General features: G+C 37.5%; 7 protein-coding genes and 1 long non-coding RNA gene across 13 annotated transcripts; 1 reads left to right on the forward strand and 7 right to left on the reverse strand.

Moving 5' to 3' along the window:
- Positions 1-6,807: 6,807 nt before the first annotated feature.
- Positions 6,808-8,566, reverse strand: LOC112572987. Its single transcript, XM_025253017.1, has 3 exons — positions 8,236-8,566; positions 7,496-7,716; positions 6,808-6,969 (listed from the first exon to the last, which is right to left on the reverse strand). The coding sequence occupies exons 1-3, from the start codon at positions 8,564-8,566 to the stop codon at positions 6,808-6,810; spliced, it is 714 nt and encodes a 237-aa protein (XP_025108802.1).
- A 3,058-nt stretch (positions 8,567-11,624) lies between these two features.
- LOC112572433 lies at positions 11,625-13,560 on the reverse strand. Its single transcript, XR_003100992.1, has 3 exons — positions 13,380-13,560; positions 12,458-12,638; positions 11,625-11,905 (listed from the first exon to the last, which is right to left on the reverse strand). It is a non-coding gene; the product is annotated as an uncharacterized LOC112572433 (long non-coding RNA).
- A 725-nt stretch (positions 13,561-14,285) lies between these two features.
- Positions 14,286-16,194, reverse strand: LOC112572988. Its single transcript, XM_025253018.1, has 4 exons — positions 16,116-16,194; positions 15,593-15,831; positions 14,419-14,636; positions 14,286-14,312 (listed from the first exon to the last, which is right to left on the reverse strand). Exons 2-4 carry the CDS (start codon positions 15,798-15,800, stop codon positions 14,286-14,288), a joined length of 453 nt encoding a protein of 150 aa, XP_025108803.1. The 5' UTR covers positions 15,801-15,831; positions 16,116-16,194.
- A 2,414-nt stretch (positions 16,195-18,608) lies between these two features.
- Positions 18,609-25,584, reverse strand: LOC112571901. Of its 3 annotated transcripts, XM_025251293.1 has the most exons (10): positions 25,534-25,584; positions 24,042-24,769; positions 23,434-23,673; positions 23,019-23,159; positions 22,553-22,760; positions 22,087-22,226; positions 21,637-21,855; positions 21,146-21,362; positions 20,563-20,866; positions 18,609-20,142 (listed from the first exon to the last, which is right to left on the reverse strand). In XM_025251293.1, exons 2-10 carry the CDS (start codon positions 24,402-24,404, stop codon positions 19,803-19,805), a joined length of 2,172 nt encoding a protein of 723 aa, XP_025107078.1. In that variant the 5' UTR covers positions 24,405-24,769; positions 25,534-25,584; the 3' UTR covers positions 18,609-19,802. The 3 variants fall into 3 exon arrangements, with proteins under 3 accessions (XP_025107078.1, XP_025107077.1, XP_025107079.1); XM_025251292.1 differs by lacking the exon at positions 25,534-25,584 and having other exon boundaries at positions 24,042-25,112; XM_025251294.1 differs by lacking the exon at positions 25,534-25,584 and having other exon boundaries at positions 18,610-20,142; positions 22,099-22,226.
- Positions 25,585-25,612: 28 nt separating this feature from the next.
- LOC112571906 (transmembrane protein 43-like) lies at positions 25,613-33,112 on the forward strand. 3 transcript variants are annotated; one of them, XM_025251303.1, is made up of 13 exons: positions 25,613-25,741; positions 26,246-26,360; positions 26,551-26,715; positions 27,150-27,284; positions 27,690-27,784; positions 27,993-28,042; positions 28,573-28,642; positions 29,764-29,834; positions 30,081-30,202; positions 30,570-30,641; positions 30,864-30,965; positions 31,439-31,556; positions 32,223-33,112. In XM_025251303.1, exons 2-13 carry the CDS (start codon positions 26,346-26,348, stop codon positions 32,438-32,440), a joined length of 1,233 nt encoding a protein of 410 aa, XP_025107088.1. In that variant the 5' UTR covers positions 25,613-25,741; positions 26,246-26,345; the 3' UTR covers positions 32,441-33,112. The 3 variants fall into 3 exon arrangements, with proteins under 3 accessions (XP_025107088.1, XP_025107089.1, XP_025107087.1); XM_025251304.1 differs by having other exon boundaries at positions 25,613-25,728; XM_025251302.1 differs by having other exon boundaries at positions 25,625-25,774.
- An 859-nt stretch (positions 33,113-33,971) lies between these two features.
- On the reverse strand, positions 33,972-39,977 carry LOC112571912. 2 transcript variants are annotated; one of them, XM_025251311.1, is made up of 4 exons: positions 39,501-39,977; positions 38,458-38,813; positions 36,499-36,688; positions 33,972-35,942 (listed from the first exon to the last, which is right to left on the reverse strand). In XM_025251311.1, exons 2-4 carry the CDS (start codon positions 38,808-38,810, stop codon positions 35,832-35,834), a joined length of 654 nt encoding a protein of 217 aa, XP_025107096.1. In that variant the 5' UTR covers positions 38,811-38,813; positions 39,501-39,977; the 3' UTR covers positions 33,972-35,831. The 2 variants fall into 2 exon arrangements, with proteins under 2 accessions (XP_025107096.1, XP_025107095.1); XM_025251310.1 differs by having other exon boundaries at positions 39,492-39,973.
- A 1,225-nt stretch (positions 39,978-41,202) lies between these two features.
- Positions 41,203-45,689, reverse strand: LOC112571913. The gene is made up of 5 exons (XM_025251312.1): positions 45,423-45,689; positions 43,314-43,519; positions 42,597-42,702; positions 42,078-42,205; positions 41,203-41,805 (listed from the first exon to the last, which is right to left on the reverse strand). Exons 2-5 carry the CDS (start codon positions 43,330-43,332, stop codon positions 41,486-41,488), a joined length of 573 nt encoding a protein of 190 aa, XP_025107097.1. The 5' UTR covers positions 43,333-43,519; positions 45,423-45,689; the 3' UTR covers positions 41,203-41,485.
- Positions 45,690-46,143: 454 nt separating this feature from the next.
- LOC112571907 (receptor-type tyrosine-protein phosphatase kappa-like) lies at positions 46,144-55,015 on the reverse strand. Its single transcript, XM_025251305.1, has 16 exons — positions 54,732-55,015; positions 54,290-54,377; positions 53,539-53,615; positions 53,058-53,094; positions 52,762-52,859; positions 52,357-52,485; positions 51,906-52,047; positions 51,651-51,786; positions 51,310-51,453; positions 51,088-51,187; positions 50,156-50,229; positions 49,857-49,973; positions 49,524-49,646; positions 48,911-49,062; positions 48,505-48,640; positions 46,144-47,963 (listed from the first exon to the last, which is right to left on the reverse strand). The coding sequence occupies exons 8-16, from the start codon at positions 51,741-51,743 to the stop codon at positions 47,892-47,894; spliced, it is 1,011 nt and encodes a 336-aa protein (XP_025107090.1). The 5' UTR covers positions 51,744-51,786; positions 51,906-52,047; positions 52,357-52,485; positions 52,762-52,859; positions 53,058-53,094; positions 53,539-53,615; positions 54,290-54,377; positions 54,732-55,015; the 3' UTR covers positions 46,144-47,891.
- Between the last annotated feature and the right edge of the window lie 10,054 nt (positions 55,016-65,069).

The raw sequence follows: 65,069 nt of genomic DNA on the forward strand, positions 1-65,069 counted from the left end.
ATCCTCAAGTTTTATTTTTAGTGAGATTATTCACCAAAACCATTAAAGTCAAGATAAAACACAAACGTTTAGTTCTATGTAGCATCTGAGTGTCAATGACATTATCTTTATACCTGTATGCTCTCGCCCAAAAACCTTGTACCGGACCAGTCCGTGCCTCCATGCTTTTAGTTTATTTTAAAATAAGCTTGCAGTGCAGTTATTTATATATATATATCATTAATACTTAAAACACAGAGAATTAGAACTTTGCTCTTATCTGTGTACTATTGTCTTACTGTAAGGAGTTCCAAAGACTAATATTAAATCTTGTTTTAAAATTAAAAATGCTGTAATACATATAATAAATATATTTAAAATGCACATTCAAAATATTTGAAATACACATCATAAAATGCATTTTCAAATAGATGGTATCAAATGCCGAAAAATTATTAATTTAAAAAAAAAATGAAACACGCCTCTTGGGCAATGATACAATTATGAGAACAGTAAATGATAAAAATTATAAAATGATAAGCAACAGTATGCTGTGTACGAAATGTTATTTCTGGAGTTTAGTAAATAATATCGAAAACAAGAAAGATATCGCAAAAGTGTGAGTGCTACTCACCTGTGACAGGCTGGAAGTAGGTGCTGTCCTCGTTCTCCAGGTAAGTGGCGCCTTGTTCGTAGGCCAGAAGGGAGCTGAGACAACACCTGGCTGTTATGTTGCCTTGTTGTACGAGCCCGCTCGGCATGATGGGAAGGCCTTACATCTCATCGTACAGCCTGACGCTGTGCTCACCACCGACTGAGGGACGGTACAAGGCACCTGAAGCTCCATTCCTGCAAAGTTCTGGAACACCACTCCGTTACTGTGCTCGGAGTTTGTATAGGAAATTGCTATGAAGGCAACACACATGAACATAACTCCGTCCTGAGAAAATGCAGTCATGATGAAGTCAGCAAGATGACAAATGTCCCACCAAACTGTTTTACCTAAGCAAGCGCTCTGTTAATTAAAGGTAAACAATAAATTATAGCCACTTTGTGTAAATCTTTTTCCATCAGCGCTGGCAGTTCTTTGGCATAAACATATGCTTAAAAAATTTCTCCAGTCTTTATGTCTATGCTGTGAACGTTTGTTAATAGAAAAAATGATGATGCACACGGAGAATATTTCCAGGTCATGTTCTGCAGGTCCACACAAACCTAAAGACCTCATCAATGTCTTGCTTCTCGTTTTATTGTCATGTCCGCTGAATGAACGTTTTTTTGGCGAATGAGTCAGGTTTCTCTGTTAACAATTACATAATGTATCCTAAATACTTAAAGAGCGATCCCACAACTGATTCTCTATCTCACATTTTTTACCTTTTTTACCCTCTTTCAGTAATTCTGCTGTTCAGGAGGGTTCAGGGGGGATGGTGGTTGAAGCTGTGAAACATAGAACAAGGAGGAGGGTGGTTGCACCTGGAGTCTCGCAACAATTAATGTGTTAAGCAGCTGTGTATTTATTTTTACGGTAACCAGGAGATGATACAGACGGGGCCTTAGTGGACATAATGGCCGAAAGAAACGAGTTTCGATGTTTCAGTGCAGTCACATACACTCTGATCGCAGTTCAACAAAAGTATGTCCACGTGGCGCCTTAATCGAAAGGGGCTGGTTTGTTTGGCAAGAAAAGTGGAAAATTTTGATTTTAATATCTCTTACACACCAAAAAAAAAACCCACGTAACTGGTTAATTCTGTTTGTCTTTATTTTGAATCCCTATGTCATGTGATTTTGACTTAGAGGTGTCATTACTTTCTTGGCCAAAAGCTTTGCCGTGATGACGAGGATCATCACTCTCTACACACTTAGCTTGAGACCCAAACCTTCTAACAGACCAACATGAAGAGAAGAATTATGAGTCACATCATTAAGACAGAGGACGTGCATGTAGTGGCATGATATCGTGGCCTTGTTCGTGAACCTCTGTGTGTCTGTGCGCGCCCTCAATGTGTGTGTTTTCTGCTGACTCCATAAGGCAATTGATGAAACTTTAGGAAAGAACAAACAACTTTCCACAGTCAATGCACGCGTACAGCACTCCAGCACTGCTGTTCAAATGCATGGACATTGACCGTCCATATTATCTTTGTAAATGCACATCCAGCAACCCATTTTCCAAACAAAGTAGAATCCGATTTCCTTGATGTCTGTATCCGCAAGTCCAGAAGGACGTGTCAAGTGTCTGAAGTCGTGTCTCGTAAAATATTTATGGAAGCTTGTCCAGCCCTTACCACAATGTAACAGCTTTAATTTCCTTTCAGGACAGTCGTTGTCGCCAGTCTGTCATGGCTGCTGGTTTTTACGTGTCGCTTGCATTTTAAACAGACTTTTTAACGACACAATTTAAATACATGTTGATTAAAACACTTTTGATGGCAAAATGACGATGGTGAATTTTATCTTCCATGAGAAAACGAATATAAGGCTTGCACTTTCGCACGAAAAAACCGCTTTCATTCACTTACATAAGACATCCACACAATTGTTTGCAAGCACTACACACACACATGTCTTACTGGGACCTTTTCTTTCTTACTGAGCTATATTATACTTGTATAAACAAACCTATATCCTATGGTACTAATCGTTGTATAAAACCAAAACACCGGCTGACGTGCTACACTCATTAAATGTCAAATAGAGACAGACAAATCTGTCAGCTTGTATTAATGTTATAAATCTTTTCCCATTCTTGTGCAATGTTTCAGTCACCAGAAATGATAGATTACCTCTCGTCTATTCTAGATTCTTGTAAGGGTGAACCACTTACACTCACTGCACCTAAGAACACCAGGCTGTGGAAATGTTTAGCTTGGTATGAATGGCAAATTGCAGTTATAGAATATAGAGTGTTGAAAATGTTTAGTGATCCAGAATTGTGGTGTGTGAACGGCTTAGATGATGTCTTCAAAACCAGCAAGTTGATGTGTGGAAACATAGACACACAGAATGTATGGATGGTCAAGTAGGAATGATGATGATGATGATGATGATGATGATAATTGAAGACGACGTCTACCCTCAAGATACAGGCTGACAGAGGGTGCACATCAACAGACAGCAACAACACTGACGTCACAGTTGTACACCGAGACGTTTAGGTGGTCAAGATGTTTGCCAATGGTTTCATTGATTTAAAACACGTACCTGTTTCTGTCCCAAGGGCACCTACCTGTGTAGCTACGTGCTTTTACCACCACAGAAATTATCTCCCATTTCTTAGTCCTCACACGGTAGGCTGTTCCTTGACAGGTTTTGCGAACAACGAACTTCTCTTTCTCTACCATTCTTCTTCTTCTCAAACTTCCCCCATCCTACCAGACCTTCCCTTCTTCCTGTTCTTTAATTTCATCTTGTCAGATACATCGATGGATAATCAGTTTGATGTCCACTTCTTACAGTACTTACATCCTAGAAACATGACATGGTGATCCTTGACTGTGAAAAGGAATTTTACCAACCCACCCTCACCCACAAAATTTTGTTTTAAACGTTTGAGGGCGATGCCTCTGATGTGCAGAAAATGATGATTTTCTTATAATTGTGGACATCTTTTCAAGGTGTGGTAAAGCATAGATTGAGAAACAGGCGCCCAGTCCATGTGTATGCATAGAATGTAATTATTGTAGTAGCATCCGCAACGAGGCAGAAAAGGTTGAGAAGAGATGACATACAACAAGCTTTATTAATCTTAAAGAGAAATTATAATTTAGGAGGATGTACTCAGTTACGAAGCAAAACTATACACAATAAGTGTTTTTCCACAAGATGGCCATATATGTATATATATCTACTGTGCACGCAAAACATAAGCCAGATAAAAAATCGCAACATTACATGTAAAACCATTCTTAAGACATGTATGACGATGATGCCTCATTATTTTGTTAATGATAATACTTTAAATCACAGCTAATATAATTTTGATAACATATATAATATATATGTATAAAGTAATAAAATAGTACATGATCAATAGCACTTTGTAACTTATATACCGCAGTACAACAGTTATTTATTACAAAAATAAAGAGCGAAGAATGCAAATGTTTATATCTCCCTTAACAATTAACATTAATTTGAGAACAAAGAGCATTATGGGTAAAGCTTTATATTTAGTGAGATGAAACAGGTTTGGATGTAGCTGAGTCTATCACAGTTGAAAACTTATCCACGTGTCTCTTGCAGCGCATTTATTTTGATGTCAGACGATGGATCACTCGCTTGTCTGTTTCCATGGATACGCAGCAATGTCACGTGACATCAGTATTGTATGAAAACCGCGAAAATGTCCGCTAGTACACCGCCTGCAACAGAAACAGCTGTCAGAGCAACGAACAATGGATGATACACACATGCAAACACACTAACACACAGACATACAAACATCCTACCACACACATACACACTAACACACACGTACAAACATACTAACACACACATACAAACACATTAACACACACATACAAACATACTAACACACACATACAAACACATTAACACACACATACAAACATACTAACACACACATACATACATACTAACACACACATACAAACACATTAACACACACACATTGCGGTTTGATGTCGGCTGTTGTGATGTGTCGCGTTCTTCGACCATGTTGACTTATTTAAAAAAAAAATTTGTCAACGTTGTGTGTACTTTTTAATTATAAACATATCTTTAATTGACTTCAAATAGTTTCACCATGCTTTTCATAGGAGAAGATTATATTTTTCATGCACTTAATAACGAAAAGACTTCTTGCGGTGACTCAGAGGACAGTAGTGTAGGCAGGCGGGGACTGTACACTCTCTAAAGTGTTAACACGCTGGTGAAGCTACATCTTGATTAACAATAGGATGTCAAGTGGATAACTTACTATAATTTATTTTAAGTGGATAATTTACTATGGCACACCAATAATATTATAAAATCAAAATGCCCCTCGGAGGAAAAATGGTTCCCCACCCCTGGCATAACAAAATGGTGAAACAACTTTGCTAGTTCATATTGAAAACTTCTCTTTGAATGTGTTACTCTCAATGTCAGTGTTTGAATATATGTTAAGACCAGTTCACCTACAAAAGGTTCTTGAGTTCGTTTAGAGGAGGATCCTTGTGAACCTTTTGTCAGGCTGCGATAATGAACACTTTGACATCAAAAGTGGAAACACTTGTCCTGTGTCAGTTAATACACACATCTTAATAATTAGGTTCTTTCGTACTCGTGTGTATTCTAGTCCTGTGAAAAGTTACAAGTGCAAAGCTTAAAAGAATAGTCTGTATAGGTCACTAGAGACATTGTGTGAGCGTTGTCCATTCCATGCGAGTGTCAGTGCGTTGTGCTGCCGTTAAGCGCCCGATGGCCCAGCACATCCGTCTTCGGCGTCAGTTTTCTTTTCCGAGTGTCTTTCTCGTAGAGAGACTTGCCGTCCAAGGCTAACGACCATCCTCTGGCCGGGTGCAACACTTTAGTCTGGCCTCTACCCTGACAGACCTGTTCGGCTTGGTTGGACCTGCCAGGAGCACAAGGCTCCCGCCGACATAGCTCTGTGGGTCGACGAGGCACACAAGCCACCACACCACTACAAGGTAAGTTGCACCAATTGGTGGTGGACTTGAGACATTGAACCACTCATAATTTTATTAGAGTAATTTCTTTTTCCGCCTCCAACGCCTTAGTACCATACATAAAAAATGTACATTTCAGTGAATTACATCGAAACAATGAACATAGAATATTACTGTTACTCAAGTTTCATACGACTTCGAATGTATTTTTTTACTTATATTATTGATATTTAAAAGAAATTCGTTCACACGGGCTTACTGCTGTTTGAGGACTGCCAGACTGTTGCTCCTTGAGATCCGCTGTAGAGGATGGCTGGAGCGGGAAGTCTTTCCCAACTGCAAGAATACATTGTTCCATCCACGACTACCAGCCACCCACGATCGTTTTGGCATCCTCCATAGTTTGCCTGGATGAAGAATCGTCGCAAAATTGGTGAATGTCTGAAACAAACCTCTAGATACTTACACCATGAATATTCCTCCATTTTGTTTTCATCCCATTGCACGAAAGTAAACTACTTAAATTTGCACAGTGATAAATAAAACTTTTTTTTTCTCAACATCTTAAGATATTACAGCAGCAAAGATAAATGTCAGCTTGTAAACAAAAATGTAAAGAATGGTGTGAGATGACAGTTTGAGTGGAATTAAGTTGTTACTAAGTTTTTATTATAAGTTTTTATTATAAGCCAGTTGTTTTACCACGTCTTGTAATTTCTCCTAGTGAGATAATAAAGTTAAATTGAATTGAATTGAATTGAATTCACGCTAAAACTTCTAGCTAATCCCAGTATTAACATATCTGTGTGTGAAATAATAATTATTATTGTTATAAGAAGAACAGAAACAAAAATAACAACAAAAAACAACAACAACAACAATAATAAGAGGAAGAACAAGAAATGTGTAAATTATATAATGAGCAATCACTCTTACAAAGAATCATGCGCTCAGCTTAAGAATTGGAAGAAAGGCAGAAGGAGAAACTACTATGCAGACATGTAATACAAGACAAACACAGAAGACAGAAAGAATAGGGCAGCAAACACTAAGGATGGGAAATGTCGAAAATCTGACTACAAAGATGAGTAGGTCTAATAATTGACTATAGTATCATGCAAACATCTTTTCTTATTACTGGTTACTTTCTCTTTCTCGCTCCCTCCTCGCTGACACTAGAGGAAGTGTCCACCTACCCTGCTACTGAGAAAAATAGGTAGGAGTTGTTTGGAAAGAGATCCTGCCACGGGGACTCGAGGACTCGGTACTGACTGAACCAGTCCAGGTATCCGGAGCCACTTCCATTGAAAACGATGTTTACCTGTTGGCTGTTCTTGATGAGGCTCACGCGAACCTAAGTCAGAACAAACATTTTAGTGACATTTAGCAGCGAAAACAGAAACAAATGTTTCACCAGCTTTGGCTAAGCTTTACTATTGCTTTTGTACAAAGATTCGTTGCCGATCTTTATCAAATGTTCTGTGATATGTAAGAAGGAAGTTCGTAAAATGTTCTGCTAAAACTCAGATTCATAAGAAGCTGTAGACAGAATTTTAGATATTGCTTCTGGTGTGCATGTAGCTCTGAGATAGCAGTCCATCCGTTCTAAGTCTTTGTCCCCAGAAAACATACGAGTTCTGCTAGTAATGGCGTGAAATGACAGTAAGAATAGCGGGCACAGTGATGAAAACAACCTTCCCCCAGGAAAAGAGTTTAAAAATACAAAACGCGCTCAAGGATTACAAAGATCGATTTCACCAATGTCTGAAAATCTGCTGTAAGAGAGCGATATGCAAACATTTCATGACACATCAATAAATATGTTGTCTTTGTCTGTTGTTGTAGACATTGTTGCCAAAGGCAACATTGAATGTTCTCACCTTCTTCACCTTGAGCTTGTCCCAGTCGTCCAGCAGTCGACTTCTGAACAAAGTGTTGCAGGGCTTTGAGGAGTTCATGCTCACACATCCCACCTTCATATCCTTTGACCCGAGCCAGTGGTCATGATGAAGGCCAGTCCTCGTCCACGTGGCGTAAGTCTCTTGGCCGCTGCCCGCCAGCACCCGGAACACCAGCGTCCAGTTGTCATACCGCACCGTGTCTGTTTGAAGACAAGTGTCAAGATATAAAACTGATACAAATATCAGTCCTAAAAGTTTAATGGAAGTTATTGGTGTGAGAGTTATGTGGGCTGCATAATTAGAACAAACGGCGACAATTCGTTTCATAATGAAGATGTTTTTTTTAATGTTTGCAATGCAGAAGTTTGTATATATATATATAATTTTTATTTTATAAATTACTAGAACTTTGCTCTAGTATGCATGTTTGGGGAGGGGTACACATGACTATGGTTATCACAGGTTATTACCTTACTGTAAATACAGTAGAACCTCAGTTATCCGGTTTAATGAAAGGCGCCTGTCATCCAGATAAATAAATCATGGAAAATTAAATATTATTCTGAAAATTTTCAAATGCTGATATCCCTTTGGCAATCCCGCACGTGACTTCGATTGATGGTTGTTTTGTTTTGTTTTGTTTTTTAGGCGGTGTCGGTTAATGGAATGTATGGTTAATTAAAGACCATTAAAGAACAACAGAGTTTAACACTAATTACCTGTGACAGGCTGGAAGTAGGTGCTGTCCTCGTTCTCCAGGTAAGTGGCGCCTTGTTCGTAGGCCAGAAGGGAGCTGAGACAACACCTGGCTGTTGCCTTGTTGTACGAGCCCGCTCGGCATGATGGGAAGGCCTTACATCTCATCGTACAGCCTGACGCTGTGCTCACCACCGACTGAGGGACGGTACAAGGCACCTGAAGCTCCATTCCTGCAAAGTTCTGGAACACCACTCCGTTACTGTGCTCGGTGTTCACTTCTTGCAAGACAGAGGACATTACTGTGAAGGCAACACACACCAGTACAACTCCGCCATGAGAAAAGGACATCATGATGAGGAAGATGAGAGACGTCTCACCACGTGATGATCACGTTGACTGCAATGACGTTGTTGCTAAAATAAACCTGTGGATAGAATTACTGTGCTGCTGACTGGTCATCAAGTTATTTTTGCCGATTTAACTTTACCTAAGCAAAGTTTAGGAGTAAAAATATTACTTAAAGTAAGCAGTTAAAAGTTTGAAAATCACTCACGGATTTTTGCATTGAAACTTTATTAGTAATTGATTTGTATCCCTTAATTAGACCGCAGTAATCAAGCTGCTGTCAGTACAGTACAGTACAGTACAGTACAGTACAGTACAGTACAGTGCACTACAGTACAGTAGAGTTCAGGACAGGACAGTACAGTACAGGATAGTGGCTTCTGACTACAATCGGAAGTAACGCGAGTGGTCTAATGACAGACTCAAGATGATGTAGACAAAGGATGTATTCTTCCGCATCCACAACACAGGAATCATTAGAGTAGCCGCTGCATAGTTACAAAGTACACAAATTGTGTTGGTGGGTATCGAGCACCTTTCTGTCTGTACCTGGATTCACAGGTCAATCAAAGGGTCATGGTCGAGACGGTGTGTTGATGGCAGACCTTGTGTTGAGAATGGTGAGGATCGCCATTTATTACAAGCTGGGAAGATTTTATGCTAATCATTATCGTGATGACGAGGGGTCTTTCTGTCTACCCACCCTGCCATCCATTCTTAAGACTCACCTACGACATTTCATCTACTGTTGTATTCATCTCTTTACTCTCCCGTTTTCTTATTTAACCCCGAATGCAGTTTTACCTGTTTGTCGGTATTTTCTTCTGTTTATATACCATTTGTTCTTTCTCATTGTGCTAATGATAATGAAGAGCATTTAGGAAAGCAATAAGAATAGGAACAAAAATAATGGAAGAACAGCAGCTGTTCAGTTCAGCTGTGGAGCAAACTAATGTTAAGAAAACCTCCTACTTATAACGAGCGATGAAAGTAAAAATGAAAACCCTTCAGCGCAAATATCAATGTTTGCTTAAGAGAACGAAGAGTATTTCAAAACATCTAGAAATAACAAAAAAAAGATTTGCTTGCTTCAAACTGTGAAGAAATATCTTCATCCTGTGACATTTATCATTCTTGCTATGCAAGTAAGGATGAGTGGAAGGAAGAATAAGGGGATCAATGGACTTCCAGAGAGAGATCCCTGAGACTTGCACTACTTGTTACCACAGTTATGTGAACGGCAACAGGAGAAATAGTTTTAACAATGTACAACCCCCGGTGTCTTATACTGCTGAGTGTGTTACTGTTGTTGCGTCCTTTCTCGTCTCCCTCTCTCATTCTCACTCTCACTCTCCCTCTCATTCTTCTTCATGTTTTGTGCTAACTGTTCGTTGTCGTCCACTCGAACAATGCCCAAGACAACTAATGAAAAGAACAGTCAATGCACGTGAAGAACACTCTAGAAGAGCTATTCAAATGCACAGACAATAGCCGCCTCTACTCTCCTTGTAAATGCAATCCCACTTTCACTTCAATAAAAAGTATTAATGTCTGCAAGGTTAACTGGAGTGTTCACTTCCCGGAAGTCGAGACTCAGAGAACAACGATGGAAGCTTGCACGTTGTTCGTAAAAACATCGAAGATGGCAGACGACTGTAGGTTATCTGATTCCTCCATCAGAAGTCACCTGCCTTCCTTTAAATACTGATGTTCTTCCGCTTCAGTCATACAATAAAACATCTGTGTTTGCGAGAGATAAGCTGTTTCTTATCTGACAAAATATTGGAGGCAATACTTGTTCAGCACAACAAGATGTTGCGCTTTATAAATTCCAATAATAATAATAATAATAATAATAATAATAATAATAATAATAATAATAATTCTTGTTGATAAATATTCACATATTATTGATTAGAAGGTGGCTGTAGATGGTTTTCTATCGTTCTTTGACAGTCGTTGTCGCTGTTGTGTCATCGTTTCTAGTTTTTACGGTTGCCATGCATGTTGAACAGACGTTTCAACACATAATGTAAACAGAATAAATAAGACTTGTGTCCTAAAATGAGGGGGAATTTTATATCCCTCCAAATATCCACATGACTGGCACCAGATACACAAAAATCACATTCTCGCTCTGAAAGACCCAACATTTGCGCTGGTTTACATTTTTATTTTAGAGTGGACATTTAGAATGTCTTGTACATACAACCTACATATCTACCAAAAGTTTCTGAAGAGAAAACCCTGTTTTCGATGTATCAAGCTTTTGATGTTTTCGTTTTCGTGTTTGTTTTAGACAAACATTCAATACGAGACTGGCCGTGTAGCCCCATTGGAGGCTCGTTCAACAAGTTCTCGGCGTAGTATTTATTCTTCCGCCACTGACTGGTTGGTATACGCAGAAGGTAGTCCGTTGGAGAAACTTCTTTTCTCAAACGATAATTGAAGATCTCGTCGAAACGACCCGGATGGTTGAACTTGCTGACCTCTCCGGCTCCCAGTGCTAGTTGGGGCAGGAAACATTCTTTGTCTTCTCTACGCTCGTCCCAGAGCTCATACACACCGAGTTCTTCAATTTAATAATGTGTATAGAGAGAAATCAAGAGGTTTACCTAAATAATAATAATAGTAACAAAAATAATACACAATTACACCACACCGCAGTAGCAAAATTATTTTTCAAACAAAAAATATTCTAGTCACAACATTTATAATAACAATGTATGTAGATATATTGAAAAGGTTTAGGTTAATGATAATAATAGTAACAAAATAATATATATAAACAATTACAACACACCGCAGTAGCCCTCTGTGTAAATTGCAGAAGTTAAGGAGTAGGAAATACAATTATTTATATCTTCTAAGTATAATCTTATTTCAGAACAGTAAGGGTAAAGGTGAAACAGGCTCGAGAAGTAGTTGACCACTTGTAACATTTAGAAACTTATACACGTAAGTGTAGCATTTATTTTAATGTCAGAAGGTAACTACTATTAATAATAAATAAAGATTTACATAGCGCATATTCACACTCATATGGAGCATGCTCTTAGCGTTTAAAACAAGAATGAGACATGGAGAACATGGAGAGAAGAATAAACAACAAAACTGATGACAAATAGAAGACAAACATAAAAGCGGAGAGAGAGAGAGAGACACCAAGTATCAAGAACTGAGAATATCGAGATTCTATAGAGGAAGACAATAGAAAAGTATCAAAAAAAGGGGAAGGTGAACAGGACGAATATTGTGTGGAGCTTGTGTCTCCAAGGATACGAGGTAATGTCACGTGACATCAGTATTGGATGAAAACCGCGAAAACGTCCGCTAGTACAACACCTGCAACAGAAATGACTGTCTGTGCTAAAGGACACATCCTGTCCTCTTGATACAAAAATCTTAATATGAAGCTTTTTCTGAACTCATTTGTGTATTCTGTGTGTTTTCTTTCGATTACTATCAGAGATTACAAGTGTAAGCTTAGAAAAACCATGAGCTTAATTTCAAGCTTTGAACCTTTCTTTAACATTTATCCCCTAGTGTAATTTGTTTGCTTATTTTTTTAACCTACGATAATAGGCTAGATCCACCAGTCCCATTACATAAAAATTTATTGAATTCACTTTATAAAGTCAACAGCACTAAAGTCAGTTAGGATGTGCTGCATGATTAAACACAAACCTTGACAATTCCTTCAGTTCTATATTTGCGTCAATGACAATGACAATGACAATGGCAATGACAATCTCCCATGCCTATATAGTTTACTCAAAAATATAAAGTCCATAATATTTAATCGAAACAATTATCATGAAATATTATTGATGATCACGTGTCATAAACTTTGATGATATTTATTGATATTATTACTATTCGTTAGTATCGGCTTACTGCTGTTTGAGGACTGCCAGACTGTTGCTTCTTGGGAACCGCTGTAGAGGATGGCTGGGGCGGGATGTTTGTCCCAACTACAAGGATACTTGTTCCATCCACGACTACCAGCCACCCACGATCGTCTGGGCATCCTGCATAGTTTGCCTGGATGAAGAATCGTCGCATAATTGGTGAATCTCTGAAACAAACCTCTCGATATTTACACCGTGAATAATTTTCTATTTTGTTTTCAACATTTCCAAGTGAAGTTAACACGATAGTCGACTACTAAAATTTTCCCAGTGGTGAAAGAAAAATCTTTTTTTTTTCTAAGCATCTTAAAATTCGAATATTTTTCAGCAACGGAAAGAAATGCGTGTGTTTTATATATGAAGAATGGTTTTTTACTCATAAGAATGTTTTTTTTTATTGATCTTATACATGACAACTTATAGCTTATCACAATTTTACAATACAGTCTGAACTGATACAGTGAAAGCACCATGGATGTTTCAAACAAAACAAAAACAACAAGAACAACAATATGATTTATATGTCGCCTAACTATGTTCACGAATGAGCAACGTTCAGCGCTAAAGACATGAACAAAACGACGAAAGGAAAAGCAACTATGCAGACAAGTAATAAAAGACAAACACAGAAGAGACAAAAAGAAATCGGGAATCAACTGATAAAAATGGGGAGGGTCAAACATCTGCAGAGAAAGACGAGCATTGGGGACTAATGAATTGACTATAATCACAACAATGTTGTTTACTGTAGATAACTTGTTGTGGAGCCATAGAGTGCTGTGTATTTTTCTTCTTCACGCTTACACAAATCTTTTCGTATTATTGATATTTAATCTCTCTCTCTTCACCTTTCTCGCTAATAGTGCCAGCTTACTGCCACTGACAATCTACTGTCACTGTCAACTTACCCATCAGCTGAAAAAAACTGATAGGAGTTGTTCGGAAAGAGATCCTGCCACGGGGACTCGAGGACTCGGTACCGACTGAACCAGTCCAGGTATCCAGAGCCACTTCCATTGAAAACGAGGTTTACCTGTTGGCTGTCGTTGATGAGGCTCACGCGAACCTAAGTCATAAGAAACATGTTAACCCCTCACTTGATGACATTTAGCAGGAAACATAGAGACAAATGTTTGACCAACTTTAGCTAAGTGTTTATATAGCTATCAGGTAAGAAATAAATCTTTGTCAAACTTGATAAAATATTCGGCATATGTAAGAAGTGAGGAAGTAAGATTTCCAGAAGATAACAGATACAAATGTATGAAGGACTGTCAGCCATCAAAGAAGACGTGATCTTTTTTTGCGCCTTTGAAATAGTAAGATGCAATTTTTAATTAAAGTTTAATATGTCAGGCTTGGCACTGATACTTTGAGTAACTATTTAATTCTGAGGATGCAAAATACAAGCAGAGTTGGCTGTAGAAAGTAGTGCATGGCTTCCCTGTAAGTCTAGACAGTCAGGTGGCTCAACGATCAGGTGTTTATGACCAGGACATGGAGGTCCTTAACTAATTTGATCTCTCCCTGACACATGTATCTACATGTTAAAACTCGTAACTGACCAGAAACCTCCCGCTGATGTAACTCAGATTCATAAGAAGTTGTAGACAGAATTTTAGCGATTGCATTCTGGTTTGCATGTAGCTCTGAGGCAATCCATCCGTTCTAAAGCTTTGTCCCTAAAAACATTCGGGTTCTGCTATTAATGGCGTTTAATGACAGTAAGAATAGTGGGCACATTGATAAAAACAACCTTCCCCCATCAAAAGTGTTTAAAAATACAAAAAGCACATTCAAAGGGTTTGCAGAGATCAATTTCCCCAATGTCTGAAAATCTTCTGTAAAATGGAGAACACGCAAAGATTTCATGACACATCTATAAATATATTGTCTTTGTCCATTGTTGCTGGCGTAGTTGTCAAAGACAACATCAAATGTTCTCACCTTCACGTTGAGTTTTTGCCAGTCGTCCAGCAGTTGACTTCGGAACAAAGTGTTGCAGGGCTTTGAGGCGTTCATGCTCACACATCCCAGCTCCATGTCCTTTGACCCCAGCCAGTGGTCATGATGGAGGCCAGTGCTCGTCCAGGTGGCGTAAGTCTCTTGGCCGCTGCCCGCCAGCACCCGGAACACCAGCGTCCAGTTGTCATACCGCACCGTGTCTGTTTGAAGACAAATGTCAAGACATAAGAACGATGCGACAATAAATCCTGAAGTTTTATTTTTAGTGAGATTATTTAGTAAAACCATTAAAGTCAGCGAGGCTGTGCTGCAGAATTAAACACAAACCTTGACAAGTTCTATTTAGCGTCTCAGTGTCAATGACAATGAATCTTTATATCTGTATGCTCTCGCTCATCCTCAGGGGAGGGAAAATCATTTATAAAACTAAATGGTGCAGGAAAAAATGCCATAATCCACTTAAAATAACCACGGGAATAGAAAGTGTCAAAGTATCACACCATCACCACACTTCCTTGCCAGCAACAGGACCGCCATTCCTAACAAAGCCACAGTAGATTATTAGATGGACTACAGTATTCATGCCCTTGAGTCAGAAGTGGGCCATGGACACCTTGTTATGAGACATAATTAATTGTTTGTCTCTTGTAACAGAGTCAAATGCTTTGATAAAATGTATAAATGCTGTTTTTTGTCATGTTGGTCACTTTTATATATAATAGCGAAAGTGTAAAGATATGATCTATTATACTACGATCTCTTCTAAAACCATAATAATAAATATGTAGCTTTTAAAATAAGCTTGCAGTGCAGTTATAGACATAATTAATACTTAAAAGACAATGCATTAGAACTTTGCTTTTGTCTTTGTGGTTGCCATGCTGTAAAAAGTTCCAAAACTAGATCACTTCTTGTTTTTAATTTTTTTTGAATGCTTTAATGTTATAAATGTATTTGGAATACACATTATAAAATGCATTTTCAAATAGATGACAAAAATTATCAAGTTTACTGAAAAGGGTAACAATTCTGAGAACAGTGAAATGATGATCAACAGTATGCTGTGTACGAAATGCTTTCTTTTTTTTTTTTCGACACTTAGTCAAATTATATTGAAAACAAGAAAGAGATCGCTCAAAGTGTAAGTGCTACTCACCTGTGACAGGCTGGAAGTAGGTGCTGTCCTCGTTCTCCAGGTAAGTGGCGCCTTGTTCGTAGGCCAGAAGGGAGCTGAGACAACACCTGGCTGTTGCCTTGTTGTACGAGCCCGCTCGGCATGATGGGAAGGCCTTACATCTCATCGTACAGCCTGACGCTGTGCTCACCACCGACTGAGGGACGGTACAAGGCACCTGAAGCTCCATTCCTGCAAAGTTCTGGAACACCACTCCGTTACTGTGCTCACAGATTGTATAGGAAATTGCTATGAAGGCAACACACACGAATAGAACTCCGCCCACAGAAAATGCAGTCATGATGAATCAGCAAGATGACAAATGTCCCACCAAACTGTTTTACCTAAGCACGCTGTTAATTAAAGATAAAAATAAATTAAGCCAGTTTCTGTAAATCTTTTTCCATCAGCGCTGACAGTTATTTTATACAAACATATGAAGAAAAAAGGTCTACAGTCTTTCTGTCTATACTGTGAACGTTCATTATCAGAAAATATATTTTACTGATGTTGCACCACGTAGAATATTTCCAGGTAACATTCTGCAGGTCCACACAAACCTAAAGACCTCGTGACTGGGTCACTTCTCGTTCCACTGTCGTCGGCTGAACGCTTTTTGGCGAATGAGTCAGGTTGTTCTAAAAACAATTACATAAATTATCCTAAATACGTAAAGAGCAGCCCCAGAATTGATTGTCTATTCGCACTTTTCCCCCTCTGTTAGTAATTCTGTTGTTCAGGAGGGTTCAGGGATGATGGTAGTTGAAGCTATAACACATAGAACAAGAAGGAGGAGGGTGGTTGCACCTGGAGTGTCGCAACAATGAATGTGTTAAGCAGCTGTGTATTTATTTTTACGGTAACCAGGAAATGATACGGAAGGTGCCTTAGTGGACATAATGGCCTAAAGAAACGAGTTTCGATGTTTTAGTGCAGTCACATACACTCAGATCGCAGTTTAACAAAAGTATGGCCATGTGGCGCCTTCTATCGGAAGGCGCTACTGCATCCTCTGGCGATAAAAGAGGATAATGTCGATTTTAATATCTCTTACAAATTGCAGCAAATAACTGCTTTTAATTTTGTTGTGAGCGGTGTCTTTACTTTTAATCACTATGTCACGTGATTTGAGCTGATAGCGCTCAGAAGTGTCATCACTTTCTCAGACAAAACTTTTTCCGATCAGCAATCGAAATCATCTTAACAACAAACCGACTACCGATCTCCTACACTGGTGCAAGTGTTACAGTTGTTGCCTCCATCTCTCGCTCTCCGAGCAGCACGTGCTCGCTAGTCTCAGTGTCTCATTCCTCTATTCATCCTTCCTCGGTTAAACGCTTTCTAGTGCAAGTAAATTTATTCCCAGTTCTTTTTATTAATCATAAGGTTAAACATCAGATACACTACAGCAGAGACTGTTAATATTTTTTTCTAAATCCAGAATGATGCCTTGACATATTCTTCATCAGCTGTAAAGTGATGATGTGTTTGTTTGACATACAGTTACGAGTTAAGATTTGTTTACGTTTTATATAAAAAAATCGAACAACAACAAATAAGATGATGTTGGTGGGTCTGTTTGTGAGCCTCTGTGTATGTGTGTGTGTGTTAATGTGTGTTTTCTGCTGATTGATCTCGGCGGTAAATCGAAAATGACACCAGGCAACTAATGAAACACCAGGAGAGAACAAAAAGTCTTGTACAGTCAATACACTCGTAGAACACTCCATGATGGCCATTCAGATGCCGTCCATACTCTCCTGATAAATGCACAACCCTTCTTCCTGCCCAGTAAAAAAAAGTATTCAAACACTTTATCCAGAAGGCCAAATGGACGTTTCAACTCTCGGAAGTCGTGCCTCATAGAACATTAATGGAAGCTTGCACGGCCTTTGAGAATGTGTGCTTTGTACCTTAAACGTGGTAGGCGATGTGAGGTCATTTGATCAGGTCAATCCCTCCAACCCTCTACTCCCCCACCCACCCATTAAAATGGATTCATGTTCTACCGCCTCCTTCATACAAAAAGTCTATACTTCCACAGACAAAGCTGTTACTTATCAGACAACTGAAGGAGAGAATATTTCTGACACGAGATTCTTACTGATAAAAATGCACATTTAAATTTGATGATGGCTGTAACTGGTTTTATATTTAAATTCCTTCTCGGACAGTCGTTGTGCCGGTTCCGTTGGCACTTCTATTGTATACGTGTGGTTTGCACATCGAACATACCTTTCTACGTAAAATGTAAACATGCATTGACTTGATAGATCAATAATATTTCTGTTTCCAAAATGACAATGGTGAATTTTACATTCCACCAGAAACATCAAAACATTTGCGCACTAAAAGACCCAACAACGCTTGCAAATTTTCTTTGTAGAAAGAACATCTAGAATGTTTTTCTGGTACAAACGACCTCCATATCTACCGACAGTTTCTGAAAAGAAAACACAATGTTTTTTCAACATATTGAACTCTTGATGAACTGCATGGCGTTTGTTTTAGACAGTCAATATATGAGCTTGCATTTGCAGACCCGTAGTGAGTTTTTTGCTGTTATTTCGATTGATAACAGAATGTTCAGCATGAAAAAACGCACTGTCTTCAAAAGAACCTTTTGAAGTTTAAAGGTTTGTTAAAATTTATTTATAAGTGGATATATTTGTATTTAGCAAGTCTGCTTCTGAAGTCCATGTCGTCAGGTCCGGAGCTCCACCAAAGAAACCCGATACACACGTACTTTTAACAGTTGCTGCCCCTCTTCTTAATTCAGTTACATTAGGCCAGTATAGACAGCAGTTTCCATTGTCATTCAAACAAAATATAAAAACAATAGCAGGTTTTTCAAATCACCTTTGTGAAAACCCCAAAACTTGCTTTCTACAGTTACACATAACAAATTCACACAACTGTACAGCAAGCATACCAACACACACACACACACACACAAACATACAAAAAATAACAGACCCCAACATTTGTGCTAAACGTTTTTGACAAAATTGTTTTCTCACCTTTAGAGGATATATATAGGTACAATATTTACATTGCTTAATACATTGTAATTAATCAATCACTTATTGTGGATTTATATATTCAGTTTCAAATCCTATGCTTCAAATAAAACAAAATCAAAGTTATTATGCAAAAGGCATACATTAATATTTCATCACATAAACCTTGATTTTATGCCATTACATTACCTGTTTATTTTGATTACAGGACAAGGCTCCAGACAAGCCAAGTGAACATTACTTGTTCTAATATTTACACCTAAACAGCTATTGCACTTTACAGAAATGTTTTTTTTAATTCTACTTCAGTTATTCATTATAACTTCAAAAAGAGAGTAATTAAGGACAATGCATGCTGGAAAGACACTTCAGTAGGCCAAGAACTCTCTCATTTCTATTTGTGTAGGCAAGGTCTCAGATCTCAGACCTAATGATGGGTTAGCATTTTCTTTTATAAAAGGGTTCAAAGCAGCTTGCAAACAAGAAAATAACGCTTTTTTAATTATCATTTCCAAACACGTAACTTAGTAAATTAATTTTGAAATTACATAGGGTAAAAGTACATTTCCATCAATGATGTTAACATATATTTAAATTTGCTTTTACTAAAAAAAAAACAACTGCATGAAATAGCTGTACAAAGCAAGTCATACTGCAGATTTAAAAAAAGCAACAAGTTTCTTCTCTTAAATTTGATAAAAGGTAGATATCAGTATATAAGGTAGATATAAAAGGTAGACATTTCTTACTCAGAGAGTTACTGAGACAGTGCAAAAACTATATCATACTTAAGTACAGGACCTACATCCCTCTGGTATTGATCATTGTATAAGGCTGATAGACTGGTTTAAATGTTACAATAATCAAACGTAAGACATAGACAGAAAAAGTCTGTCAGCTTTTAGTATTTTTCTAAATCTTTGTCTAATATTGTACAATCTTTTAGACAGCAGAAGAAAAGAAATGGGCTCTCACCCGTTCCACATTCTATGCACTTGTAATGATGAGCCACTTACACAAACTGGGCTGTGGAAATTTTTAACAGTACGGATAAATAATTATAGCTATAAAAACAGTTGAAAATATGTACTGATCCAAAATTATGGAACAGGAATGGTTTAGATGATGTCTTCCAAATAAGCATGTTGGTATGTAAAAACATATGCTATTAATTACACATAGTACTTGGCGGAGTATGCATGCCTTGGCTGGCCAGTATAGTGGAAATGAGTTGAGCTCCCTTGAGTCCATGGGAAGTGGCCATTATCTAAAAGAGGAATACACATAACAAGCTTATCCAACATGTATCCAGGCCAGAAAGCAGACAGGTTTTGTGAAGACTTTGAGCGTTTCTTACGACGGTGACCTTTAGTCATGGCCTTGAACTCTCCATCATCACTGCTCTTTTTCCCCTTTTTTCCTCCTTCAGAACCAGCTTTTGTTCTTTTTGTATCATCCCCTTTGTTCTCATGTTTCCCTCCTGTCAATTCTTTATATCGAGCTGGAAGATGCCTGTAAAAAATTAATCTTTTAAAACGACAACTCTGTTTAGTTTTAAAAGTAGATCCTACCCTGCTACAGACTACCAACTGTCCTTCAAAGCCAAGCTTCTTAGACACATTCATATTCCCTTTCTCAAAGTGCTTATTCTGCTTTACATTGAATGAATAAGGGTGAAGGCCATTGGAGTAAATTTTAGAACTTTGCCATGGTCTTTGTTGCATTCTTTTATATTTCTATTTATATTCATTCTGAAAACATAACATCTATAACATTTACTAATATTCAAAATGTAAAAAAAATTAAAAGAATCAAACAAGAAATTTATGCACTATTTTACTCCAATGGTTACTAGAGCAGACTACACATGTAGACAGTGTAAGTAAAATCTCACCAGTCTTTGCCATAATACTCATGGTTTGTAACACTTACTTGTTGTATGTTTCATATTCTTCAAAGGTCATGCAGGAATTGGACACTGCACGTCCTGTGGTCAAGTTCTCTGCTGAAGCAGATTGTACAGCCTTAACTCCCCAGGAATGACCCTGACTGCTGTCTTTCAACAGAGTCTCACTCCTAGAATGCACCAACTCATCTTTTGCTTGGCCCTCTTGTAGTATCTTCAGCAGTTGTGGAGATTTGGTGACATCAGTACTCAGATCAGCTAAGCATCCTCTAGGAACCCTGAGATGCTTTTTAAGCTCTGTATGTGGTAGCTCTGGTGGATACAGCAGTACTAAAGAAAAGCAACAACACAAGGTTAAGCAGATAAGTTTAAAAAAATTGCTAAATACTTTATATCCCTTGAACTTTTGTGACAGCTTAACAAAAAAATTTATCCCCCATGCATAGATAAGCATTTGTATCCCTCTAAAGAATAGATTTTCATTCTTTTAGGAAAAAAATTGTGCTAATACTATCCTAGAGGATGAAAAGATCAAATGCCTCCGGCCCTTTACCCTCATTCCTTACCCAAAAAGAAAAGAAAAAGGGGTGCAGACAGCAGGAACCTGACCTCTGTCAAGAAGACCTGGAGTGAGAACAAGCCCATTTTTGCTGCATAGCTCAACAGCCTGGAAGTACTCTTTAAGTGAATTCTGCCGGAAAGCATTCAATAAAGCTCCAGTTTCACCATCCAGTGTTGACTCCATGCAGTGTTCATCAACTGCCTTTTGCCCAATACGGATGATGCCCGGTGCTTCGTCATGCTTTCCCTTCTTATCTGGACAGGGCTACACAAACACCAGGAACATCTGAATGCATTATTAATAATAAAGGTGCAGTAAATCTCATACTATTAATAATATGTTTAATGTAAACATGACTCAACTGTGTAAACATTTTGTACCTTCTAAATTAATGTCTTACTTATACTGTTATATTAAATTTGACTTTGGATGGAAGCTAATGAATTCTGCCAGTCCCATTGTTCAGGGACTGGATTAATGAAGTTTGCTATATCTCGATAACAATAGATTTCTGAATGTTGTACATTTGCATGCATACCCATTTTCTTGTGTTGGCTTTCTCCAGCACAACCCTGTCTCTCTTCCTCAAGTACATCATTTCCTCTTCAGATGCTGCCACCCAGCACTCCTCACGCAAGTCTCTGGGTGGAAGTTCAAGCGAGTTTAAAGTGGAAGTTCTACTGCGTGTTTGAGGGCGTGACTCTGCATTGCCTGCAGCCTCTTTTTCACTGGCAGTTCTGACTTGGTTTTCTGGTTTCTGAGCAATAGGAAAAAGTTTGACAAAAATGCTAGGTGTACGGTAACTCAAATAGGTTTTGATCAGCACATGTTTCCTCTTTTATCTTACTTTGAATGCATGATTGGTCTGAGTTAAGGTCAATCATCATCAATCAATCAAATAAAAACAACAACAACAAAATAATTTCTACCAAAAATAAAGTTGGTTACATTTTATTTTGAGAAGTCAAGTTAATATTGTAGAGCTTATCTGGGTGTGTACCTCTGTTGTGTACTCTGCTACAATGACACTTCCTCTTGTTTCTGGACAGGCTGGTTTTGGGCTTTCTGAATCTTTCATCACTCTGTCTGAGTAACTGCTAGGAGTTGAATCCCTTGCATAGCTTAGAGCTACAGAAAGGACAATATTTGTTTCCAGTTGTTTATTGACAATGCTTAAATATGACCAAGCTCAGATGATGATGATGGGATAATAACAGCAACATCAGAAGCAGTAGCATCAATGAAACAACTCAGTATGTCTAGCAATGAAATGAAACCCAAAGACAAAGATAAAGACATATCGAAGACTGCCTAAATATGCTGTTAAGAAGTCCCGTAAAACAAAAAGAATCACTACATCACTAATTTCAAGCCCTTTAGAAATTAGAACTCTCATAGGACCTTATTACAGTGCAAAGAGAAACCAGAAGAATGATTAAAAAGAAAATGCTCACGAGATATTTTTGGTAAAATGCTTGATGGAGAAGATCTACTAAGAGTTGTTGCTGAAACAACTTGGCCACGGCGCTTTAATGCTCGTCGTTCCATCCGCAATGCTGCCAGCCCACGAGACACTTCTGCATAACCCAAACATTCATCAAAGTCCTGGTCCAGCATAACCATGAGATCCTCAATATCACCTTGTTTTAAAGGGATACGGTACTGCACACAACAACCAAGAAAAACAAAATCAATGTTTTAATTATTTAATTGCTGTGATGATGAAACAAAGGATACCATAGTTGTTTGTTCTATATTTTCATGAGAATGCAACCATATCCAGAGATGTGATTCATTTTTCAATAAATTAATTTAAACATAAGCAAAAGTAAGTAAATTTTCATTGAGAAACAACACTACTATTAGCAAACACTCAAAGATAGATGACAACTGCCTTAACAAAGATTAAATGTCACTCACATTCTCAATAGCCTTCTTCAGTTCGTGTTTTGTCAGGCGCCAGTCTTTGTTGCGGTCAGCATGTGCAAAAAGATCAATCAATCGAAGTTTATTGTCCACCAAAAATCGGTCCAGAATTTGTAGAGAGAGAGGCATTGGTGCCTTCATTGAAAGGAAAAATATAAACAATTTGTAAGCAGGAATAATTTAACATCAAACAAAGCATACCAAAAAAAATGTCATCAGACATCATTAGAGGACACTGTTTTTAAAGTGCATGTTTTGATAAAAACATCTAAAAGTTTTTCTTTAGTGAGGTTTTTGGTGATGCAACTTACTAAACACACAAGAAAATACTATACATTATTTATAATACACTTAAATAAAAGCAAACATTATCTAATTATTATTTAGTGATGTTAACCAATCTGCTCACCCTGACATTTGGTATCACAGGTGGCCCTCTTGGTTTTGGTTCAGGCTCCTTGGGTGGTGGTATCTCTGGCTTGCGGGTTCGAGCTGCCTTCATACGAGCTTCTACACGAAGTTCTAACTCTGTTTTGTCAGTTTTTCGCCTCAAAAGTTGCTCACTAAGCCCAAGGCTATTAAGATTTTCTTGGAGGGCTTTTCGCTCCTTAAACCATTTCTTATACATGGCCTCTTCTTCTGTATTTACCTTAATTTCCACAAAGCAATAGATGTAATTTTATTTCAATCAAATAGATATATAGACATTGCTACTTATAATAATAACTTTATTGCCAGTAAAGCCATACATTTTTAGAGAACAAGATACGTGCTTTAGTAAAAATATCTATAAAATATCTTGATCAAGCACTTTCAATGCAATACCATGTTAATTCCACCTGCCAAGCAGATTTCTTTAAACCCTGCAAGATAGCAAGCATTCAGCCGTATCTGTTGGAAAGTTTTCTAAACTTTGAATCAGAAACTACATCTAAATGTGAAGTTTAAAAAATATTCCCTCACTGGAACTCAAAATACTCAGTATTAAAAAACAATAAAAAACAAAGATACACATACCTCGAGTTGAGCCTTCTGTTCAAATTGCACTATACATGAAGTATTGGGATGCTGCATGACAGAGTTCAGTACAGGAGCAGGGGGAAATTCCATTTTGTTCACATATACTCCCAGCTTGTGTTTAAGTGGTGTTTCCATTGGTGGTGCTATGATGATTCGTTTACGACTGAGTGGTCCTCCAAAAATTTTGACAGCTGCTTTGTAATGCTTGACAAAAGGTAGATTACGTTTTTTAAATGTGTCAAGACGATGTTCAACTGGAATGTGGTCCATGTTGTGTTCATCAAACAGTCTATCAAGGTCAAAAGCCAGGTCCTCATTAAGGAGGACATTGGCTCCATCACGGCCTCCTTGTGGTGGCATGATTGCTGAATGAGTGTTCTTAGCAACAGACTGACAAGCAGCAAACTAGGAACTCATCAAAAGGCTAATTATAGTTCTGGCGGGTTCTATTCCTTTAAGTGTACTTCACACACATAGATATAAACACATACACGCAATGCAAATTTTGTAAAATGTTACAAACACAGTCCAAATGAGTTATTGATTTGCATCTTCAGAAATGTATCTTCTTTTTTGATCATCTTAATGCAGCCCATGATTTGCTAGTCTTCATTTGAGAACAATACATTTAAATAATCATGAGATTATAGCTAATTCAAGAAGTTAGGTGGCTTCAAGATGTTGCTACTGTTAAAACTAATTCCACTAGAAAGGAGGATGGTCATCTGAAACATAGAATTTAAGAGAGCGTTATAAACATTTTGGTAAGGTAACAATTAAGCTATAGCAATACAGTTAAACGTTTACATGATATAGGCATGCAAACCCAACCAAATAAGCTTTTAAAAAAGGCAGAAAGCAAGAAGAAAAATATCTATTTATTAGTTGGCATAAAAATTCTTAGTTGGGACTGACAGCATGGATCGCAACTTTGTAGTTTAAAATTTTATCCAATTTATGAATTTAAATGAAGGTTTGCGGATATGTGACTTTCAAGTTTGATTCCCATGATTATACATTTATAAAACAACATGAAACTTTATTTCCTGATTAAACTTATACTTATATGTATTTTTTTATTTACCCTGTAAACATGCACATTCCTAAAGGCAAACTTTACTTTCTTAATTGTAAGGCTAATATATATATACCAATCACAATATTTGCAAATTAATCCCATTAAAATCCTGGAAAACAGGATATTACAAAACTGCTTAGCACCTCAAATGTGAGTAACAAACTTGGTGGTATTATGGTCTTAATTACTATTATATAATGCACAGTTGGCATGCTCTGCTAGAAAAAAATGCATATAAGCAGCACAAGTACTAATCCCGGGATATATTGTAGCACTCTCTAACATTCATGTCTTTTGATGCAAAACTAACAATATATTTTTAGTTGAAGCTAGAAATGAAAATTCCTCATGAAGAAGAACAGAATGACCCTTAATTATGATAATCATTAAGATTCACAATCGGGATTTCACATGCATTCATCGGAGACGCAAATAGCCCTCGCCGGAAGTGTTGCTACAGTCAACAAAGAACCTTGCCCAAGGGACACAACTCTAATAGTCGATGACGAGACCTCAACACGGATGTCAGAAAAAATATTGTCCGTACTTACAATGCTGGCTTCAGCGGAGCTGTTAAACATTAAATCCAGTACACTGTGGGAGTTGGTCCGTGACTGCTGTAAAATCAATCGAGTTTAAATTCCTTGTACATGTGTGTTGTTATCGATCTTACGAAGATGTATCGCTCGCGGGCCGGTCATTTCGCCCCACAACAAAAGTCGTCCTACCTATTTTATCCGAAGACCCAAAAGTCAAATCGTCCCAAGCCCAAAGGCGAATCGATCACTGCATGATGACACAAGTAGCTATTAATGTCAAATATTACTCAAAGAGCCAAACGCTGTCCGAACAATACAGATACGCAAGATCAGCTGCCTATTTTAACAAAACCATGCTAATAAGTAACGCCACCATTTACTATTAAAAAAAATAATTAAAAAATTAAGTGGCCGCTTGACAATACGCATCCAGAGAACGTATGTTACAATGGCAAAGAAACGCAATGTGGACCGACTATTGTTGTGGGTGAAATGACCTATCGCCATCACTAGCCACATAAACTGGAGTGAAAAGTAGTGTGTCGCGAAACTTTCCCACTGAAGGCAACTGTTTTTGCTTGCAGTTACTCTTCGTTCCGAGAACAGCTGTTGACTATTTCAGTTACGGGCTGAACCATCCAGCTGCCGCGATAGTACTTCGAAGAAATACAGACAACTTAAGTCATGTATCGCCAACGGGTAAGACTGAAACTTCGGTTAGGATGATATGCGCAATATAATTTGGCATTCACATGATTCAGTATCACGCTGTTCTCCATTTGATTAGGACTGAAGAGAGTAGCATGATTTTATATTGCTATTTTTATTTATAAAAAGACTAAGATCTGGAAGCAGTTGAAATGTCTGCTAACACTGACATTACATTTAGTTTCCAGACGACCCAGGCATGCACGTACCTCACCAGGAAACCTACACAAATGTCAAATATCGACAAAATGCGACCTTCTTTGAACGTGTCAAGAGCAGTCTTGTAGCCATATTGATAGGGTTGATGCTAATTCTTGTGGCATCAGTCCTTTTGTTCTGGAATGAAGTGAGTATCATGTAAATTTTATATACCTAGAATGAAAATTCAAAGTATAAGCTGTCGTGAGACATTTATTTGCACATGAACATTTGTGGGTGGAGAAGGAGAGAATGTATTTACCATACATACCAATAATTAGATTATGTATATGCACACACAGACTGTCATACTTTAACTTTTTTTCCAAAAGATTCTATGACTTAGATGATTGAGCTATTGCTGCATAAATGACAGCCATTGGTTTTTGTCTTACAGTGAACATGAATGAGCGACACTGTGAGAGACATTACTTCAACATGTTCATTTATATTATCTCTTTTATATATATCATGTATGTATATATTATTGCTGGTACGAGAACTATTTTGAATTGTCCCTGGGGATATTGTCATCCTTCTTCATTGTAGGATAAATGTGTTTGTGTGTGTGTGATTTTATAGGGTCGAGCTGTGCAAACAGCGCAGTCCTTAGATGAAGGAATGAGAATTCTTGTTCATCTTGACACAACAGATGTAGCATTTGAAAATAACAATTTACGTCTTGTCTACCTACAAGGACAACTCAGTTCTGAAGAGGTATGTGTATTTATATTTCTATTTGTTAAAAATAAAATTTGTGCTAAGTAATTTCTGGAAAAAAAATGTTTTTTACTTGCCTAAAGGTAAAGATCTGTTAATTGAGACAAATGATAACGATGTCTTTTGCTTCATTTTCCAGTGTGGTTTGTAAAATTAATTTATTGATAATGTGTAAACTATGATATTTAATCAAATATTTGTATCCTGATAAAGTACACAAAAGCTTATCAAGAAAGCAGTGTGTACAAAAATGTCATGGAGCCTGTCCAATTATCACCAAATAGAAGAGGATGATCTAATAATAGATATTATTTGGTATTATTGTAAAATATGAGAAAATCTTCTTCTGAAAAGTTTGTTTCATGAACAACATTGTGAAATCAGCAGTTTCATATCTTGCAGAGTCTGTTTGATCCAGTGTATCAAATTTCCATCCGTGCTGCTAGATTTCGCAGGATTATAGAAATGTACCAATGGGTGGAACATGAACAGAAACGGTTAGTGTGTACTGTTCTTTTAATTTATTTATGTGGACTAGGAAGTGTACCCTGACATTGCTATTACAAATGCTAGCTGTAGCCTAGCTTAGTTGTACTTTCAAGTTGTGCAGTTTCAGAGGATGAATAACTTAAAAAAATGTATCAGTGTTTGATTTTAGTATGTGTCATATACATTTTGTTGTATTTTTATTTATGTGCCTAACAGAGAAATCAAGGAAGGAGACCGTACAAGAGAAGAAACTGAGTATTCCTACTGTGAGTGGCTTATCTGGTCTACTGTTTGATGTTAATACATCATATACTTGGAACCTGTGTGATTCATGCACATTTTAAGAGCAAGACAGTATAGTTACTTTATCATGTTTAGTATGTGTGAAACTAAGTATTGCATCTACATCTGTGATACACATCTTTTCACTGCAAACAGACCTAAATCTTTTGTACAGCATACGCTGTAATATATATGACCAAAATCTTTTCAAGATGTAACTTCATATTTTATGATATAAAAAAGTCCTATAGTAGAAATAAAGATTAAAGAAGAAAAAAAAACATTGACAAAAGTTACCACTTAAGTCACATATACTGATTGCATGCATTACATATTGTTCTTAGAAAATATTAAAATATTCTTGTAACTTTAAGACTGGTTATTTTGTTGCTTTTTTTTTCTTAAACAAATAGTTATTGTAATATTATATTCCTTTAATCACCTGGTTTTGATCACCGGATACACACATCAAGGATGAATTTATAGCATTTTAATTTTTTTATTATGTTTTTAGCTCTGGAGTGGAACCAGGAAGTTATAAAGAGTGATTCATTCTACAGCACAGTTGGGCATGAGAATCCAAAGTAAACCTATAGTTGTTTTATTATTTGCATATAAACATTAGCATATTTTGAAAAAGCATTTAAATAATATGAGTATGGAAACAAGGTTGAGTTGCTTTGTTCTCCAGCAATTTTTCTCCTTTCTTGTTCAACTTCTTGGTTTATTCATGTGACAGGTTTCTTTTAATTGCATGTTGCATTCTTGTTTCTCTTAAGTTTATTTTGTACTTGTAATTGCCTTATTATCTGTTTGTTGCCAATTTTACTTTAACAGCTGCCATTCTTCACTGTCACATAGATGTTAGATTTAATTTTGGTGCTCATTTTGTTTTCTTTTCTCTGAAACTCTTACTTTAAATCCTCAACAACCAGTTGTAGAAGTGAGTGGTTTCTGTTACATGAGAATATTACTGTATGGTTGTTGGCGATTTAATTTACTTCTGTATATAATTTCTCTACAGCACTTTGAGCAAATCGTTGGAAAAGTGCTCGATAAATGTTAATTCTTCTTCTTATTATCATTATGCTAAAACTGGTGTTTGAAGTATGCTACAACACTATATCAACCAGAATGAAGACTGTAAGAATTGTATTTGCAAAGATGACTTTCTTAAATACCTTTTTGATATTTTTTTCTTCTAAATGAGAATTAAAAAAGTTAAAAGAAAGGGAAAAGATAGTCTCCTGACCTTTTGGTCACTGGGGAGTCAGGTTTAGAGACCATACTTTTCTAACAAATCTCACTGTGCCAAATGGTTATCAGACTGGTGTGTCTTTGGGTTTTGATGCAAGTACTCTAACCACTCTTCTGTCTGCATCCTGCCAGGGAGAATAATATGATATTTTTCAGAAAGATAAAAATCATGAGGTCTCTCTCTCTTTCTCTTTATCCTACACACATGCATATATTCACTTTCTTTTTCTTCTTCTTGTGAAGTTCATGTTTTTTTAGTAGAGTGTCATTTGTTAAATGTACTTTTAAACAATATGAAAAAAAAATTGAATGCTGCAGCTGTAACATCTGTAACTTTGTCTGTTAAAGAAACTGGCACTCATTTTGGATGATGTAAATTGTTCGTTTGATAGTTACTTTTCACTAGCTTATTGTTGTCAGTTTTCAACCTTTAAATGTTTATGCACAGCTCCATGCCATATCGATCTGAGACACAGGTTGCATCAGTAGTGAAAGTGGGAGCATTTCATTTGTCATCAGGTAATGAATAATTTCTTTATACTTAACTAGGTGCCTCATAGGTAACTGAAGGTATCTTTGTTATAAATTTCAAAAGTTTATATTTTACAATGGCTACTTTCATGAAAACTCCATTGTTGCATGCTATATTGTAAACCTATTGCATCATGTAATAATCTACATACATACTAGGTCTTCAGAAATTACTTTTTTCTGCCATTTTTTCAAGTTTTGATGACTGCTTTATTTTGTTTTATTTTTTTTTAGCTTTGGTGGATCAGATAAGCGATTTCAGGCTGATACCACCAGGGACCTCTGCATCACCAAAGGATCCATCCCTGATGTTTTTCAATGGCTACTATTATCATGGCTCGCCACAGAATCCAAAGGTAAGAGATTCACCTGTGTGATCCATCCGACTGTGCTTTTCTTTGAGAAGATTAATCTGAAGCTTTAAAATAAGAAGAAACATTCTTTAAAAACAATGAAAAAGAACAAAATTTATTGACAAAAATGAAGAAAAAAATACAAGATCCAAGAAAAAAAGATCTCATCAATTACTTTTGGAAGTAGACATTAGCCACAATCTGCAGACTGAGTCAAAATACACAGTTCTGATTCATCTTTCCTTAGAGAATTTGTTTTATATACACATGAATATATACACAGAAAATCCTTAGAAACTGTTTTTAGAAATTCAAATGAAAAACATATTATCTGTGTCATAAAGAAGATGTTTTATTTCATAACAAGTAGGTGGGGGATCTAAGAGTCAAGATTGAAGCTGCTGGAATCCTGCCTGATTCAAATTTAGGACCACCCACAGATGTAAGTGATCAAATATGCTTTTGGAAGATTGAGGGTGCACACACATCTGTATGCATATGTATATGTAATCCATTGTTATTAAGGATAGTTTGTCCTGGACACTTTTATCATGAAGTAGATTCAACTTTTACCCTATAATTCTGAAACATATGCGATTCATGACATGAAACTCTTCTATACTTAATTGAATTTTATTCCTAAGTACATTATTCATTCTTACAGGTAACCATTATTGCTAAACAAAAGGGTTCTAGACTTGAAGGCTACCAAACAGAAGCAGGAGACATACTTGAGATACTATATACCGAACTGCTCAGCCCCAAGGTTAGTAGAAAGAAAAATGTAAGCATGCAATTTCATCTCAGAATTTACATGAATATGCTGCCCTTTGCCAACTGTTGCCTCCTGCTTTCCTTGCAAACACTGGAGGTAGTTAACAAAACAGTTTATCATGGAGTGCCACATACTTTGTCAAATATTGATGCTGTTGTGAAATGATGTAATTTTAATTGTGACAATGCTTCAGTTTTAATCCCCCCTCCTCTCAAACATATACATGCTAGAAATTAAAAACTGTATGACTGATTTTTTTTTGCTGTTTTTTTTTAAAATTCTTGTGAATAATGACTTTCCAGCTGTAAGACTCAAATTAAAAAGAAGATGATTGCTGCAAACTGAATATTGTTGTCATGCTTCAGAAACTCTTTTTTTGTATATGTGAAGCAAATGGGGGAATGTTGAGAAAAAAGTTACTTAAGAATTTTTCTGAACATTTCTAAAATGAATCTTGCTTGCAGGATATTTTCTCCAAGAAGCATGCAGATAATACACTAATGACATGGGCCATTCGCTTTGGAGGCTGGTTGCTGATGTTTGTAGGATTTGGTTGTCTAACCAGCATCATTACAACATTAGGTGAGACAGTGCAGGGGTCGAGTTGGTGGCAATGGCTTTGATAAAAATGTTAACAATCATGTTGATGGTGGGCATGGTAACAATGACAACAGTCGCAATATATTTATGCTGTACAAATCAAATGTTTCAAAAACATTAGCCGCGTATCTTCATTAGGCTTCTGTATTATTTTACATGAATTTTCAACCATTTAACCTTTTACCTGTTCAGTGGATTCTATACCATGCCAAGCTCAAGTGTGTATTACAATGTTCAGTAATAAGTGTTCCAACAGATACCCTGTCACAAAACATCATCATTGCTGCCTCCCTGGAGCAAGGGACTGATTCTGAGATATTTTAGAACCTGAATTTAGAGTAAACACCCAAGCATTTTAAAGACTGCATTGTCTGCTAATTATAATCTTCATCATTGTCCATTATCATTATCCATCATCAATGATAATATATTGGTAATATTAATAACATGATGACATTTGATCAGATTTTGTTGCAGAATCTTTTTTCTTTTGAGAAAGGTATAATCGGGTGTAGTGATTTAGTGATTTACTATTTTGCTTTTAGCATTTGAATGACATTTTAGATGTTTTACACATTTTATTTTTTTTTAATTTTTTGTTGTTGATGCAAAGCAGCTTGTTCAAGTCCTGCAACTCTTGTGTTTCAGTGGACTGGATACCCTTGGTGCGTGATCTTGTTTCTGTTGGAGTGGGTACCTTGAATATGGCTCTTTCTGTGTCTCTCTCTCTTACTGTCATTGCACTTGGCTGGATTCGGTATCGACCATGGCTAGGTTGTACTATTTTATTTATGGCATTTGTGCCATACATACTGGCCAGGTTCCGGAAGCCAAGTCCATTGGACACCCGATACCGAAATGCATAACTCCAGAAACCTGGAAACAGAGTTTTATTTGGTTTTTGTTTTTCAACTGTCATTCAGGTTTGTATGACAGGGTGTGGAGTGATAAAAGTATTCTTTACTTGTTTGTTGATTGATATTCTTAATCTGTTATGTGATGTCAATTTCTCTATGGTGAAAGAAAAATATAAAGAGAAATATTATTTCTAATAGTTTTAAACGACTAATTAATTACAGATTAATGTGATACAGGAGAATATCTCATGAATAATAACAGGGACACTGTGGCAGTTTACAAAAGCTGTTTATCTCTATGTTGTATAAGCATGTTTCATGCTGGTTAGTATAAGATTTTACTGTACATTTGGCTCCGAAGTGAAGTTCTACCCCATTTGTTTTCTACATCGCCAAAGAAAGGAAACCTGTTTGCATATATATACACACACTGTAGTACCTCAGCACCTAAACTCCTTTGTTCTCAAACAGCTAGGTCCTTGACCAATATATTTTAGAGCTGTTTTGATGTTTGACGCTTAGAAAACATACTAAAACCTGTATGAAATTACATGTTTATCCATAGATTGGGGTGAAACAGAGGGGAAAGAGTCACTTTGCCCTCGATTTTAATCAGTAAAATTCTGTCTTGGTGCAGTGTTCATGATCTCCACCTAAAAATATGCATGAACTGTGTGTGAATCATTGTAAACACTTCTTTGGTAACCTCAAGTTTAAGGACATTAACATGCAACTGAAGTATTAAGAATCAGGTTCATTTTATTAACAGGCAGCTAGATGCTGCAGTATTGAAAAGATACACATATGTCAGATCATGTGTATTTTTATGTCTCATTTTATTTGAAATAAAAAGAAGTTATAAATAAAATCAGCTCTGCATGGTTTGCTATAAAGCACATGAAGCTGTCCAGGACTTGGTGCATTAAAATAGAAGCTGGCATCTTTTATTTTTTTAAACTGCATTCTTCACTCATTCCTTTAGCACTTACATGTGACATTGTTGTAACTTCTTGTTGTGTGACAACATTATAAGTGTTGGTAATTATTCACTACTTTTTACTGCATGGTTGAAAATCTTGTGTTTTTTTATCCATTCTGTAAATTTCATTTCTTGGGGAGGGGAGAGATTTAAAAATATTTGTTGAAAAGCCTTATCTACTTGTTGCTCACACTGGATTATTTTCTGTTTATTTGTAGTACAGTCCTAAGTTTGGTATTTAAGCATTATCATTTTTTTGCACTTTAATTGGCAGTAGATCTTTTATTACATATGTGTTTAATAATCATATGATTTATCTATATATTCCTTTTAAGCTTTTGTCATTATTTACCTTTTAAATATTAAAGTATTTAAAAAATCATTTCATTGATTTGTTTTTGCAGGATATGTATAAATGTCTGCAATTGTAAAAATTATTCATACTGATTCATGCATATTTGTACAGTGATACTGATGCGGATATCTGTGCACATTTGTACACACACACTCTCTCATTCTCTCTTTCTTGCTCACTCATCAATTCAAAATAAATCACATACCTTGAATTAATAGATCGCGTTTATTGAGCTGAGCAAATGCACATAATATAAAAGGCATGAACACTGCATTAAGTTAAAAGAAAAGGTCTTCACATTTCAAAGCCAATGTATCTGTCAGAATTTTATCCTCTATGGAAAAAGGTGTTTCTAATTTTTTTTTTCCCCTTAGTTCAATACAACAGAAATATTCATTGATTTTATGCTACAGTACCCTGTAATGCAGATTTTATATCTTGACACTTGTCAGTTCTATAATGGTGGCCTCATTATCAACTACGTGCTGTGTAAGATTAACTGTTTGGTTGGTTTATTTAGTAGCAAAGTGCTTCCACCTTGAGGTGGTTTTGCACTATTGGTGAGGGAAGAAAACCCCCGATGAACAACCCTGCAAACAGGTGTCACATGCAGAGAGTGCCCCGAGACATGATCTGAACTCTTTTAACCACTACACTACCAGCCCCCTGTGTAAGATTAAATTTTATGTAGGAGGACTATCAACACCTTATTTAAAAACTAATGTTCTATTACTAAATCAGTTTATGTTAGAAAAAATATGAACAAAGGATGTAAATAGGGTAGTCTTCTGCCTCGTACTTAAATTTTAATTGACATTCTATACAACTACTCTGTGTTAAGTGGATTGATACATGGACTTTTATCACCAATATTCAGTCATCGAACCAATCTGCATCTTTCATAAGCTAACAGTTAATTCCATAATAAGGTAGGTTTCCTTATACGAAATTAGAATATGAATTCTTATACAGAGCAATGAAATGCAGCATTTAAATGTACCTGCAGCTGTTTATAAAAAGTATGTGAAAGGCAGAGAACTCTGCAGGTAACCTGTTTAGTCTTTCGATAATCATGACCTTTGAAGACTCTGCATGTACAATGTAACACAATATATTTTAACATAAATCCATAGAGATAAAAATCCAAGTAAAAATTTAGTTCACAACAATATAGTAACCAGTGTCACATCTTAGACAAAACAAGACAAAATAATTGCTCTAAGGTCATCTAAACGATGACCAAATACTGATTTTACATACTAAGGCATTATACTAAAAAATAGCTTTGTTTATAAGCTGTGCAGAAAATGTAGTTGGCACTTATGTGTAACATTCAAAAAATAACAATTGCTGATAAAAAAGAATATAAAAACTGAAACTGAAATTAATATTTAGAGAATTGGACAACTGCTTGAACATTATGGCAAAAAGTTGTCTTTTTGTTAGCTATAAAATCTGAAACATAATTATTAAGTAATATCTAAAACTGAGCTCCTTTTGCAATCTCATACTTTTATTCTTCGCTCTCATCACATAAAAAAACATACATATATAAATATATCTATGAAATATGTGTGATTTGAATATGAAGTAAAAACAATTATGTTGTCTTATGTCTAACAATTATGCTGATGGATGATGCTCGTAGCAGTGCCTAAAATATGTACATAAAGAGGAAACAGTTTGGCATCACAAACATGCTGTATAAGCATACTAATAAGATGTTTCCTACTTGAGTAAATGCATGTATTTGTGGAAGAAAACCTGGTAATTCTAGTACTGTACATGCAGAAGTAGTTCAAAGCCTGGTGTTTACAGTGATACAATTTATTTGTAATATGCTTTTAGCATATGACACGAAATGAAGATCAACTGTAAAACCTTAACTAAAAATTTTTAAAAATGCAGAAGACAAAACTTAAACAGAGTCTTTGAAACTACCAGAAATGTTCATGAAAATGAACAGATTATAGAAACCTTTTTATGTAAAAGTTTGTCACATTATTTTGCCATCTTCATCAAAGGAAAATTGATGAAACTAAATAATGGCATATTTAAAAATTTGTCTACTTGAGAGTTCCACTCCAGTTGATAGGGTTGTAGCGCAGGACCTCCCGGTCATAGTGGTTCTCCAGCATTCGTTCTATTCTTCTTTGCTGCCACTGACTTTCCATAAACTGTGAACAAGGTAAATAAATCAAATACTGATTGAATTCATTAAGCAACCAAGAACTAATGGGAGAGTGGCAATTCCAAAACATAAAAAAGTAATGTGAAAAACCTAAACATCCCCTAAATAAAAAACCCTCCCCCCCAAAAAAAAAAGAAGACAGATACAGGATAAAACACTGACAGGTTACTCTCCAACATCAGACTAATGCCAGCATGAAAGCAGTTTAACTGGTCTATTCCATCTCTATATATAATCTCATTGTCAAATTGGATGCACATCACTGCATGCAAGAAAACAATGATAGTAACAAAAAGAAGTTTTTACACCATCAGGATTTTGGAACTTTATCTGAGCTTTTTCAATAAAGCTGGAATGCAGAAAATCTTGAAATGGTTGTTAACATGGAATTTCCATTGAATTGTTTATACAGTCGAGTTACAACATGCTGATGCCTACATTTTTTTTAAAATACTGAAGTATTTTATTATTCTTTGTAGTTATAATTTATTACATAATTGGGTAAAATTCATATACTACTGGAAAAGTTGAGTGCAACATACCCTCTTGTTTTCATCACGATACTGTTTGAGATAGTCGTTTTTCTTGGAAAACGCTTCATAGTCTTGTACAAGGCACTGACGGTCATATTCTACTGCTGCCTCACTCTCTCTTACTTTGTCCTTCAGTTGTTGTCTTTTTAGTGCATCTTGATCTGACATTTGCTGCTTAAGCACCTCACGAAAATGTTTCCTGTGGGGAGACAGAACAGAAATATTTCTGGATCTTTATTGTTTTACTGCAGGAACTGTGATTGTTTGATGAATGGTGTGTGCGTGTGTGCATGCTGTTTCCCCTAGAAATGTCTACAGAACTTGTACAATGACTGGGAATTGTGGTTTTTTTTTTGACACACATCAATACTATAGTTTGTTTGGTGCATCCATACCCCACCCGATCCTCTCAATAAACACACACACACATATGAACACGCATGTTTATATGTAAAAAAAAAAAAAATCCAAAACACTTTTTAAACACATTTGCAGAACTGGAAATCCTTGCAGGTCAACTATACCAGCTATGAAAGAAATGAAATCTGTTTACTCGTTCAGTTGTATGAAGGACTGTTTGGTAAGCCAAGGTGCCTTTGTTAAAAAAAAAAAAAACACTTGCAATACCTGTTTTCTTTTGATTAGTGAGATTAAAGCTTGACTTAGGGCTGGTTATAGCTGCACTTTCTTTCCAAAATGGCAGTGCATGTATAATTTTGTGTGAACTGTACTGGACGATTTCTTGATGACTAAAATCAAAGAGGCATAACTTTTACTTAAGCAGTGTATTAAAAGACTTAGTTAAAAAACTAATTTTAATTTGGCAATCCACCGGAACCTGCACTTGACATTTAAAGTGTTTTTAATAAAAGAATTCTTTAGCTAGTCCTAATCTTCTTGGTTTCTTTCTTGTTTCTCTTGTTTACAACATCTTGTAAATAATTCTGTCAAATGGATTTGTCACATTAGGATTTAATACCATCCCACCATGAGTCTCCAAATTCTTTTTCTGTAGAGTATGTATAAATGCATGGACTTTTTTGTGCATGCATCCACATCTGTAATTATCTTTTTTTTATTTTATTTATTTAGCAAGGAAGCATTGTTGTGGCAGTTAAATGTCATTGAATCGTTACTAAGCAGCTCTTGAGAGTACATTATTTATATGGAACTATATCACTTGATTCTCTCCTTCATTTTATGCACTGGTTACCCATCTGTTCTCACATCTAGCACAAATTGTCCGTGCAGTGTTTTAATGTCTTTGCAGGCCTCTGCCCTGACCATTTTCTCTGAACTGCAGCAAAACAATGGAACTCTCTCCCCTTCCATATCCGCCACCTATCCACCATTGAATTTTTTATAATGTGCAATGAAGACAGACCTTTTCCTTGAGCATTACTCCTAAGAACAGTCCACACAACGCTATTCCTTTTTCAATCCCTCCCAGACAATTCCATTAATTGCTATTTCTACTCGTCTTCCTCTGCGGAATCACAACACTCTCAGTTCTTGTTATCTGATTCCTCTTTGCTATATTTTCTATACTTGTCTTTTAATTAGTCATCAGCTCTGTTGGTTATCCTTCTGTTCCTTCATATGTTGTCAATGTCATGTTTTTGTCTTAAGTGTTAAGAGTATGCTACTTATGGGCATGAGTATGCATTATACAAATCATGATATGTTATTATTTAACTGACTGGTAGGCTGCTTCTTTGTTTTGTGTGAACAATGTCATGTTATGAATAATGATCAGGAAAATATTAATTATCAGCACCATGGTTATCATTACTGCATGATCCAATGCAAATGCATGCACATATACCCACACAGACAAACTTGGTAAACACAATTAATTCTAGTTGGGGTTCTTGCACAGTTACACAGACAGTATTTTGACAGTTCTTGACTGAACACTAGAAGACAGCTAAGCAATAAACGCTTAACAAAGATGCTAGATTTACCCACCTGTATGCTTCTTGATCTGCTGGTGACCCATAGAAAGGCTTTGACCAAGCAGAGTGAAACCTGCTGTGTTCCCGCTGCTGCATAATTATCCGCCTTTTGTCATTATGCCAGTGTTGATCAACTGTTTCCCAGCTGGCATTAATACGGCGTTTTGGTATTGGTGGTGCTAATGGATTTATTCTTTGTGGAATCTTCATATGATCCCAGATAGACGTAAGTTCAGGTGGAGGGTAAGGTCCATACATTTCCCTATCAGCAGAAAATGACCGAGGGGTGGGAGTTGCCATTGGGGTGATTCGTGGCAATGTTGTTGCTTTGGCAGACATTGTGTCTCTCATTGGTGAGATCTTCATTTTCTACAGAAAAAACAAAATGTACTTGCTGTTAAAAAAAATTTCATAAAATCCTCTTAATATATGAGGATGATGATGATGTTGATTTATAATGCGCAGGTATCCATTCAGAAGAATATGGTATAGCTCATTGCACAGAAAAAACCAAAGAAGAAAAAATAAAGTGAACAAATATATAAAACCCCAGTAAAGTAAAAAATATAGACAGAAGTGTTTCTTGGTTGTTTAAGACTGTTTTGAAAGAAACAGATATACATGAGTTAAAGTAATTAATTAGTTAATTAACAAATTAAGTCTCTAATATTGTGTTTTTTTAATTTTATGTGACTGTATTAAACAATATTTCCTTAGCAATTTTTGAGAATATATAGATGTTACTAAGGATAGAAACTGCGAAAGAAAACATACGAGGTGGACAAATTAAGAAAAATGTAGGAGCAGGATATGGAGAATTAATTAAAAGAACGTAGATAAAAGAGAAATATATACTACCTATCAAGTTAATTATTTGTGGAACTTAAATCATTCAAACTCATGAGTGTTGTTCTCCTGGATGGATGTTTTGACGACCGGGTGCCGAGCTACCCTGGATTATTTGTGAACAGCTCGAGCTTTATCAAACAACAGGAGGGGATCGATGTACTTGGCTGTTGCTAACCTTCTCGCGCTTCTTTCACCTACCTGACACACCTGCTGGCCTTAGTCCACTTGACAGTTGATGGAGGAAGTGAGAATTAACAGCTTTTCATACGTGCCATGGCTGTGAACTATATCTTTGTCAGCCTTTTCTCTTGCGTTGGATTACAACACAGACCCAGTGCACAGGCGGACTCCTGGTCATGTGACATCAACGTCGCTACGGCTACCCCGCGAGAGCCTCGTGTTGACACCGCGGGGTCACGGTCGGGGCGCTACCGATAGAGGGCGCACCGCTGTAGTGTCGTCTGCTCGGTGACATGATGGTCAATCGTCTAAGCTTTGAATAGTCAACTTTATACAAAGGAGGAGCGATGAAGAGTGTAGCAGGGAAACAACAACAACAACAACAACAACAACAACAACAACAACAACAACAACAACAACAACAAAACAAGAGAAATTCTGCTGCTGGATTAGCTGCATTGAATCGACTACAGGTAACAGCTTGCAGCGAGCGAGGATCTGCTTTAAGAGAGACTGTACAGGTATTCAGGATAATATCTAATTTATTTATAAATTCCACAGTTTAATCGGTCATTGGGTTAAATGTATGTCGCATTAGCTGACTTTAACACGAATAGTCAGCCTCTCTGTTAGCTTGCACATATGTTTATTAATTCAAATGAAGTTTGCTTGAATGAATGTGTGTGTGCACGCGCGAAAAAGAGAGAAACTTGGGACAGAGCAGAAAAAGAAAGAAGCGCAGAAGTCACTCATATGATGATGGTCTGGTTCTTCTCAGTACAACAACAATAATAATTATAATAATCGTGTGGTTTACATAAAAAGCATCCCCTCAGCACTTGAGACAAGAAAGAGACATGGACAGCAAAGGACGGAAGGAGAAACAATCATGCAAGCAAGTAATAAAAGATAAACATACAATATGCAAAGAACAAAATGAAACAAAAACGCAGAAACGATTGAGAGCTGCAAATATCTGCAAAGGAAGACGAGCACGCGGACTAGTCAATAGCGGGAAAAAAAGTGAAAGAAAGGGAGAGTGGATTAATCAGTTGGTGTTAGAGTAATGCTCATGGAGAAGATGTGCTTTCAATGCATATTTAAAGGATTTGATCACGAATGTGTATGGTGTTCACTTTCTCTCACTCTAGGACTTACAACTAATCTTTGGGTACTGTAGAAATGGTATGGTTACCTCTGTGTGTGTGTGTGTGTGTATGTTCGTAGTAACCAAACTTTATAGCCCAATCTTCTCCACACTCATGTCAAAATTAATCCACTTGTATATCCTGCTGAACTGAATTAATTATTCTTACTTGAGTGGAAACCAGCCAGTGACTAACCTGTTTACAAAGCGTGCCCCTCAAACTAGCTTCTCAGCCAAAGCAAGGAAACACGTGCCTTCATTGTTGATGATACAGTCAAGTCATCGGAGTGTGTAACAGCGATAACAGAGATAATCTCCATGATTTGAATTATCGATCTACATTTTGTAGGTTTGCGTTCCATCAGAATTGTAAAACTTTGTTCACTTATCTTAGCACGCGATGCTCTAGATGCTCAGTCACGCGCGACTGCACGCTCACAGTGCCGTCGCTGTCTTGTGTAGGCTATATAGTATATTGATGTGGTTGTAGTCGTCCTAATGAATGGCAGCTGGATCTGGCCTTGCATGCACCTTCCACGCATGTCTGTCAAGCACTCGCATGCAAGTTAAAATTGGAAAATCTTTAAATTTACATCATTAAACTTTTAACTTGAGCAAAACATAAAAAGTTTCGAGCATAAAAGTTTCCTAGGATCCATTTAAAGTTTCCTCATTTGAGAAATGAACAATTCCTATGTTATGTAAGTAAAATAATTTGTGAAGATTATCTTGGTTTTTTTGTTTGTTTGTTTTTTTCACTCGCTCAGGTCATATTTTCTTCTCTTCATAACTTCAGACTCCCGTCCTTCATTGCACGTCTAAATCAATCGCATTTTGTTTTTGTTTGCATTCTGCGTTCATATTTCTAAACGTTTTGACCGTTATTCTCGTTTTCTTTCACAACATCGGAGTATGCCGGCGGCAGGACCATAGGCGGAACACGCGAGCAGAGGCCCGCGGCAAAGAACCTGTCAGATGATGGACATGCAAGAGGGTCGTTCTCAGTGTAAGGTGGCGGTTGTATTTCACTGCTGGAGAATGATGTGAAGCAAGTTCTGAGGGTTTGTGCTTGAAAAATCTTCCAATCGTGTCCCGAAGTTATCAGCGACGGGACTTGAACCGTAGACACAGATATCGGCCTGCTTCTGCCACTAATGTAATGCGCATGTCCTGGTGTGGATTCATCTTAAAAAAAAAAATTAATAATCGATGATGATCATAGCAGTGATTCTAATGGTGACGACGATGGTAAATAAGTGTAAGTTTTGTTTATAACTGATCTTTGTTACACTAAGTGTTGCTCTTTTTCATATGAATAAACTATTTAAATTATATGTGCACCTTGGCAATAATTTCAACACATTTCTGTAATGGTAGTTACAGATGTAGACATTGAACAGTACACTTAGACGACATTGCATGACAACTGTACACTATAAACTATGTAAGTAATGCACCTTGTTGTCGCCTGGCCATCATGTTCTGCAGATGCCTGTGATAACACCGGTAACGCACATAGCAAAAAAGAACGACAGACACCAGAATTACGAAGGAGCCCAGCATGGAAACTACCTGAATTGTGATGCTGAAAATGCAAACAAAAATTTAAAAGATGAAGTCATTACAGCTTCACTCTACTATTCAATATTAAATCATTACACAGTATCATGTGCACATATTGCATCCATGCGTGCCTCTTTGTGAGCGCGATTATGCACTATATAAATTATTATTATTATTATTATTATTATTATTATTATTATTATTATTATTATTATTATTATTATTATTATTATTATTATTATTATTATTATTATTATTATTAAATAGCCAGAGATGCTTCCTGTGAATTCTTACATTACTTCCCTTTAGTGCTTCTTTACTTCTGACGGCTTTATGTACAAACCATTTCCTACAAGTTTCACCTTACAGATGTATCACTATCAACGCATCAGTCTATGAATATACCTGCTCACCTGGACTGGATGTCACAGCACTTGCCGCTAGTGCAGCAGCCATGTATACAAACAATACCACAGTCGGTGCGATTCTCACTGTTTCCCACACTGTCAGAATCAGGGGCTGCGAGATGAAGTGTACAGCAAACATTTTATTTTATTATTATTATTGAACAGTGCATTTTCTGAGATTAAGGCGCTTTACAAAAATGTACAATAATTTTATGGATGTTCAGTTTTGTCCATTCAGTCTTGTGCTTTTTCTTTTCTTTCATAGTCCAAGACTTACTTAAAAGTTGATATGTGTATGTCATAAGAGGCAACTATGCCATTGGCTGACGAGTGTACATGTTCAGCTGAGGGTATACTACAAATCCAGAAAATAAGGGCGTTTATAAATAAATTACAATTTAAATCCAAACATTGAAAAACAAACAAATAGCCACTACACTTGAAGCAGTCTCAAAACAATACATTTCGCAGCAAAATTTACATAGCATGGTAACAGAGCCCTTTCACGAAAATTTAAAAAATGCGGAAGCTTCATCAGAAGTTGCTCAAGCTAAACACATTATCTTCTGTTTGAATAATAAAATCTTGAAGGGGACTGTAAAAGTAAATTAATTATTCGTAATAATAAAAGACCTGATTAACAAATTTTATGGCAATAAACCAGTACTGGTATCGTACAGCGATGAAAAGAGATAGGTATGTTTATAATGTATATATACGCACCAGCCCTGTATAATCCCATTAGGAAGTGAAATCTTTAATTTCAGCAAATAGTCGAAGGTCATTTGTATCACAGAAGTCTGGCAGAGCCGAGGTTTGGATCCTCAGTGTAATGCCAGCACTAGACAGCTTTCCTGCGATTCTCTCTTTACGATGCAAGCGGCCTAATCCCTTCAACCAGTCCGTGAGAATTTAGATACACCATGTTGCTGTGACAACAGTAAATATGCATGCGCAGAATAAGAAAACAGAAGAAATAAGACAAACTGAAAGTAGGAAAGAAATGTCTAGATAAATTATAATTCCGAACAGTTCATAGCTTATTTGGTTATGTTTTGTCTGTTGTCCAACATACAGACTATTATGATCTTTTCTTTAAGTATACTGCTGTGTGCACTAGAAGTCCCGAGGAGGAAGAGGTTAGTGCTGGGTGTTTATGGCATCCTGAATACCTTCAGTTCCCACCCGGATATTGTTACAGGTCAGGTGAAGAGCTGTAAACAGGTTGCAGGGGTATAGTGCAGTGAGGGTGAAGATTATATTGTAGGGGACAAGAAATGTCTGTAACTTTAGGACCATAAAGTGTTACAGTGTCTTCTCCTGACATGAGACAAGTAGATGTTATTGTATCGGGTAGTGCAGCTGAACTGTTCAACAAGACTAACAACCTGTACACCTGGGGTCAAAGGAGCAAGGATGCATGTTGTCATTTTTCCTCCCCTTCACGAGAAATAAGATCCTGTCGTGTGTAGTGTCTGTAGTCTTTACAACATCGTTCACCGTGTCTATTAAAAACATTGTACAATGCGAAGCCGCTATTCACTGTTTCCGCCGCCTTGAACATTTCCTGAAAGATCGCTGCGGGGGACTGTACTAAGCCTTGAACCCTGCAACCTCTTGCTAATGGTAGGAGCTTTCAAACACAAAGCTACAAAGCCTATTAAAATCTTTAGTTTAAAGACAGCACATAGCCGATTGATATCCTTTGATATTTAATTGTCGCCGGCTCTTGATCCATCAATATTTTGGATTAAACTTTACAATATTCTGAGATGTTTTGCTTTTTCTCTACCCTTTTCCTGGTCAGAAAATGATTAAACCTAAGGGTCGTGTTCTAGAAAATGTAGCAGATGTAGGAGTTTCAGTGCTCTCCCTAGCCTGATAGTACAAGTGCTTGAACTGTAGTCTTAGTTTCAGACTGACTAATTAGTGTAATGAAAGGTGTACATCAACAGACATTTATCTATAACTGTCATTACACTGTACGTGACAGTGACATGTAAGAATTTGGTTTTCTATTGAGGGCGAAGGTTTATTTTTTTTTCTCTGTATATGTCATAGGGTTCACTAGGAAGTGTTTCGAGTCCACGTGAAGTAAAGGTCGTCTCATCTGCTGGGCTTTCACGAAATACAAGTATGCAACACTGGATGAAAACGTGTCACATATGAAGGAATGTTATACATTTTACAACCCACATTTTATTTTGTTCAAAACTAATCATTTTGAAGAAAATGTTAGCTGTTTATTTAACATTTTGTAAGATATATTTAAACCAATTGGCAGTTGCTCAGACTAAGCGCGGACCGATAAAATGTGAAATATATCAACAATGGCAGTTACCGTACATGTTAGTACACTAAAATGTCTGCATACTTGTCTAGCCTTTTGTGTTCACAAAATGTTGTAATATTTTATGAATCATTCTTGGCAAACATTTGACAAACAGTCGATCATATCGATCCTAAAGAAATCAAAGTACTTCACAATAATTTGTCTGAAATGGTCGACAGGGAACAGCTACATTTGTGTCACAGAATGGGTGTGGTCTACATGACCACAACACAAATAAACTGGATATGTAAACATCTGATCGCGAGGCTTGTGCAGCTTTCAACCCGTCTGTAGTTAATGCTAGGGATAAATAACATACAGTCAGTGTCAGTCACTACTCCCAGTCTTTTTGCAGCCGCGTCTAGAGCTGAGAACACAGGATCGAATCTCTATTGGCACTCACACAAACAATCTTTCCATTCTACTGACTCTAGCATGTCGATTACAATAGCACTAATCAACCCACTTTAAATGATTCCTCTGCTTCTTCCATTACTCACGTGTAGCTAGTCGTAGTTGAAGTTAACCACACGAGCACAGGTTACAGGTGAGTTCACGCTATTTGAACACGGGCTCGAGCTGGGGAACACAGTGCGTACAGCAGCTCAACACTAAGCCCTCGGCGACATCACGTGACGCTTCCTCAAGCGAGACGCTTTCTCTACTTCAACGTCGCGTGCTGTCATCTCTCGTCCTTGACTGCTGCCACTGACAGGGTTGGCCTCTGACCTCGAACAGTCTATACTTACACCTCGGACAGGTCACGAGCGTTGGAGACAGCCACCGGTACTCACCTTGTCCACCCCATTTACCGAGATAGACTATAATAGGAACGCGGAGGTAAAGATCAGTTTAAAGTCGTGTTCGCGCAAAGAACGAGGCTGTTTAATGTAAGTTTTCACAACGTTCTTATTCAGTTAATGTGTGAATACATTCATTAGAGCAGCATCACAAAAATAGGTTGCACTTACACACACAAGGAATGACAAGATCTCACATTGATACTCCGATACACTTAACGCTCTCAGCCACCAACAAAAGTCTGTAGTAATAACAAATAACAAAGTAAAGTAAAATATTAAGTATAGTCGAAGTACATTTGACAATGGAAAATAAACTGCTTTACAAATAATACTAGCAAAAAGACTTTAAAACATCAAGTATACTGTTTATAAGCAAATATGATTTCAGACGAGTGTTTGAATACTGCCTTTGATTGAGAATAACGAATGTGGTACGGAAGAGAGTTCCATTGTTTAGAAACACAGAAGGAAACATATATACTTTGTCCGTACATGTCTTGGTAGGTCATCTCTACTATCACATATTATAATCAGTCCGCTCGCCTATATATGGATTTACACATTGGTCTTAATGTCTGTATGTACCTGGATACAATTAACCTCAAAAGAGCTAGGGTCCTTTATTCAGTTCACAAATCCGCCTTCGAGAACAATGTTTTGAAAACACACCCGCTTGCTGATAACCTATTTACAGGTGTCAAGAGTGTCGATGTTCTGTGATCTACTTTGACACAATGGCGCTAACCGAATAATGAGAATACCCAAGTTTTATCACACCATTAATCTTTGATATGTACTTTTAAAAGGTGAACATGCCTTTCATAGTATACAAAGTATTCTTCAGAATAAAAGTAAAGAAAGTCAATCCATTATCCACGCATACTGACAGCGTCTATGTATTCGGTTTGTTTTTGTGGCGAGTTTATTGTTTAGTCTCTCTCTCTCACACACACACACACAGAAATTCCCGTTATACTATTTTACAAACTAACATCTGGTTAATGTCTGATGACTACTGTAAGCTACTGATGTTAGTGGATTAATGTTTGGTTTGCTTACTGCTGACATCATAATCCCCAAACCTGAAAGACCATAGACCGTACCTTAATTTCGAAACGAATTAATGTAAGTTAATTGCCTAATTAACATGAGAGTAAGAGACTCTGTCAGTAAATAACAAAGCAACACAACATGTGTGAGAAGAAGGGGGTGTCCTTTTCCTTCTTACACTCGGGTCCTACACCACTGGCATATACGATTTAACTGGCACAAACAATTAAAAAATACTTAAAACTTCAACAGATAGCTGAAGCACCGCGTGCCTTCAATCATTCGAGTTAGCTAAGGTCATATCCCCAGTACTGTTTACTAGAAGAGGATTCTGCATGGCATGGTCCACTAAAAGAAAGCAACTGTATGACACTTTTCTTTCAAAGCTTGTAATAGTACATATATACGCATCTCCTGTGGTCAACACACTTTGCCCCGAGACTTTGGCGATAATGTCATCAGAATATCGATGAGTATACAGCAGTCACTGTTAGCTTTAAAGCACATTTAGTATGTGGCTTAAATGTTCTTATCTGGCCTTTGGTGAATGTCGGACCACATTTTAAACCTACTAAAAATCATAAAGCTTACGTTACCACCCCCTTGGCCCAAAACAAGATTCATAAAGGGATTTAACTCCACAAACCTTTAGCTTCATAGGTACAAGTAGAGTAGCCTCCCTTAGCCCGTGTCGTTGAATAAAGACGATGAACAAAATATAACAATCATGAATAACGAGACCAGAGATAGCCGCGTATAGAAATAATTTTGTAACCTCAATTGGATATACCTATTTTATTTTTATTTTGCAAAAACGAGGTGCATTAAGAAGAATTAAGGCAGGCGAGATTTTTTTAAATTAACAAATTTTTGTATCTGTAATCATATTTTCACCAATAGTTATACATAGTATGTAATGATTTTTTTTAAAGTTAATATTTCGCGAACACCAGGGTAGCAACATCAATGTAAAGATAACACTTTAAAGAGTTGGCGTCATTGTCCTCAAGAGTCCTTTAGTTCTTTGTTCGAATTCTGTTGTTGATCAAGTCGTTGACTGGTGTCCATGTACAACATATTCTGTCGTGATGTGTTGGTGTGTTGGGAAATCGTTGTTTATGTGTTAGCATAAACGCGATTAGAATATTCATATTGCTGGGCCACCTCGTAGCAGAAGCGGTATTCCTCCTGGAACAGAAAAATCCAGTTAAAATTTTCAAAATAAAGGACATTTCTCGTGACATACTGTTCACATTGATAGAATGCTTTCACGTGATTATATATTTGCACACTTCTTTTCTGGTGAAATTTTAATCAGCCAGTTTGTCCGCTCGTTTGAAAGGACATACACATTGATAACTAGAGAGAGAGACATATCTTTAGTGGTGATGCCAGTAGAGTTATTGGTGAATACATTTGTCTCAAGTAAAAGTATCTGAAATGTTTCCTGGCCATAAAAGATTAATTCTTTCTGCATATTTGTTCCCTCCACTTGCTTGTCTGTCATTCTGTCTCTGTGTCTGCCTGCCAGCTAGTAAACAATATGTATGTCACGAGGTGCAAACTGGATTGTTAGCTAAAAGTAAACCTACTTTTATTTTATTATCAGTTCAATCAACTGAATGTTTGCCTTTAACCACACAGGAAGCGCCCCAGCGTTCTGTCAGCTAGGAACTACTTACTGAGACCTTTCCACTAGTTCTTGCATGGGTGACATAACACTACTCACCACGGATGTCACGGCTTGAGGTCTGACATAGTGCACACTCCGCACAGCTGAGTACACGTCCACCACACGATGATGTATGAGTCGTATTATCATGTCACACACAGCACACAACAGACCGCTTCTAGCTGCTCCATCACTGTTAGTCAAATAACAATGGGAATGGGGGGCGCTCACTAATACAGCGTATCACAGCATTTTGATCTTCTTAGTTTTGAATTTGCTTTTGTATAAAAAAAAAAGGACTGTAAGATACACGACATAGGCATGTATGTAGTTATTTTGTTACATTACAGTTAACTTAAAGTTCATTGATAGGCTATGTTTTATAAAAGTTGCGATTGATGCTGATAGCCTTAACAGCAGCCTTACAGAATTAACTTAATCTGAAACAGTCTGCTAAACTCACAAGCATTGAATGAGGAGAGGGCCCTGTCCCTTGCCCTTCATGGTGTCTACCAGGGTGACGATCAGTTGCAGGAGGTCAACTGTGTTGGCGGGTAGCTTGGACTTCCAGTCTTGATAGTGAAGCAACCGCACTTCTCGGGCTTCGTGCTTGTTCTATCAGACATGTACATTAGTTAGTCTATCCAATGCTGCAAACCTTTTTACTGGGTTTTTTCTTCATATTTTTCACAAACTCACCAAAACATTTTAGAAGTCCACCGAGTTCTTCAAATTCGCTCACAATTCATAAAAGTTTTTAATTGACATTTTCTAGATCGCATTGAAAGCTTTCTTTTTGAAACCGAATCTCTCGACCATCCTAGCCTTCTCGAAAAGGGTGGAACTGGTTTAGAGTACGTGAAATTATTCAGAAGTTCTCACGTTATGTTGGATTTAAATATACATAATTGTTTCTCGCTCCCAACTGTTTTCTAATACGATGTAACGAGTTTCAACTTGTCGAGTTTTGAAAGTTTGAATATCTAGGAGGGAATTAATAGAAACTAGAAATAATGAAGGGTGTTGATGGCATTTAACATACATTTATGTGTGTTACGAAAGGCGTCTTTACTTACCTGGAACATCAGATAATAACAGGTGAGACTTGCTCCCTGTTGTTCTACATGTGATAGGGATAGAGTGTAGGGGTCAATTTTAATTGTCTCTCCAGTTTTCATTGGCCAGAACGATGTTAGAGTCTATGCCAAAAAAAATAAAAAAATAAAAAAATTAAAGTCCACCAAGAATAAGGAGATGAATCTTAAAATGACACGTTACATTCATGTTCAATGAAAGGTATACTGCTATTACAGCTGAGTCTGTTGTTGGTGCCCTTTCCATCACGGATTAAAAAAAGTGAAAGAAAAGTTGACAGACAGGCAGAATAAACTCTTTTGTTCATTATCTACCTCTCCAAGAAAGACGATGCTGGTGACTCCACAGGTATCCACCAGTCTCCAGAAGTTTTTAACTGTTTCAGGCAGAGGATGCTGCGTCAGCACACAGCCACGTGCGTTCAACATGGTCTGAGACAAGAGTAAAGCAAGTCTTATCGTGTGGAGGTCTTGTTTCATTGATATATTTCACTATAGTCACAATAATCTGTACCTAAGTAACCACTTAATCATCCTTACATAGCTTTAGAGTGTAAGTGTCTGTGTGTAGCTTGGTCCAGCGCAGTCGCAACAGATGTCAGCTGACCACTTACCGGCATGTAGACGGCGTTTATATAGGAATCTCTGTCTTGTTCTTGTGGGGCCAGAAACACCAGGTGCTGGTCAGCTGGGGAACAAGCAGGCACAATCTTCAGAGGATCGTACGATATTTTTATCTACAACATATTTCTCCACAAGGAAATATTTAGGACACCTTGCTATCACATTCTCATAGCATCTACCGGCTGTACATAGCACACAGCTTACTCTTCCAGAAAGTGCGGCTAGTCGTACACCATATTGAAACACCACCAAAACCCCACGAGTTTCAGTAATTCTCTTAACTTACATCTGATTGAAAACCTGACTGCAGAACATTGACAGAGATGAACATACAGTGATAATCGACCACAATCTGTTATGGAAGGCTCCGATAGGTTCGATTGCCGAGCACTTTTTCACATTCAATATAATGTAATATATTTAATTGGTTCCGGAAACCACTAATAGCCACTTGTATAGGAGCCCAATGTTGTTCATCATATTTCACAGTGCAGCATGTATTAAAACAATGGGCTTGCTTCCGGCTCTGTGTTTTTCGATTTTGTACACCAATAATAACTTTACGATAAAAGCGATGTATTCCTTATTTGAAATCTTTGCTTTACTACCGCTTTTATAACTTTCGTTACATTCTCTGCTTTATCCAGGTCTCTTTATGTTTCAGAATTTTTTTAGACTGTCTACTTAATCCAGTCATAATGAATGTCTAATTAGACACTCGTCGCCACTCGCATAATTGGAGACTAGTTTTTTTTTAAATTAAATCTTTGTTCTTACTGCTTTAGTCTGTCATTCGCCTCAAGCACTAGAAAGTTTCTTGGACATCATGATGACCGTATGTTGAATATATAAACAAAAACACAGCACCAGCACAGAAGCTTTCCCATTTGTTTTAACCCGACGGTATTGGCAGATAACTCACCAGGTAGAGCGTATGGGTTACGGTTCTTGGATCTGTTTTCTTCCAGAGAGGCGGTGTGGTGTGTATGCGGCTCCAGGAGTTCACGCATGTGTTGTACAGTCTGAAAGACAAGTGTAAAATGAGAGTTAGCTGTCATAAACTTAGCTATTGAGATGCAGTAGAAAGCATTCAGTGAGTAAAAAGAATTAATATGTATGATATAACCATGTTTGCCATGTTTACCTTAAACTCTTTGTCGATCCGTTTGTTGGATTTAGTGGGCACGATGCGGCTTGGGAAGGCCAGGTCAAAAGAGGTCAAATCAAGTACAGCCTTCTCTCTGCTGTAAGCCTCGAGCACTGCTTCGTGCAAGAACGTGTACTGGTCCTGTTAGAAATAATGCAGTGAATAAAATGAATGGCGAATCTTATTTGGCTACTCCATACAGAAACTTACTAAATAGAGGCACAGCCCAACCCACGCACCCACGCACGGCACACACACATACACACAGAAATGTGTGTCAAATGTATTCTCTAAACATGAGCTCTAGCCTAGTGACAATACAGTGGAGTAGTTCCCACCTTGTTTTGTACCATCGAGCATCTATCATCTCTCAAGCGCTTAACCGTCTTGAAGAAGCTGACTTTACTCTCGTGACGCGCATGCTCTATCATCAAGTCCAGTGCAATGTAGGTTCCTGTTCGACCCACTCCAGCACTAATGAGGCATAAAAGGAATATTATCATCAACTGCATATTAATACACAGACTTCTGTTCATTTCTGTTCTGGAAGAATATTTAATGGAAATACGAGAAACGGCTTTGTCTCCCCTGACCTGCAGTGTACAAGGGGAGGTGAGGACGAGTTGCGGGGTGCTCGTGCTTTGACATCGCCCAGAAGTCGACGAGGTGGATGGCAGATGGAACAGAATGGTCCAACCAGCTCGTGTACTGATATTGCTCCACATGGCGGGTTGTCTGGTCGGTACGAAAAGTGAATGGACACAAATTTGAAAAGCTATAGCAACAAACATCTCAAGTACGCTAACTCGTGGAAAGTTCCAGAAAAGGTCAATAGCGGAACATGACATTAAAGCAAGTAAGAAAAGTAAGTAATTTAAAAAAGTTTTTGATCATCAGTCAGCCCCAACCTGAACACTACGATAAGGGAGCAAAAATATTAGTGATATATAAACACAATCACCGGAAACTGGGGTCGCTCGGGTCAACGGTCATGACGTAGTTTAATTTCTAGCGTCAAATAACGTGACGAAATAATTTGCTCACGTTGTTCACTCTGACGTCAAAAGTTCTGATGACGTAAAACGCTCTCTGTTCTTCCTCAATGCATTTCACTCCCACGTGTCCGTAAAGTCTTCTCTCATTCACTTCCGGCCAATAGTGGCAGCACTTGTTCTGGAACAGGAGCGATAACTTCGTCGTAGTTACCTTTCAGTTACCGTCTGAATGCAGTAATGTTAAACGTAAAGGGATGAAGAAGAGCTCCCATTCAAAGATGGAGTTGCTTTTGAATATGAAGATATATAATCAACTACTTTATAATTACAGAATTACATAAATACATTTGGGATAAAGGTGTCACGACCTGTGGCTCAAGGAGCAGTTCATTCAAAGTCGTTGAAGTAAGAAAAGGTTCATTCACAATAAAAACATTTGTATAGAAAAAATTACCTTTTTGTTCTCACTAAGGTTTGTCAACATGATTATCTGGATAACCTGCTCTTGCCACACCATCCGCCAAAAGTCGTCCACTGTGTTGTCTCTCGGTGCTGCAAAGTCCGATAACACTCGATTACTTTCTGATTACAAATAAATATTATTATTCGATTATACAGCGCATAGTCTTTTAGTATTCTTATATACAGTTTTGTCACACGAAAAACTCTTTAGAAAAGCTTCACCTTGTGATGTTACCACGATTAACGGATTACAACATAAGATCAGACAAAACGAAAAGGTGTACTGACCTTGAGCTGCGATATAGCCTTTGCTTTGCTTGTAACCCTGTTAGATAAAACGATTATTAAACATAGATGCCACTTTTAATAAATATGTTAAAAAGTATTGCTTCAAAACAGTGAATTTTAGATTGCATTGTATAACCAATTGCTTGGACATCTGACCATGTTTCCTCCGTAACAAAGCTGTCTCTTGAACAGATGTTTTACTATAGGTGTTTGTGTAATCTGTCTTTGCAGTGCAGACAGCACCTTGAAAACTAATATATTAACACCTACTGTAAATATGGACTAGAGGAATGAAGCAGGTCATTTTATATTATACAAATTTCTCAAATGTATTCAAAAGTAAGCATCAGTAGTAGATTCATTTGTCGGCACATTTTTGAAGAGCGTTACAGGTTGCAGATTGTGTGAAATTGGTTTTAATAAAGTTTTGACTTTTTGTGATACTAATGGAGCATATCTCAGGTGACCAAGTGCTTGAGACCTGTATGACACTGGCGTTAATGTAATCAGAAGCATCCTCTCCATCAACCTTTTGAAGAACAACACGGTTGAAATCATCTAGAAAGAGAGAAAAATTAAGATAAAAATAAACTCAACGATCTTTGATTTTACCATGTAAGTTTAGTTTTTTTGTGTGTTAGGATTGCATGTTACATTGTCAGTATTGGATTAGGATCAAAGGGAAGCAATTAGATTGGAAGGAAAGTGGTTCAGCTACAGCTAACGTGTATTTAGCAATATCCTCAGACAGGTTAAGACACGTTTTATCACCAACAGTCTGTCAAAGAATTAATAGAAAGTTAAATAATTTCCATTACAATGTTTGTGCTATTAGAAGCTGTTAGTTGCCATAGACGTGTTAACTGCTTACTGTCTAAAGGTCTACAAGACTGAAACCTTTTGACATCAGTATCCTTAGAGTGAACTCCCCATGTACACATGCCACAGACTCACCTAAGTAATACACAGTCACAGCTCTCCTCTTCGCTTCGCCTCAGCCTTCAAAACACACTCATACCTATGTACATTCCTGACGTCACGGGTTTTACTTCATTCTGTGAGTGATAGTTTTAGGTTTATGTTTAAAAAACTATGAGGGGTTGTATCCTTGGATTTTCTGAAACTCTTTCTATTACTGTAGTGTGATCAGCTCATTCATCTGACAACGATTTGCAATCCGTCAAACTTTAAAGCCAGAAAATAAGTGATTAACCGTCTCAGAGCGTACTCACAGGGTAGGATGCTATTAAATCGGTTTTTATAGCGGTTCTCGCTCATCTTGCCGATACTGCAGTCGTGGATCAGACCAGGGGGAAGGTTCTGGCAAGTGATGGTAAAATACTTTTATTTTATTGTAGTCGGAATATTGACTTCCAAAGAAATAAATTTGTTCGTTCAATTAAAAGAAATTCGAGAACAAACACTCTGACAAGTAAGCGATGAATATGTTCTTAATACTCGAAAATACAAGGGGAAACAAATTTTCAGGTTATCAGAATAAACTGAATGAAAATTGCGATTTGAGTTCTGATAAGGTAAAAGTAAATTTTTTGAAGACTGCTGATGGCTGTTTGTTTAATTATATAATTTTTTTTCATAATTGCCTGTGCTTTACTGAATACTGTTCACTGTTCAGTAAAGACAGTGTACTATATTTTTGTGACACTTCCTTACCGAAAACTCTTCATACAGTTTTTTGCTGCGCAGTCTTTCCGTAACGTATTTGCTCAGAGACTTGAGACTCACGTCAGCTCCGTGGAATTTCGAGACTTTAGCGTACAGTTCTTCCCCGCCTCGCAATTTTCTTCTGCGTCCTCGTCAGCTTCCTCTGTGTCCATCCCCCTTCTGTCGCCGTCCCTGACATCGATCTTTCTCGATGTTTCCTTCTTTCGGTAGAGTTGTTCGCTGCGTGGCTAAGTGATGAGGGTTTTCATACATGGCGGAAGAACTCACCGAAGTTCCTTTATTGAGGTCAAGAGAAAGATGCATGTTTGAAGTCTATGAAACTAAGTGTGAATTATGTAATGTACGAATAATGATTACGAAAACGATGCTATTAGCAATTGTTGTTGATCGATAGGAAGAGACGAAACGAAATGATTTGAGTCACAAAGAGAAGAACGTCTGAGTTGTATACTTTACACCACTAACCACTAACACTGACAAGGAAGACAGAGAGAGGTAGTGAAGAGAGAGAGAGGTGGAGAGAAAGAGAGAGAGGTGGAGAGACAGACAGAGGGAGGAGTTACCATGAACGTTGGAAACATCGGGGTTATCAGGATGGGATGTTCTCTCGATGGCCTCTTAGGAGAAGCCACCTTTTCTTTAGAATCAGCCATTTTGTTTAAACGACGTCGTCTTTAAAAATAAACAAACACAAACATTTGAAATATTACAATTTTCCTGGAAAAAAACCATTTACACTTAAGTAATCTGATGAGGAACAAGAAAGCATAATCATTCTTTCATATAAACATATGCATTCCTATAAAATCAACACAAAATTAAATAAAGTGTCCTTCATCAGCCGGCAAGAGACAAGTGATACTTCATGAACTGTGACATCGCTCTTCAGCTGTGGCACATGGATTTCACAGTAACAATGTCGAAGTTGTTATACGATAGTTCTGTCAATTCCAGAACATTCTTCTACATAATTTATGTAGAATTTTTAAGAATGTAATTTTTAACTAATACCTGCTAGCCAACGGCAGTTGACTAAATTTAGTTGCAAACTATTTTGATATCATCAGGCTTTATGTTTTATATGTAGTAATCTCAGACATGAATCTGGACACTTTACCACCTACATTTTGTTATTTTAATGTTTACTTGACTCGAGATTAAAAGGATTGTTGAGAATGAAAGTGAAACAGAGACAGTACTTTAACTTGCACATGCACTTACCTGACAGCAATGATAACAATCGTTGCGATGATGATAAGAAGAACCACAACAATGACAGCAACCAGTCCATGGTAACAATGTCAGAGCACTGCGTGCGCCCAACTCTTTCACAAAAAATCTTACATAAACTGAAGTCGGGAAAAGAGCACGGACAAAACGAGAGAGAGGTTAATAGACAAGTGAATAGTGCTACAGTAACTCAGAAGACGTTGGATACATGTGAAATGTTTATAACACAATCTGGATTTGATTACAGAAAAGTGTAAACGACGGACAGACCTAGAAAACGACAGGTTAACTACCGTTTCACACCACCGACAAGGAATTAAAAAAAAATGATACCATATTCACAGGTGCTTTCTTCGTAGCCAGGGGCGCATCCTGTATCGCAGACACCGGTTTGGTGATGGCAGTCGCTGTCGTTGAGGCAGTGCCCGCACTCGTGGCTGCACTTGTCGCCGAAAAACCCTCCAGGACACTCTGGCAGTGTGGACATACAAACACTTGGATACAATTGGTGCAGGAAACAGGAAATGTGACAGTAAGCACGGACACACAACACAATGCATATGAGAGTGAGGGTGTATGTGTTTCCCAGTTCACTCACTCTCATGACACGTGGGCTGGATCCACCCCGGGGCACAGCCTTGGGTGCAGATGCCGTCGATGTGGTTACAGGTCTCGTGGTCCTTACACTGTCCACAGCTGCTGTTGCAGTTCTCGCCAAACATATTTCTCCCGCATTCTGGAGCGGAAAAAGGTCAATAAACATAACAAAATGGTCATTCTTTTGTAAACAGAAGTTTTTACTTATTCTTTAGTCTCTACATTAAACTATCAATTTTTCTGTGTCATATTTGAAGCTCAAGTGAGTATGAAGATGAAGCTACAGTGAAAAGTCTGTTTGTCGCTTGGTCGTCTAGTCTCTCTATATCCTTGCATACTGTATCCTTACTATTCAAGACTATAAATACACACGTCCTGTCATCAAATCAATGACTTACTGTGTGTACACGTGTCACTAGTGTATCCGGCGTTACACGCGCCATCGATGCATTGTCCACTGTAGCGACTGCAGGCATTGTGCTTGCAGTGTTCACATCTCTGATCACACTTGTCGCCATAATAGCCGGCAGAACACACTTGAAAAGTCACCACCAATAATTTACAAAAGACAAAACGGAATTGAAAACAATTTAAAAACACTTCAGAAAAAGAGGATACAGTTCGAGAGTACAGAGCTAATGATACACTGTACTTTATAATATATTTTACTTAGTAACGTAAGCACCTACTCTCCAAACCTATATATACACACCACAAAGTTCCAGCAGATCACATTATTAGCACATTAAGCACATTTATAAATGTATAAACATTAAAATTATAAAATATAATAATATAACAACTGGTAGAGATTGATTACGCCTCGCAATACAGGCTGCAGGAAGAAGCTCTCTTTGTGTTTTTCTGTTTCTTTGACGATCTGACATCCACTTTTCAATTTGAATGGACAGATAACATCGTTGCCATACGGTCTCCATGTCCTGCCACTTCATTTGTGGTTCATTTTGTGATTTGTATCATTCACATCAACAACTCTTGTGCATCCGGTGTCATTGGTTAGACCGACATGTTTGATGGCGTCCTCGACATCGTGTTGAACTCTTTACTTGCCTGAGGCATTTTGTTTTTCATCTCCTATTTATACATTTCTGTAGCTAATATTTTGTATCTAATGCTATTACAGTTCCTTCGTCTGTCATCACTACATTGAACCTCATATCATCACTAAGCTGCCTTATATTTCAACATTTTAATGTAAAGTCTTTCTAGTGAAGTATAAACATTAGCTTGTGGATACGAGCAACCTCCTGACGATTTTAGCCACGTTTATGAAAAACAGACTTATGGACATGTCAGTACTTCAGCACATTTTTTTGTTTGTGGGTATCATATTAAGTAATTTTTTAATAAAAACTTCGCTTTCTTTTTAAAAGCAGGTGTAAGCAGATGTTATGTGATCATTAAAGCACTACACAGACAAATAGAATAAAGTATCACTGGTGGAAAACTTACCCCATATTTGGACCTCACAAATGTTGATGACATCTTCTTCACCATGAAGCGAGTTGCTGTATTTTCTGGTGATATTAACCTTTCTCCCATACAGTGTTTGGTGACAAGAGAGGTGTAACTTGGTGGTTTTAGGGTCATCGTCAATCTTGGTGCATTCGTGATCATCTACTTTGACAGTTACACGGGATAGACGCCTTGAATCTACACAAAATCACCATATATTAATTTATTTCATCTCAAAGGTTATATAGAGAATATTTGTATCTGTAAAATAAGAGAAAAAAGTTACCTTCAACTAAAACGATTGACATAACAGAAAAATTGTCTCACTCTCTCCGACACATACACACTCCTAGTGACCAACTTATTTAATTAATCACACACACACACAAACACACACACACCCGCATAGAGGGAGCAGATAGAGAAGGAAAGATTTCGTAGTTTGTTTTGTTCTTGTTTCATTTTTTTTCAACAATTAGATTGAAGATTTGGAACAAAGAAAACAAAAATTAAATGTTTGGTTGCTAACGATCTGTTTATTCTAGCTCCTTTGTAAATCTTATCTAAGTAATTCAAGCGATAGTAATAACTTCATCTGTCGACTTAAGCAGTTGATACAAGCCCCATCTTACTTACAGCCAGTTCTTCCATAAAGTGTGATGTTGAGAATGGGATAGTCAACCTCCCAGGTCTACTTGCCAAGATGGAGACTTGTCTTTAGCATCAGTGTGGATACAGTTATTATTATCTAATTCCCGCTAGTGTTGCCGTTTGCTGCGTTTGCTGCATTCTTAGTAAAGCCGCCGTGAAACGAGCTTTGACTGTAGTTTTTGTTGAGGGCCACATTGTCTGGGACAACACAGTAGTAGGTGAGCATACAGCTCATCACTAGATACTCATTGTTTCTTTATAGCACCTCAAGGACAACGTCTGACCACACAGTGCGATTTGTAAAGTGAGTTAAGATATATTTATCAAAAGACCCTACTAATAATTAAATTTTAATTTTCATCACAAACACATAAACAGATAAAAATGCTCTTATAAAGCAGTACACACATAGTCTGCTTGTTGTTGGACTCATAATTTTACATATCTATAAAAACATTATTCTTGAAGAATTAGACAAAGAGGTGAGTATGTAACGATTGTATTGCTAGCAGTTCTCAAATCTATCAACAGCCACAGTAAAAAATAACAAATGTTTGTACTCACACACTCCTTGCCCGAGGCACAAAGTTATCAACAGAAACAGACCAGAGACACTGAGAGACACAGCGCTCGCCATGACTGATACAACTGATGTCGACGAGGAGGAAGGTTTATACAGGCGATGTGCTGATGAATCGATTGTGCCGGACACAGGAGACACACTGTACAAATCCGGTTACTAAACATTGAAACACACGCAGACAGACAAGCCAGTCACTGCGATCAGTTCAATGAAAGTAGGCGAGTGACGTATGTTCCGGTCTTGTGCTCGCGTGTGTGTGCGTGCGTGCGTGCGTGCGTGCACGGTGTTTGTGTGTGTGTGTGGATAAATTTGTGCAATATATAAGCAAAAATATTGAAAAGATTGATGACAGAAATATTAAAAAACGTTGCACTCGTTGAGATGCGATCACACGATCACAGAGAGAAGTCTACAAGTCATTGAAAGCTACTTAGCTGTTCACAGTGAAATACAATGAACTAAGACAAGTAAACACAATATGACAGTGTCATTACAAAACATTTATGAATGCAGTTTGCCGATTTAGTTAAATGCCGGTAAATAAACATTTCAACTTAATGAACTTCAGTAACTTCAAATAATTTAGTAAAAAAAAAAAAATCTTACAACTGTTAAAATAGGGTGAGGAGAAGAGTTTACCGGCTAAATACCACGTCAGGTTTATCAGTTTGAATTTAGTTTTCTTCTAGAAATTGATTTTTTTTAAAAATTTCTATTTAAGTATGATTTTTTTTCACAATCTTTTGCCGATTTGTTTAGGATACTGATTGCTTCAGTTCCTATTAATGGAGTCTGCTGGACTGACAGTAATTAGCACGAAAAGAAACTGGCAAAGTCTAAATACTGAGTAATTGAGTTGTTGATAGCTGCAACCTTGTCTCGCCATAAATTCACTTGTACTATTTTAAGTCAGAGCATGGGTTGTTACCCTTTACTGTTTCAAGATCATGGCTTGTCGCCCTTGGCAATAGGATACTAGAAATGCGTGACAGTGAGCATGGCTTATGGAAGAGCGCACGATTGAATGAGTTGTTCATTGGAACCCTGTAGTTGTTGAGAACTCAATTCTTCATTCCCAAACAAGTCGAGGAGGTAGAAAGACGATGTGAAGATTTTTGTGTGTGAAAGAGTCTGGAATGTGAGTGATTCCTTGACTAGACAAGCTATTGGATATTTATTTTTATTATTATTATTAGGGTTGTTATTATGGTTATCTTTGTAACGGTCGGTGAAAGAATGAGATGGAATCTTAACATTTAGCGGAGATTTTGTTATTGAAGGAAACGTTTTTCTGTTGTAACAAAGAGTAGACGTGCGTTAGAATTGTTTATTCATTGAGTTGTAAGGATTTGAGGAATTAGCGGGGGCAAGGTAAGAGGAAAACAGAGAGGATTATAGGAGTTGCCCTCGTCAGCCTGAAGTATCTTCACTTACAAGGATTATAGAAATTGTGAGTCATTAGTCTACACTGTCTGCTTACCCAGTGTCGGCAGTGGATGGTCGAGTGGATAACACTGGAGGTATAAACAAAGGATTCAAAAGGTGTGTGTGGGTGTGTGTGTGTGTATGGGGGTGTGGTGTGCGGATGGGGGTTTATGGGTGTGTGTGAGGGTGTGTGTATGTGTATGTGTGAGTGTGTGTGTGTGGTGCATGTCTGTTCGGACACAGACTTCAACGTAAGTGTAATCTTTTTCTATTCTGTTTGCTCTGTAACACCGGTGTGGGACGTTGGTGTTACCAGTTGAGGTTTCCCACTCGAGAGACTCTGGACTTAATGTGCAACGGAGAATTAACTTTAGTATGTAGAGGTTTTATGACTTAAAGGGTGAGAGTAACTTATGCAGTGGATGTGTTATGCCGAGACTGTTGTTATTTATTAGCTGTTGCTGGTATTTGCTTCGAGAAGCTTTTTCTTGCCTCCCTTAAATATAATCAAATATCCCGACAATAGAAAGCGTGAAGCCTATGGACAGGTTTTTGTGATTTGTTGTCAGACAGAACACGTAGGGGACCCAGTGTTTGCTGGTGTGTACTGTCCGCATTGAGTGTGTGTCCCTGAAATTACATTATACCATGTTAGACGACTTGATATAACAATACAGAGGCAGAGGAGTTTGGACTTACAAAATGCAGAAAGTCTGTTTTAACAATAACAATAATCACAACAATATCTTTCTTCTTTAACACTGCATGTACTGACACAGGAAGGTAGACTGACCATTAGTCCAATTACCAAATCAAGTCTGTCACGATTTGATGTATTTCAAATCTCTGTGGAAATTAGAAAAGAAGTTCAGAAGACAAGAAGGCAGCTTTTATTTTGATATTTTTGGAAGTAAAAAAGTGCGATAAAGAGAACACTTTCTGTCCACACCGATTATGTTTCAATTGTTGAGTACTAAATCCAAACCTGTTCATTAGCATTTACTCTCTACCAAACATAAATCAACAAATGAATATTGCCCTGTGACCAGTGGCTAAGAGGCGTAAACAAGCAGAAGCGCACTTTGTATCGTCTCACGTGGTCTCAGGCTGCTGGCATTCACCTGTCACTACATCTGCGTCAGCATTTAAAAACTAAGAAATTTCAAAAGTTAAAAGAATTTAATGTACATGTATTTATCTCGTGCTTGCTGCATGTAGTCTTGCTTCTTTGTGGGGCTTGCTGCAACATGTCTGATAGTGATGACAAAACAGCAACACATAAAACAGTTAATAAAACAGAGATCATTTGAGATATGAGATTATGAGATAAGTGTTACATTAGAAGAATACACTTGCATCACATTTTTCATCCTTGTCCTGTCTCTTTTTCGTTTACATTTTAGCGCTTTGTCTGTCCTTGTCTTCTTCCCCTTGAGAATCAGTTTGTCTGTTTTTCTGTTTCAGTTTCTCACTCCTTCCTACGTTGATCCAACAAAGACAATGTTGGAAAGTCGTTCAATTTTATCTGACAGTGACCATGTTCTAATCTCACTGGTAGAGTCCAGGTAGAAAAAGTACTTTCCTGCCATGTAAAAATTGTCTCCCTTTGAAGCCTACTAAAGTACAGCCCCTCAAGTTGTCTGCTCAGCGCAAACGTAAAAATACAATAACCCGAGGTAAGTCTTGTTAAAAGACATATCTTAAATATAGAAGGAACAACAAAACTATTTGAAAACTCTCACCGGTGGAGAGCTAACATGCAGAGGACAAGCACAGGAGCACTTTTCCGTTCATGTAGTGAAGGTGTTTAGCAGGTACACCAGGTCGCAAGTGTTGACGGGAATGTCTTCATGCCATTCGTTGTAGTGTGTAAGCTGCACTCCACCAGATTCTAGTCTTCTCTGCAAAGGAGAACCCAGCAAACAAATGGACTGAGACAACAACAGGTAAACAACAAAGGAAGGTGACGGAAAGGAAAAAGGAACTAAAACTAATAGAAGAAAAAAGAGAGAGAGAGAGAACAGAAAATGAAGAAACATAAGGACAAGAAAACGACTGAAATACTTGGAATACTAGACGATGATGAAGAGAATAAAGCTGAGAAAGAAAAGAAAAAAATTACAAGATTGGAGCTGTTGATGTACCTGCCAGGTGAGAGCCTGTAAGACACGTGGCCAGCTGCCGTTTGTCTGTGAGAGAGACAGTGTAAGGTCCCGCCTGCTGACTGTGTCCTGTCTGTGTGGGCCAGTAGGGACCTGCACCCTGGTATTGAGACACATTTTTGCTTGACAATACTACAATATGTAGGTGAAAGTGTAGTGAGGTTGTACAGTTATAAAGATGTACTTGAACTACACACGCTGATAAACCGCTCAGACGATCCGTTTTTAAATAACTCCTTCTAGATTAATCTGCTATTGGCGAAGAGGATAAAATTCTACCCCATTGCTTTGCAACAAATGAAATTAAAGGATTAGACATAGACATGGGGAACTTGTGTTTGATGCTCGTAATCTCAAGCGACAAAGTTTATATTTGTGTGTGTGTGCATGCGTCAGAATAGAGTTTAATTTCTTTTGTAAGTCCCGAAAAGTTAGTTTGAAAAAGCCTTTTGATAAGGGAAATGCATGGGAAGTCATGAACGGAAATTATGCCCGGAGTTACTTGACAGTCTGGTTCAAACCTGCGCAGGATTGGCTGTTCTGGATTCAGATCTCTTCTGAAGCGCGTTGTTCTTTCTCTACATGCGGCAGACGGCTATTTACAGGCTGACTGTATTGAAATACTCTTAGTTGTTGGTGGCAGGAAACATCAGCGACCTCCACCCCTCAAACCTATCACTTACCTTGCTCTTTACCATGATACATCTGGCTAGATGTAATTTGTTGACCATGTCACAAACGTTGGTCTCTCTCTCTTTTTCTTGACCTCTGCTTGCTTCTCTCCTTCCACCGTGGCTTCTTCTCTGACGACAAGCATCACACACCTCTCTGACATAACACAAGCACAGGACAGCAAAACCTCCGAGGAATCCAGTGGTCGAGAACCGTCCCACAAACGTTGAAGATGGTCATTCGAAGAAGCCATAGCATCGAGCAACAACCGCCGCCATCATCAAAGAACAAGAACCAACACAAGACAACAGAAAAAGGGAAAGAAAAGCCTGCAAAAGAAAAAAAAACAACCCAAGAAGCCATCGTAAATGTCTTGCAAAGTGCTTTTCTTAGTTCTGACATAATTTGCCCTGCTCTGCTCGCACTTTTTAAAACTTCTATTACAATCTCCCTTTTTAACTGAAAATATGTCGTTTGTCGAAAATACCTCTATTTTACCTTGTCACAATGAAATATTGTCGAAGAAGCAAACTAGATTACAATTTATAAGGACGATCTTTCTTAATATTTAACCTAACAGAAAATGCTGCACTCACTATTTGCATCTGTATACTGACGAGAACAACCAATGCAATAGTAACATTTTTTTTCTCACTCACCCACATCGGCTTATGGTGGACCCAAGTTCTGACACTCGCTGAACGGGTTTAAAAGTTTTCTTCAGCATCACTTTCCAGCAGCCTTTACTAACAGACTGTGAACCAGAACGGAATACTTTACTCTGCTGCAGCTTAGCGCTTCACAACTTCGAAAAGCAGATCGCAGTCATGGTCTTGAAATCGCCTGGCAAATGTTTCTCAGCCTCCTGGTCCAGCTTTGATGTCCGAAACCTTCCGCTACATACGCGCTCGGTATAGCGTTCAAAAACGTTCGAGAAGATTCAACATTTGCCCCTCGCGCTATACCCCACACCCGACATAAAAGCTCCGTGGATGACTATAGCGTGTCTGCGGGTTCCGAACTGGGGGACCCAGCTTTCTGTTGGGTGTCAGTAAGGATGCTCGCAATGACCATCAAGTCAGGCGCGCTAGCCGTCCGTAGCATCTGTCGTAATTAGGGTCCGTCTAGCAACTCGGGCTTTAAAGGAATGTTGAGAATGAATGGGAAATAGAGACAGTACTTTCACACTCACACATGCACTTACCTGGTAGCAATGATAATTGTTGCTGCGATGAGGATCAGAACAACAGCAACAACAACAACAGCAACTAGTGAATGGCAGAATGTCAAAAGACTGAGTGCGCGCAGCTAAGACATAATGGCACACATAAACTGGTGCAAACACAACAATGAGGACAAATAAATAAGCTAATTAGCCTGTCACTAGTGATACAACTGTCTGATCCTGTATACACCGCCTTCGGTACCTCTGACGTCTGTATACAATAATCTCACTGTCATGAGTTGTGGTGGTCTCATATTGCTTTGTGTACAATGACGTCTTGTGTCTGACGTCTTGTGTGCGTCATT

This window comes from Pomacea canaliculata, linkage group LG9 (assembly GCF_003073045.1).
Source record: "Pomacea canaliculata isolate SZHN2017 linkage group LG9, ASM307304v1, whole genome shotgun sequence".
Lineage (NCBI taxonomy): Eukaryota > Metazoa > Mollusca > Gastropoda > Architaenioglossa > Ampullariidae > Pomacea > Pomacea canaliculata.

Excerpts from the sequence above, each read along its gene's own strand:
- LOC112571906 (XM_025251303.1), top strand. Across the intron at positions 29,835-30,080 it reads AGCATTTCATTTGTCATCAG|CTTTGGTGGATCAGATAAGC; the intron begins GTAATGAATAAT and ends ATTTTTTTTTAG. Across the intron at positions 31,557-32,222 it reads CAGCATCATTACAACATTAG|TGGACTGGATACCCTTGGTG; the intron begins GTGAGACAGTGC and ends CTTGTGTTTCAG.
- LOC112571913 (XM_025251312.1), bottom strand. Across the intron at positions 42,206-42,596 it reads TGCTGTGACATCCAGTCCAG|CATCACAATTCAGGTAGTTT; the intron begins GTGAGCAGGTAT and ends TTGCATTTTCAG. Across the intron at positions 41,806-42,077 it reads GATGGCCAGGCGACAACAAG|ATGAATCCACACCAGGACAT; the intron begins GTGCATTACTTA and ends TTTTTTTTTAAG.
- LOC112572987 (XM_025253017.1), bottom strand. The coding sequence starts at position 8,566 with ATGATGTCCTTTTCTCATGGCGGAGTTGTACTGGTGTGTGTTGCCTTC. Across the intron at positions 7,717-8,235 it reads CTACTTCCAGCCTGTCACAG|ACACGGTGCGGTATGACAAC; the intron begins GTAATTAGTGTT and ends GTCTTCAAACAG. Across the intron at positions 6,970-7,495 it reads ACAAGCTCAAGGTGAAGAAG|GTTCGCGTGAGCCTCATCAA; the intron begins GTGAGAACATTC and ends GTTCTGACTTAG.
- LOC112571901 (XM_025251293.1), bottom strand. The coding sequence starts at position 24,404 with ATGCCACCACAAGGAGGCCGTGATGGAGCCAATGTCCTCCTTAATGAG. Across the intron at positions 21,363-21,636 it reads AAGCCAACACAAGAAAATGG|CCCTGTCCAGATAAGAAGGG; the intron begins GTATGCATGCAA and ends GTGTTTGTGTAG. Across the intron at positions 20,867-21,145 it reads TCCAGGTCTTCTTGACAGAG|TACTGCTGTATCCACCAGAG; the intron begins GTCAGGTTCCTG and ends GCTTTTCTTTAG.
- LOC112571907 (XM_025251305.1), bottom strand. The coding sequence starts at position 51,743 with ATGATAGAGCATGCGCGTCACGAGAGTAAAGTCAGCTTCTTCAAGACG. Across the intron at positions 51,454-51,650 it reads GCTCGATGGTACAAAACAAG|GACCAGTACACGTTCTTGCA; the intron begins GTGGGAACTACT and ends TATTTCTAACAG. Across the intron at positions 48,641-48,910 it reads CCTCTCCTCATTCAATGCTT|TGATGGAGCAGCTAGAAGCG; the intron begins GTGAGTTTAGCA and ends TTTGACTAACAG.
- LOC112572988 (XM_025253018.1), bottom strand. The coding sequence starts at position 15,800 with ATGGAGCTTCAGGTGCCTTGTACCGTCCCTCAGTCGGTGGTGAGCACA. Across the intron at positions 14,637-15,592 it reads CTACTTCCAGCCTGTCACAG|ACACGGTGCGGTATGACAAC; the intron begins GTGAGTAGCACT and ends GTCTTCAAACAG. Across the intron at positions 14,313-14,418 it reads GGCAAAAACTCAACGTGAAG|AAGATTTTCAGACATTGGGG; the intron begins GTGAGAACATTT and ends TCCATTTTACAG.
- LOC112571912 (XM_025251311.1), bottom strand. The coding sequence starts at position 38,810 with ATGAAGATCTCACCAATGAGAGACACAATGTCTGCCAAAGCAACAACA. Across the intron at positions 36,689-38,457 it reads GCAGATCAAGAAGCATACAG|GAAACATTTTCGTGAGGTGC; the intron begins GTGGGTAAATCT and ends GTCTCCCCACAG. Across the intron at positions 35,943-36,498 it reads ATCGTGATGAAAACAAGAGG|TTTATGGAAAGTCAGTGGCA; the intron begins GTATGTTGCACT and ends CCTTGTTCACAG.